Here is a 72,089-nt window from a genome sequence, read left to right as displayed (position 1 = left end):
AAAAAGCATCCCAATTGTGTTGGCCATTTATTTGGACATTTGACAGTGACATTGTCGGATATCTAGAGTACATACCTAGGTTATAGTTTTTGGTTGTTTAGTCAGCTTCTGTTCCTCACTGCTGCTGGGTATTCTTAATCTCTCCTCACTATGATACTAAGATACCAAGGCAAGGAGACAATGTGGCCTCATCCCATCTACATGTTCTCAGACAAAATAGAAACTTTGCACATCAGAGAGATCTGAAGAAAGGTGTGAGTGTTCTCCAACTACATCTGTTTGCATGCTATTAAATTGCATCCCTGAAAGAAGGCATGTTCTATTCAAAACACTTCAGTAGTCCGGGCAGGCAGCACCATATTACAGGAAGAAGGAATCAGACATTTCACCTTCTGTGTGTGCTCGTGCTTGTGAGTACAGGTGCATTTGGTACTCAGAAGATTGTACCAGTTGTCATTCATCTGACACAGTCTACATTATTCAATGTTTGTCATGCTTTCTTTGATTTAGAATAATTTTTTATTCTTTGACAATTAATTCATGTATCCAATGTATTATGATCTTAACAATCCCAATTCACCTCCTTATTATCTCCAGATTTCTCTAGGATTCCCCTCCCACAACCTTCATTCATTCTCTCTCTCTCTCTCTCTCTCTCTCTCTCTCTCTCTCTCTCTCTCTCTCTCTCCCTCTCCCTCTTTCTCTCCCCCTCCCTCTCCCTTTCTTGCTCATAACCACAGAGTCCAATTTGTGCTCCCTGCCTTCACAGGAAATGAACAGTTTACCTATTGCTATAAATGGCAATCCCTCTCTAAAAACAGCCCTCTACTATCAGTAGATCATCACTAGAGGTGAAGTGCTATGAACTCTCAAATTCAGGCTGGAATGTTGAATAAAAAATGTGGAATGGCTTGATTTTGAGAAGTTCTTCTGCATGTAACCACAACTTCTATGCCTTCATGGGTCCAGCACCACATCACATCCTGACAACATTTCTCAATATTCCTCCCTATTCTCTGGTTCTTAACCTCTTCTACTCTCATCCACAATGTTCTCTGTGCCTTGTGGGACAGATGAACAGTTGTCCCATTTATGACCGAGTACTCACAGTCACTTGCTCTTGGGACTTTGAACAGTTAAGAGTCTCTGCCATGACTGCTGCTCACTGCAGGAAGAAGCTTCTCACATCAAGGCTGAGAGCAACAATGATAAATGGTCAGAAGTATAAATACTTAGAAGGTAGTTTGATAATATTTCCTCTTTGCAAAACAGCAGGTTAAGCTATGGAGCCTACATGGCCTCGTAAGTCATGGGTTTTTGATCAGGTTTAGAACACTAGGCAGGAGTTTTCCTCCTCTGAACAGAAACTAAAACAGAAAGTAGTTGTTTATCCTTATGAAAATTATATTTCATCAATTTGTGTGATATGTGCATTTATGAAATGAAACTGTTTATTAAATGTCACAAAAATCTTAATTTTTGATTATTGGTCTTATTTCCTGAGGGACCAGAATCCTAATCTAAAAATTCTGACTTACAGTTATGTCTTGAAGGTACTCTTGAATGGTCTCAGATTTGCACATGATTTTTTGTGGTCATTGAACCATTTAGAATTAGTTGAGTTTTGAGCAGGGTGACAGAGAGAACCTAGTTTCAAGCGTATACATGTAGATACCCAATTATTCCAGCACCGTTTATTGAATGGCCATATTTTTTTCTTCAATGCTTTTTATGGAATTGTTGTTAAAAATCAAATCTCTATTATCGTGTAGGTTCGTATTCATGCTCTGTATTCTGCTCTATGATCTATTTGTCTATTATTTGCCAGCACAATGCTGTATACATAACTATGGCTTTGTAGTTTATCTTGAAATCAGTGGAGATTCCTTGAGCAGTGACCTTATTGGCTTTTGGTCATGGAATGCACAGTCAAATCCATCTTATGTAATTCTCACAGGAAGTAAGCAACTTAGACATACTAATGCGTTTTGATGAGGAGGAATGAGAGACTGACTCAGCTGACTACAGCAACATGCAGAGAACCAGAAGATGCCTGTGGTCCCAGGAATAGTTTCAAGGGGACTCCTATTGTCAGGCACAATGTAAGGACCAGAGACAGAAAATTTTCAAAACCTGTTCAGGATATTAAGAGAATCATTTTCTGTGGGACCTAAGATAGAATCACATGCATACCACTCAAATTCTGGGCACATATGAAAGAGGTGAACAATAGAATGAATGTGAGAGCATCTGTCTTTTCCTTCACATCAACCTTTAGCTGGCATGTCTTATCAACAACCAGAAATGAGGTAGGCAATTGATGAAGTACACGGAGGTGAACGTCTGTGTGTTTCAAACATGTCAAGATATGAATCCAAGAGGCAAATGGCTAAGAAACAAACTAATAAACTTGAGACTCAAATGATCACAGAACCAATCAGAGGTAGAACCCAGCTTATTACAACCCAGGTGTGCTCCTTCCTGGCAGGAGATCATTAATACTAATTACTCTGTTGTTAGGTAGAGAATCTAAGAGAAAGAATGCTGTTGATCAGACCGAAGGATCAAAAAACTGAATTTTGGTTCACGCTTTCTCATGGCCAATCCTTACTCTTAGCAATGTCATTTACCCACCATTATACCATTACAAATGACCCGGTGTGCCACTAATGACATAATCAATCCACATACAAGATGCAACAACTTCGCTAGGGATTTTAGAAAAACATCCTCCATCTCCACATCAGAATCAAAATTAACCAAGGCCCTCCCACTGAGGAATACTGTGAAGGCACAAGAAGATTGGAATCTTGTCACACATGACAACATAGACAGACCTATAGGTTGATATGTTAAATGAAATAAGCTAGACACAGAAAGATAGGAGGTACAAGAGCGTATTCTTATGTATAATCTAAAGCTCTCTCACAGAAGCAAAGTGCAGTGGTGGTTCTCAATGACTGGGAAGAAATGGAATGTGTGAGGGATTGGTAGAAGAGGAGCAAGGGCTGCAAATTTATAGACAAATTGAATTTTTGCTGCAACACTGCACAGTGATGTGACTTCCAATAAGACACATTCAGAAGGCTAAAAAAAGGAATTTGAATGTTTTAAACTTAAGTGGTAAGTGCTTGAGAAGTTGTATTGCACAAAATATACTCATGTCAAACTATCACATGGCATCCCATAAATTTGTATAGATTTTCTGTGTTGTGCATCATTTGAAATAAGGTCAGATTTTATAGAGGAAGGTTATATGCAAAAAATTTTAATATATAATGCCAGGACTTCAGACTCACACAGGCTCCAAGACTTTATCTGTGACATATGATCTTTAAATTTGAATAATTGAGAATGAATAAAATTGCTTTTAATTTGTTCAGGACTTTTTTTTAAACTTTTCTAATGGTCAATTTTATTTGGAAATTTTGTACATGTCTACAATGTATTCTGATGTCTCTAACCATACCCAGTTTCTTATCTCCTTATCAACCCACCTAATCTCTACTTTTCATTTCCCAGATTCATGACTGTTGGTTTTGTTTTCTGCTGAATTTATTTTAACCAGTGTCTATTTGAGCCTAGTAGGCGCACTGGTGGGTACACAGCTGACAGCAATTATCTCTCAATTCCCTGAGTCTATTAGAAGCAAATAATTCAATAGTGAACAATGGCAGCCTCCAACTCCTTCTATCCATACTTAACTGTTGAGGAACCCGTTCTTTTGCCAACCCGTGGCTGAGATCTCTATCTGAACCTACTTATCCAGAAGATATGTCACAGTCCACTTCTATATCATTCCTTAAGCGTCAAGGTGATGTTATAAAAGTCTTATTCAGGGCTGAGTAATACAAATCACTTATTCTCAGCATTCTGCATAGCTATGAGTTTCTATGTGCTCTGCCATTCACTAGAAGGAGAGACTTCTCTGATTAAGACTAAGAGTCAGACTTGGTTTTGGGTGTAAACTATGTATCTAGAAGTCAACTTGGATTGGGTCAATTTAGCTAATGTGGAAATGCTAATTCCATGGCCTGCTTTCAGGGTGTAGGAAGTGGGTGTTTCTCGCTATCATGGATGCTTGAATTTCAGGATACAGAAATCGCCTGGAGGACAGAAAGGCAGGAGCAATAAGAAAGGACTAGGTCATTGGTTATGGGTCTTGGCAGGGTTGTTATTAGGATGTGAACCATGCAAACTTGGAGCTACTTAGGTTATATCATAGAGTTAACAAAACAAAAACAAAAACAAAAAACAACCAAAAAGGATGTGTGAGATCAAGAACACAGAGGTCATGTTTTAAGTCTAGAACCTGGTTGATCCTTAGAATTCACATTTGTGACAGACAAATACATAAATATGAAGAAAAAAGAAAGAAAGGAAAAGAAAGAAAGGAAGGGAGGAAGGAAGGAAGGAAGGAAGGAAGGGGGAAGAAAGGAAGAGAGAAAGGGAAAGGAAGGGAAAGGAAAGGAAAGGAAAGGAAAGGAAAAGAAAGACAAAGATGTAAAAAAATGCCTTAAACTTAAATTTATTCATTCTTGTTTTTATGTCTAGCAACTAAGTGAGACTCAGTAAATTTTTCTGGGTAGTTTATTTTTATATTCACTTTTGAACAACACTTAAATGCCCCATCCCCTGAACAAATTTTCCTGATATAGCTCATCTAAGCACAGATAAATGTCTCAGATTCTAGACAGCATAGTGTTAGTTTTTTTCTGGAAAGTCCCAGGCCACACCTCATTGCCACACAGCTTTTCTATGGTACTTTCCCACTGCCCAATAAGTCAAGATCACAGGCTGAAGCAAGACTGAAATAATAGCATGCTAAGAGCCTCTGGAATCAATAGATAGAATTTTGGTAAGAATATATGAAAACTTGTTCTCACAGATTCAGGATTATAGAGTAGACACAGAGCTTATTATGAGAGCACAAAGTTCTGGGTTTGGATCATCGGTATCCATGTAGAAGCTGTGTGTGGCAGTACATATCACTTGCCCTGAGACTCAGTAATGATCCATTACGGCTGAAAAAGTGAAGTTATGATGAAGGGAGAGTTCCTTCTTCAAAAAGAACAGGAAAGAGAAAAATGAGGGATAACATTTCCATCAATCTCTGGGCTCCATCAGCAAGCACGCAAATGTGTATGCATGCACCTATTCACACACATACACATGTGTACAGTCACCCAGAAAAAAAGAAAGAAAAAAGAGAAGATAAAAGAAAAAAGAGAGATGAGACAGAAAGAAGGATAGGACAGAAAGAAAGAAATAAAGAAAGAAAGAAAGAAAGAAAGAGAGTGAGAGAGAGAAACAAAGAAAGAAGGAAAGAAAGAAAGAAAGAAAGAAAGAGAAAGAAAGGAAGAGAAACAAAGAAAGAAAGAAGGAAGGAAAGAAAGAAAGAAAGAAAGAAAGAAAGAAAGAAAGAAAGAAAGAAGGAAAGAAAGAGGAGGGAAGGCAAAGTAATAGCTGTTTTACATTCTACACATACAAAGAACATGTTCTAAATCCTTGTGAAAATGTCAGATTAGTAGTATTTCAGCAGAATTGGACAAATTCTCTTGGGCCTGTCCAATAAAAACAAAGGAACAATATAATAACCTGCTCTTTTCAGCTTCATTAAGTAGGGAATTGGAGGTAAAACTAGAAGCTAGACAGCACTAGGGAATTTGATACATGTCTTTTAAAGGACTTTAAAAGAACAATTATGAAGACAGGGTTCTGCAGTTAAAATGAATCTTAATTGAATCAGTCTGGAAGGAGAAGCTTGGATTCTATTAAAGGGAAAGTTTAAGGGATTCTTCATAATCAACTGAGTTAATTCAAAACATTCGCAGTCCATAGTTCAGGGGCTGAATTGAGAAGAGAGAGAACAGGTCAGTAAGATGTCCCTTATACAGCAGAGGACTCCCGGATCTGGGTTCAGTCAGAGAAGATGCACCTAACCCTCAAGAGATTGGAGGTCCCAGGAAGTTTAGAGGTCTGGTGGGATGGGTAGGGACATCCTTGTGGAGACAGGGGGAGTGGGGTGAGTGGGGGCAGGAAGGAAGTATGAGATGTGGAACCCTCAGGGGGAGGACTGGGAGGGGAATAAAATCTGGAGTGTAAAAATAAATAAATTAATTAATTTTAAAAAGATGTACCTTTTTATAACATCTGTTCCACAAAGTCAATTTTTCTTTCTTCAATTGGCAACAGTGAAAAAGAAAATGGGAGGTAGAAACGAAACTAAAAATTGAAATGTAAAATTAGTGAATTTCATGTAGGATGTCCAATCCCATGAGGTCTGTCCTGGACATGTGGATGTATAAGTGTAAAACTAAATTCACTAAGTAGGTTATATGTAAATGTGTATGTATACACATGTAATAATAGTCTTAAAAGAGATCATGGATTTGGTAGGAGTAGGAGGGGGAGGTGGGGGGGAGGAAGTGATGTACTGCAGTGCTCATGTACAGAATTTCCAAAAATTATGAAACTATCTTTAGAAATATACAAGTTAACAAATGGTTGATTTCCCAAAGACAAGATTAAAGCATTCACAGTTATGTTCACAGATATAATTAGGACAGAAATGATGATGGCAATATGAAGGCCTATCATAAAGGACAACACAATTTACTCATTCCTAGGCACTGTGGGAAAAGGTACATGCTACAGTCAGTCAGAGAGGATCAGGGCACTAAACAACATGAAGAAGTAAGCACTACTGAAGAGAGTCTATGAAAATTCCCCAGAGTAAAACTGTCCTGGCTCTTACCATGTTTAAAGCATTCAACAATTGATTCAGTGCTATACTAAGTACTGTTTTGCTAGACCACAGCAAATGAGTGAGAAGTGTTGCTCTAACTCTATAAGAATGCACAGGGTTCTATTATCTACCATTGTATTAATTGCTTTTTCAATGCTGTAGCTAAATATGTGACAAGAAGAGATTGAAAGAAAGAAGGGTTTATTTTGGCTCCCAGTGTGAAGAAGTACAATTTGAAGTGAGTCATCAGAGCAAGACATATCAAAAAGAGGATGAAGCAACTAGTCCTATTGTTTTCACAGCCAGAAATGAATGGGGTTTTCTATTCAATTACCTCCTCAGAGGCAGTCCAGTATTCCAGCCTATTGGAAGGGACTACTTACATCAAGGATTAGTAATCTCTCTATAGGTAAGCCTTATCAGAAACCTACACACACAAACACACACATACACACACACAGAGGGGCGGTGAGAGGGAGGGAAGGAGGGAGAGAGGGAGGGAGAGAGTCAGAGAGAGAGAGAGAGAGAGAGAGAGAGAGAGAGAGAGAGAGAGAGAAATGTTTCTACTGTGACTCTAAATCGAGTCAAGTTGACAATGGAGATTAACTTTCACAACATCCAACAAATGAATACAAGATTTTGACTGTACTGGCAAGAGTAGAAAGTGCCCCTCAATTGTGGATGTACACAATTATGTAGAAGATAAAACCCCACTAGGAACCCACTAGGAAGTGTCTGTACAAAGTCAAGACTGTTAAATGTTCAATTCTAACCCAAGAGAGTATTGAGTGGTTGAGTAGGTCACTTTGCAAGTAGGTCAACTACACTGTAAAGTCAATCATTTCATAGAAAGTAAAATGGTTATATCTCTGTGAGACCATGCCAGCACCAAACTACTGAGTGGATATGTTTAGATATTTGAGGAATCAGTTTCTTTTCTAGGTCACATATTTTAAAAGGGTGCTAAGGATGGGACCAAAGGCCAAGTGCCTGGCAAATGCTCTTCCACTAACATGTATTTCTCCTGAGCATTGTATTAGACTCATACATTACAAAAGCAGAGGTACCTCTGCCCGACAAATTATAAAATGCTTTAGTTTATCTTATGTTATCCTTTCTGAGATACATATATAAATGCTCACATAAAGGGTGGGTAGCCCAATGACAAGAAAGAATTTGAAGTTTAGAGCAATGAGTAAAAACTGGTGTGGCAAAAACTGAAGGTTTTCTAAACTCAGATACTTTCCAATCTCTTACAAAGTAACAGTGTCTGACAATAATAGAGAAAAGGTCACAGGAGAAATAAACTACATCATTTAGTTTAATACAGGTGATGTTTATCTAAAGAATTTAGAAGTCAGAGTATAAACATGCAACAGTCACTTTGTTATTACAACATTACTACTTAGAACCAGGAGGACAGCACCTGACCTATTGCATTTTTTGAGAAAGTAATGTGGATTCTCAGTTGGATTTTACAAATACTTGTTGGTTAATGTGCCAGTCTCTAGAGAAGGGTAAAGCAACTCTCTGTTGTCCTATTTCCATCCCTTGTCTGACAACTGAGAGTGTTGGGAAACACTCTAGTGGGCTTGCAGCATCACCCCGTGGTCTCGTGCTCATGACCTGATTAACATCCCACTTGACTATACACTGGGCTTAGTGATGTATTTGATTATGCTCTAAAAAGGTTTCACCTTACATCCTAGATACTTGAAAATGTGCCCAATCCCATCTCCTATAGGGAAAGTTTGGGGAGAACTCAGAAGCCAAGATGGGAGAGTCCTGAGAAACAGTTTATGCGGTCAGGAGCCAGATTCTACAAGTAGCCTCAGAGGTGAATGGACTTGGAAGCACACACACAGCATAGGATTTCATTGAAACTGCTCTCCTGCTTGACAGGTTGAATAAGCCTCAAGAGAGACCTTGAACCACAAGCAATTAACCCATGACCACAGCTTTTACTCACTCTTAATGTTGAGATAATAAATGTTTTTCCTTTGAAGCTGAAGTGTTTCCTAACAACTTGTTACACAGTGCTAAATAACTAACATAAATTTTAGACAAAGAAAAAGTCTTTGGGGATTAGTAAATGCTAGAATTTTCAACATTTACCTCTTTTCTTTTTTGGTGTTTTTTTTTTGGTGTTTTTGTTTGTTTGTTTGTTCTTGTTTTTCTTTCCAGAAAAGCTTGATACCTGTTGTTTAAACAGAAATGCTATATTCCTGAAATTGAGAGGTCAGGTAGAAGGACGCTGTATTGGAGGGATGAGGAGATCTATTCTGATGTTGTTGGAGTCAGTGGAAATGGGAGGAAGGGAGGATTCTATCATTCTCTCAAAGGTCCCTTGCCTGGCTGACTTTGCTCTCTCCCAGAATATAAACTATGTTAATATGTTAACAGACTGAGAAAGTCTGGAGAGATATGAATATATATTTTCTCCCTCAAAGCTACAAAAAACTAGGCTATGTTTTTTTTTCTCACAACTGGTGCAATTGGAAAAATAAGATTGTTTTGAAAAGTCAGAATGACCACCCATGAACCATACGCCTTATCAGAGAGAATGTTGCTACAGACATCGAGAGGGGACTTTCTTTTTAGCTGGAGAGACGTGCAGAAAAAAATATTTTATACATATATATGTGTTTATGTTCAAATTATGAGCCTGTACTCATATCTATATGTACACAAAAATACGTAGCATCCTGCCTTCTTAAGCAAAGAATGAAGGGTTGCAATATCTAAACCTGTATTCTGTTCTCTTTAAGCGCACAGAAGCTGCCTGCCCAGTGTGAGCTGTCTGACTGCATTTATCACCCTGGAAGCAGAGCGCCAACAGGTTCTAACAGACGTTGTGGAATTATAGGCAAACAAAGACATATGTCACCCAATAGCAAGTACACACATTGCACAATGAACCCACAGTAAAAGGGCTTTGTCCTCGTATCTCACACTTGGCAGCCCCTGACTGCCCCTTAGCTCTCAGGGACTCTTCCTGACAGCACACTGCCCTACCCTGCCCATGCCTCTTCTAAAGGCTTTCTTCCCCCTTGATAGTGCTAATGAATTCTACCCAGACGCCATGTGACCTTTGGTTTTTCTCCACTTGGGGGCATGCAAGTAACAACAGTGACTATTAAAGAACAAAGATGCCAGCCTTCTTGAAAGGGCAAGAACTGGGCTAAATCCCAAGCCTGCTTTTTTAAATAGCTGGAAGACCTGTCTAGGCTCTTAGTTGGCCTCTAATTCTTGCTCATGAACTTCAAAGAGACTCCAGATTCATGAAGTTTTGCAGACGATAAGAGAAGAATATCTGTATAAAACAGTGTGTGTGTGTAAAGAACTGTTTAAATGTTGACTCTTAGCATTTTAAAACAAAGTTATTATGTTTTGTTTTTTCAGGTAGATTGAAATATATGATCCTATGCAAGTTACTGAGCCAAACACTATAGCCTATGTAATGTGCCTACAAGAGGACAGATACTGTAGTTACTCAATACACACTATCCCAATTTACTTACCATCTCTTTTCTTTTCCTCAGAAAATTTCAACAAACTGTGAGGTTATTTCCATAATACAGAAAGACGTGCTAGTCCAAATAGCCATTATAGAGCCTTTCAAATCATTCATTCCATGAAGGTATTTTCTATGGTGACTTCCTTAAGACACCCTCTAATATAACACAGAGAAGGCCCTGTATTTATTTTCTATAATTCCTTGTTGATACCATATTCAAGAATACTACCTGACTCTTTTCTATTAGAATTTTTAAAAAAGATAAAAGAATTAAAACACAATTAAAAATGAAATAAACTGTGAAACAAGAAATCCTGATACTTCTAGCCCAGCTAGAAGAATGTATCTCACACACAGGCCAGAGCATTTGGGATAGTGCCCAGTCCAGTTGTTGGGGACACACATGATGACCAAGCTGCACATCTGCTACATATGTGCAGGGAGGCCTAGGTTCAGCCCATGCATAAACTTTGGTTGGTGGTTCAAGCTCTGAGAGCCCCAAGGGTCAGGTTAATTTATTCCGTTGGTCTTCCTGTGGAGTTCCTTTCCCCTTTGGTGCCTGTGATCCTTCCTCCTAGTTTTCCATAAGAGCTCCCAAGCTCCATCCACTGTTAGGCTGTGGGTGTCTGTATCTGTCTGAGTAAACTGCTGGCTGGAGCCTCTCAAAGGACAACTTGCTCCTCTCTGCAAGTGTATCAGAGTATCACTAATAGTAGGAATTGGAACTTGCCTATGGGATGGGCCTCAGTTTGGGCCAGTTGTCCGTTGGCCATTCCTTCACTCTCTGCTCTGTTTCCCCTGCCTGCAGTTCTGTTAGACAGGATACATTTTGAGTTGAAAGTTTTGTGGTTGGGTTGGTGTTTCTATGGCTCCACTGGGGTTCCTGTCTGGCTAGAAGAGGTGATGGTTTCCAGTTCAATATCTCCAATGTAGTGAGTCACAGCTAATGTTACCCCAGCTTATGCTTGGGCACCTTCCTTATCCAAGATCTCTGTCTCATCCTAGAGATGTCCCCCACCTCCTCACCCCTGTTACTTGCTTATTTTTACTCATTTTCATGGCTCTCTAGTCAACTCTCCTGTCCCTCCCCTTCTCATTTCTCCTCCTTTCCAGTCCCCTCCCTCCATTTGCCTCTTATGGTTATTTTATTCCCCGTACTGGCGTGATTCGAGCCTCCTTGCTTAGGCTCGAATCCTTTCTTGCTTAGGCCTTTCTTCTTGTTTAGCTTACTTGGGTCTGTGAAGTGTAACATGTGAGTCCTGTATTTTATGGCTAATATCTATGTCATTTTAGAATTGGGATATCTCGGGCTGGAGAGATGGCTCAGCGGTTAAGAGCACCCGACTGCTCTTCCAGAGGTCATGAGTTCAATTCCCAGCAACCACATGGTGGCTCACAACCATCTGTAAAGAGATCTGATGCCCTCTTCTGGTGTATCTGAAGACAGCTACAGTGTACTTATATATAATAAATAAATAAATCTTTATAAAAAAAAAGAATTGGGATATCTCATTCAGTCTGATATTCTCAAATTCTATCCACTTGCTTGCAAAGATCACGAAGTCTTTGCTTTTAACAGCTGACTATTATTCCACTGTGTAAATATACATTTTCTTTATCCATTCTTCAGTGGAAGGACATCTAAATTGCTTTCAGGTTTTTTTTTGTATTATGAATAAAGCTGCTATGAACATAGTTGAGCAAGCGTCTTTGTGGGATGTTGGAGCATCATTTGGGTATATACCCAGGTATGGCTGGGTCTTGAGATAGAACTGTTCCAAGTTTTCTGAGAAGCCATCAAATTGATTTCCACAGTGGTTATAAAAGTTGTACTCCCACAAGTGATGAAGATGTGTTCCTCTTGCTCTCCTTCCTCTCCAGCATGTGCTGTCACATTTGAGTTTTTTATCTTTCTTTAATTTTATTTTAAATTTTTTCTTGGTTATTTTATGTATTTACATTTCAAATGTTACCCACTTTTCCCCTCTCCCATAACCCTTCCTCTATCTCCCTGCTTCTATGAGGATGTTCCCATTCCCACCCACCCACTCCAACCTCAACACTCTATATTGGGAAAACAAGCCTTCACAGGACCAAGGGTTTTTCCTTCTTTTAATGCTGGACAACGCCATCCTCTGTTACATATGTGGCTGGAGTCAAGGGTTCTTCCATGTATACTCATTGGTTGATGGTGTAGTCCCTGGGAACTCTAGTGGGGTCTGATTGGTTGATATTGTTGTTCTTCCTATGAGATTGCAAACCCCTTCAGCTACTTGAGTCTTGTCACTAACTCTTCCTTTGGGGTCCCTTCCTTCAGTCCAATGGTTATCAACAAACATCCTCATCTGTACCAGTAGGGCTCTGGCAGAGCCTTTCAGGAGACACCCATATTTGGCTCCTGTCAGCAAGCACTTCTTGGCATCAGCAATAGTGACTGGGTTTGGTGGCTGCATATGGGATGGATCCCTAGGTGGGGCAATCTCTGGATGACCTTTTCTTCAGTCCCTGCTCCACTCTTTGTCCCTGTATTTCCTCCTGTGAGTATTTTCTTCTCCCTTCTAAGAAGGAATGAAGCATCCACATTTTGATCTTCCTTCTTGAGCTTCATATGATCTGTGAATTTTTGCTTAGGTATTCCAAGCTTTTGGTCTAATGTCCACTTATTAGTGAATGCATACCATGAGAGTTCTGTTATGACTGGGTTACCTCACTCATCATAATATTTTCTAGTTCCATCCATTTGCCTAAGAATTTCATGATGTCATTGTTTTTTAATAGCTGAGAGGACTCCATTGTGTAGAGGTACCACAATTTCTGTATCCATTCCTCTGTTGAAGGACATCTGGGTTCTTTCCAGCTTCTGGCTATTAAATAACGCTGCTATGAACATAGTGGAGCACGTGTCCTTTTCATATGTTGGAGCATCTTTTGGGTATTTTCCCAGGAGTGGTATAGCTGGGTCCTCAGGTAGTGCTCACAGATGTTTTGATTTGCATTTCCATGATGACAAAAGAGTTCGCACATTTCTTTAAGTGCTTCTTAGCCATTTGAGATTCCTCTGTTGAGAATTCTCTGTAACCAAATTTTAATTGGGTTCTTTGGGGTGTTTGTGTCTAATTTCATGAGTTCTTTGTAAATTTTGAATACTAGCCCTCTGTTTGATGTAGGCTTGGTGAAGTTCCTTTCTCAATCTGTAGGCTGCTGATTTGTCCTATTGACATTATCCTTTTGCCTTACAAAGGCTTTGCAGTTTTCAGAGATCCCACTTAACAATTGTCGATCTTAGAGCCTGAGCCACTGGTGTTCTGTTCAGGAAATTGTCTCTTGTACCAATGCATTCAAGAGTATTTCCCACTTTCTTTTATGAGATTTAGTGTATCCAGTTTTGAGCTTGAGTTTCATGTAGAGTGATAAGTATGGATCTATTTTCATTCTTCTACATGTAGACATCCAGTTAGTCAAGCACCATTTGTTGATGCTTTCATTTTTCCATTCTATGGTTTTGGCTTCTTTATCAAAAGTCATGTGTCCATAGGTCTGTGGGTTTATTTCTGTGTCTTCAATTCTATTCCATTGATCAACCAGCATGTCGCTGTACCAATACCATACAGTTTTTATCACTGTTGCTCTACAGTACAGCCTGACGTCAGGGATGGTGATTCTTCCTAAAGTCCTTTACTGTTCATGATTGTTTTGGCTATCCTCGGTTTTAATTTCATTTGAAGTTTTAAGGTCAATAAAAAGTTACACTGGTATATCGATGGGGATTGCATTGAATCTGTAGATTGCTCTTGGTAAGATGGCCATTTTCACTATGCTAATCCTACCTATCCATGAGCATGGAAGATTTTTCCATCTTCTGATGCCTTCTTCAATTTCTTTCTTCAAGGACTTAAAGTTCTTATCATAGAGATCTTTCACTTGCTTGGTTACAGTTAAACCAAGATATTTTATATTATGCATGGCTATTATAAAAGGTGTTGTTTCCCTAATTTCTTTCTCAGCCCATTTATCACTTATATGAAGGAGGGCTACTGATTTCTTTGAATTGCTTTTGTAATACCTTAATCTTATCTGGAACATAGTTATTTAGATTTTATATTCATTCAACAATTCTGTCTGTGACACAGGTCAATGAAGATCATTTTCATTTTCTGATGAAGATGACTTTTGAGATGCCAGTGCTCAGCCAAGGACCTTACCTCCTACTGCATGTACAGATAGACTTGTAATTGGGTTCTGAACAATAGAGGGACACCGTGTGTCACCTCTGGGTGGATGTCACTCAACATCTTCCTTTATGTTTTACTCCTTCATCTCCCCATCTGCCTACCAGGTGGATGGCACTAACAAATCCATCTTTAGAAGCAAACTTCTAATATGGTGAACTCTATGAAAGCCTCAGTTTCTAAATGAGTGCATAGAGCAACGTAGTGTCACTATCACTTCAATTACACTTCAAGAGAAAAAGATAAAATTGTATATTTTAGAATATAAGATTCTGTATGTGAGTCTCTTAGTCAGGATTTCTATTCCTGAACAAACATCATGACCCAGAAGCAAGTTGGGGAGGAAATGGTTTATTCAGCTTACACCTCCATGTTTCTGTTCATCACTGAAGGTAGTCAGAACAGGAACTCAAGCGGGTTGGGAAGCAGGAGCTGATACAGATGCCACAGAGGGATTTCTTCCCCTGGCTTACTGCACTTGCTTTCTTATAGAACCCAGGACTACTAGCCCAGGGATGGTACCACACACAAGGTGACCTTCCCCCTTGATCACTAATTAAAAAAATGTCTTACAGCTGGATTTTTCCCTCCATCTTTATTAAATTGGGTATTTCTTATTTACATTTCAATTGTTATTCCCTTTCCCAGTTTCCAGGCCAACATCCCCTTAACCCCTCCCCCCCGCTATATGGGTGTTCCCCTCCCCATCCTCCCCCCATTGCCGCCCTCCCCCCAACAATCACATTCACTGGGGGTTCAGTCTTGGCAGGACCAAGGGCTTCCCCTTCCACTGGTGCTCTTACTAGGATATTCATTGCTACCTATGAGGTCAGAGTCCAGGGTCAGTCCATGTATAGTCTTTAGGTAGTGGCTTAGTCCCTGGAAGCTCTGGTTGCTTGGCATTGTTGTACATATGAGGTCTCAAGCCCCTTCAGCTCTTTCAGTTCTTTCTCTGAATCCTTCAACAGGGGTCTTGTTCTCAGTTCAGTGGTTTGCTGCTGGCATTCGCCTATGTATTTGCCGTATTCTGGCTGTGTCTTTCAGGAGAGATCTACATCCGGTTCCTGTCAGCCTGCACTTCTTTGCTTCATCCATCTTATCTAATTGGGTGGCTGTATATGTATGGGCCACATGTTGGGCAGGCTCTGAATGGGTGTTCTTTCTGCCTCTGTTCTAAATTTTGCCTCCCTATTCCCTCCCAAGGGTATTCTTGTTCCCATTTTAAAGAAGGAGTCAAGCATTCGCATTTTGGTCATCCTTCTTGAGTTTCATGTGTTCTGAGGCATTTCCTCAAGGGAGGCTCCTTTCTCTGTGATAACTCCAGCTTGTGTCTAGTTGACACATAAAACCAGCCAGTACAGTTAGTTTCAACATGGTGTTGGTAACTAGTCAATAATTTGACAGTATATTTCTAGACACTGTCTATAAGTTCAGGAATAGCATTAAAATAGTCATGTTTAGTGACGGTTATAAGAGGGGAGACACAAACAGTAGATCCACTGTATGCAATAACATTGACATATTCTAAGTAGAGGATAATTTTTCCTTGATGATGATACCAGAGTGTGAGCAAGTCTGGGTCCAGTAGGTTGTATAACCTAACTGTACAATGTAACACTGACCTCAACAGCATCTGAACACAGGCACAGTCTTGGGCCATTTCTGATGTTTTCTGCTTCAGAGTTCCTTAATCATGTCTTCTCAAGACCATACAGAATCTTTTAGTAGGAATGGATCACCAGCCCATTACTGAAGTCAGTGACACATCCCTTGGATTTTGCTAGTACTATTAGGAAAGAAAGATTTTCATTGTTTTAAGGTTACTAAACTGAAGAATATGGACTGAGATCTGCTTATTTTTGTCTTTCTAATATATTCAGCTGCTTGCCCAAAGATGAAATCAGTGCATAAGAAATCAGGGCTGAAATGAAGAGAGATACCCTTTACTAGAAGAGATTTTTCAGGCATGAAAAACATTTTCCCTTTAGAGAAGTTTGAACTATTGCTGTCACACACAACACAGAGAATCCTAGGGAATGTAATCTGTGTTATGTTTATTCACTTCTCCTTAAAATACATTTCATTTCCTTGCACACTATCAGAAATGTGACATAGCAAAGAAAAGACCGGGTATTTTAATTCTTTGCTTTATATCCAATAGTTACATGTTCATGTACAAGTTACCAAATGTGGCTAAGGCCAACCATCCCATGATGATCATAATGACAACATATAATTGTATACACTATTGTTGGGATAAAGAAATGAGATATCTGGATTCAAATTTTGAAATATAGCGCAGTTTTTTAGTGTCATAACAGTGTTATCTCTTTGAAAAGTAATGTATAAAATAAATTTTAAACATATAAGGGAGCATAAAATCTAGTTTAGAATGAACTGGGAACTGGCATTAGAATAAAAGTGTTTTATAAGTACTGGGTTAAAAGGCCCATGACATGAAAATGCAACTGTACCCATCCTGGAAAGATCAAAGACACTCTAAAGAGAAGGAGAGCAGTAATATGATAAAAATACACTATATGAATATATTAAAAACTAAAAAATATAATTAAAAATCAAAGAAAGAGAGACACTTGTGACCCATCCTGTGGCTATGAAACTTTAAAAGAACAAGTAGTCCCAGGTGAAGTGAATTCTCCAGAAATGTCCTAGAGGAGGAAGAGAAAAGTTGAAGGTCTCATGTCATACAAAGTGGGTTTTTTTTTCTATTAAAGAGATTTCAAAGCATTTCAACTTGTCAGACCATGGTGCACATGACACTGGAGACAAGACAATGGCGGGTGAGTGATAAATAGAGCACACCTTGACCAATAGCGCTTAGTTATTCATACCTCTTGGCCACTAATTCAACCTAAACCTCATGTCAGTACTCTACAAATGGACTCAAGGGCTCATTGGGCCTCTTTATTTGTGCCTCGTCCAAGTAATATTACCAGTTCAAATAAACATATTTCCCCTCTTGCATTATTACTTAACTCTAATAGACATATTGGGAGAGCGTGGCTAAGTCTGGCTTGTTAAACTTACCCATACCCAGGATTTAATCCTAATAACTTGGGCAACGATGTCTGATTATTGGGATGCTAGCTAGTCTCATAAGAGAGAAGCCTTTCTGATTGGCTACGGTACTACTAGTTCTTTCCATGAAATTGTGCCTAAGGAAAGCAATATGAAAGGAAAGAATGAAATGGAACACCTGTTTGTCAATCAAGCAGAAACTGAATGAAATGTGACTCTGAGCAGATCTCCTGGGAGGGTGGGGCAGGGTGTGGTTCTTCAGAACTATCCAACTCCCAAAGAAACAGGTATGTTTGCATACGATTCAAGCTGCCTTGTATGGTTACTTAATCTCCTTGCTGATATTAACAAATTAACTTCTCTCAGTGCTGAACCATCTCTGGGGTACACAGGAAGAAACCCCAAATGTTTTCTGAGATAACATTTCAAAAAGTAAAAGATATTCCAATGAATACCTACAGTGACAATACCCTTGGTGATAATGTTTACTGAAGTATTAATATTTGGACACCAGCTTCCTTTTTAATATAGGCAAGACGGTTGTTAATTAGGAGAGTGAAAAGAGCATTAATATGAATATGGTTGACCCTTATATATTATAAAATGAATAATTCACCAGAATGATAATATAATCCTGGACTGATATATACTTAAAAATGTAACTTTTATAAATCAAAGCAGAAGTGACAATTGTTTAACATATGGTATTGTTTAACTCAAGAGGAGATGCCAACACATATTTGTAAGAAATTACAAATTAAGTAGAAATAAACCAAGGACATAAAATGTAGATTAGCATATGTTTTCTGTAAGATGTCAGACAGTAAATATTTTAAGATTTGCAGATGGCATGCAAAATATATAGTATCCACTTTCTCTACCCATTGTACATAATATGTTGTGTTATTTTTATATAATTATATGCATGCAGGTTGTTGTATTTTATTTTCAATTAATAAATATTTAAATTTAATACACTGATAAATATGTAAAAGCCATTATTTTATATATTCTCTGATAATTTAATATTTGGCTATTTTTTAATCACATCATATTATCTTCTCTTATCATCCTTCCTCCTGCTGAGATTTACCTTTTCAGAAAGATAAACTTCTACTTTTATGCCTATGTTTTTGTTCTTGTTGTTGATGTTTGGTGACTCATTGACTTTAACCAGGGGCAGGGGTGGGAGATTATTTACTAAAGCTTGAAAGGCTATCCAGGGGCTACACCAATGGACTTAATGATACCTGATAAACCCTGAATCTCAAAAACACTCCTTTTTTTAATTGAAAGCTAATTTTTTCATATAATACATCTTTAGATGATTTCTTCTCATCCAGTCCCTCTCAGATCCTTCCCTCCTCCCGACTCACAAAATTTATGCCCCCTCTTTCTGTCTTTCTTTATCTTTTTGTCTCTCTATTTTTGCCTCTCTTTGTGTGTCCCCCTCTGAATATCTCTCCCCACGCGCACACACACACACACACACACACACAAACATATGCAAACCACCCCCACATAAACAGAAATGAAACTAAAGAAGCAAATGACCAATAGGACAAAAACCCAAACAAAGAAAAATGATGGAAAAAGAGTCTGCAAAAATACCATTGAGTTTTCTTTGTATTGGCCAACCACATCTGGGCAGGATGCCTGCCCTAGAATATGGTTATATACCCAGTGAGACTCCACTGAAGAACATGAATTTTTCCCTTTGTTGGTGTGCATCAGACGAAAATAGATTCTAGGATAGTAGTGGTAGCTAGGATAGTAGTGTCCTTCTTCATCTCAATGCTGCAACCCACCCTGTCTTGAACCTGTGCAAGACTTGTGCATGCTGCCATGGATTCTGTGAGTTCCTATATGCCTCAGTCATCCTATCCATAACTCAAAGCTCATACATACATAAAACTGACCAAGTTGTAGATGGGTTTTTCAGTGGGTTGTATTTTAATACGCACATAGTAGAACAGAACTCAAAGGACAAAATTTATCTAAGCATCATTATTAAGTTCTACACTAGACAAGTGAAAATATATACAATGTTTTGTGCAAATATGGAAAAATCTACAAAAATGGATCATAAGACATAGTATATGACACTATATTTTATATTATATGAATTATATTAGTATATTAGTAATAGTCTCTGATCATATGAAAGCCAATGTCATCAAAGCTTGAGCGGATGATTCAGTCAGTGACTATTTGCTGCACAATCACAAGACTCTGAGGTCTGATCTCCAGAATCCAAATAAGAGTGTCAAAACTGAAAAATGTCTATAAGCAACCCAGCGCAGAAAGGATAGGAAGCAAAATACAGAATTTGACAAAATTCAACACCCCTTTATGTTAAAAGTCTTGGAAAGATCAGGAAGTCAAGGCCCATACCTAAACATAGTAAAAGCAATATATAGCAAACCTGTAGCCAACATCAAAATAAATGGAGAGATACTTGAAGCAATCCCACTAAAATCAGGGACTAGACAAGGCTGCCCACACTCTCCTTACTTATTCAATATAGTACTCAAAGTCCTAGCCAGAGCAATCAGAGAACAAAAGGAGGTCAAAGGGATACAAATTGGAAATGAAGAAGTCAAAATATTACTATTTGCAGATGATATGATAATATACTTAATTAACACCAAAAATTCAACAAGAGAACTACTAAGCCTGATAAACAACATTAACAAAGTGGCTGTGTATAAAATTAACTCAAACAAATCAGTAGCCTTCCTCTACTCAAAGGATAAATAAGCAGAGAAAGAAATTAGGGAAATGACACCCTTCACAATAGTCACAAATAACATAAAATACTTTGGTGTGACTCTAACCAAGCAAGTGAAAGATCTATATGACAAGAACTTCAAGTCTCTGAAGAAAGAAATTGAAGAAAATCTCAGAAGATGGAAAGACCTCCCATACTCATGGATTGGCAGGATTAATATAGTAAAACTGGCCATTTTGCCAAAAGCAATCTACAAATTCAGTGCCATCCCCATCAAAATTCCAACTCAATTCTTCATAGAGTAAGAAAGAACAATTTGCAAATTCATTTGGAATAACAAAAACCCAGAATAGTGGAAGCTATCCTCCTCAATTAAGGAACTTCTGGGCAAATCAACATCCCTGACCTCAAGCAGTATTACAGAGCAGTAGTGATAAAATTGTATGGCATTGGTACAGAGACAGGCAGGTAGAACAATGGAATAGAATTGAAGACCCAGAAAAGAGCCCACACACCTATGGTCACTTGATCTTTGACAAAGGAGCTAAAACCATCTAGTAGCCTAGTAAGAGCACCAGTGGAAGGGGAAGCCCTGGGTCCTGCTAAGACTGAACCCCCAGTGAACTAGATTGTTGGGGGGAGGGTGGCAATGGAGGGAGGATGAGGAGGGGAACACTGATAAGAAAGGGGAGGAGGGAGGGGGATGTTTGCCCGGAAACCAGGAAAGGGAATAACACTCGAAATGTATATAAGAAATACTCAAGTTAATAAAAAAAAAAAAGAAAAAAGAAAAAAGGTAGCATTTTCAACAAATAGTATTGGTTCAACTGGAGGTCAGCATGTAGAAGAATGCAAGTCAGATGTTTTTTATCACCCTATACAAAGCTTAAGTCCAAGTGGATCAAGGACCTCCACATTAAATTAGGTACACTCAAACTAATAGAAGAAAAAGTGGGGAAGAGTCTTGATCACATAGGCACTGGGGAAATTTTCCTGAACAAAACATCAATGGCTTATGTTCTAAGATCAAGAATCAACAAATGGCACCTCATAAAACTGCAAAGTTTCTGTAAGGCAACCAACAGATTGGGAAAAGATCTTTACCAATCCTGCATCCCATAGAGGGCTAAATCAAATATGTACAAAGAACTCAAGAAGTTACACTACAAAGAGCCAAATAACCCTATTAAAAATGGGGTACAGAGCTAAACAAAGAATTCTCAGCTGATTAATACCAAATGGCTGAGAAGTACCTAAAGAAATGTTCAACATCCTTAGTCATCAGGGAAATACAAATCAAAATAACCCTGAGATTCTACCTCACAGCAGTCAGAATGGCTAAGATCAAAAACCCAGGTGACAATAGATACTGGCGAGTATGTGGAAAAAGAGGAATACTCCTCCATTGTTGTTGGAATTGAAAGCTGGTACAACCACTCTGGAAATCAGTCTGGAAGTTCCTCAGAAGCTGGATATCACACTACCTGAGGACCCACTCCTGGACATATTCCCAAATATTTCACCAACATACAACAAAGACACATGCTCCACTATGTTCATAGCAGCCTCATTTATAATAGCCAGAAGTTGGAAACAACCCAAGAAAAACAATGACATCAGGAAATTCATAGGCAAATGGATGAAACTAGAAAATATCACTATGAGTGAGGCAATCCAATAACAAAATACCACACATGGTATGCACTCACTGACAAGTGAATATTAGCCCAAAAACTTGAATTACCCAAGATATAATCCAATGACCACATGAAGCTCAAGAGGTATGACCAAAGTTCTGATGCTTCAGTCTTTCTTAAAAAGGGGAACAAAAATATTCATAGAAGGAGATATGGAGGCAATGTTTGGAATAGAGACTGAAGGAGTAGCCAGTCAGAGTCTGCCTCACCTGGGGATCCAGCCCACATTTATACAGCCACCAAACCTAGACAACATTGATGAAGGCAAGTTGTGCATGCTGACAGGAGCCTCATATAGCTCTCTCCTGCTAGGCTCAGCCAGAACATGACAAATACATAAGCGAATGCTAGCAGTAAACCATTGAACTGAGAAAAGTTTGAAGGAGCTGAAGGGGCTTGCAACCCCATAAGAACAACAATACTAATCAACCAGAGATCCCAGGGACTAAACCCCTACCCAAAGACTATATATGAACAGACCCATGGTTCCAGTTGCATATGTAGCAGAGGATGGCCTTGTTGGGCACCAATGGGAGGAAAAGCCTCTGGCCCTGCCAAGGCTTGACGCCCCTGTGTAGGTGAGTGTCAGGACAGGGAGTTAGGAAGGGGAGGTGGGGAGAGGGCACTCCCTTATAGAAGAGGATGGGGATGGGATAGGGGGCTTATGGACTGAAAACCAGAAAAGGGAATAACACTTGAAATGTAAGTGAAAATATCCAATAAAAAAAAAAAGGAAGCAAAATACAAAGATTCACTAGGGCTCACTAGACAGCCACCTAAATCTATTTGGTGAGTTTCAGACTTGTGAGAGTTTCAACTGTACCTCATGCATAATGTCTAAAATTGGTGTCTGTTTCCTACACACATATGTACATATATGGATGCTGTATGCCTGGGTATACATGTGTATATACACAAATGCACACATGTATACATAAACATAAAAAAATTACTTTCTCAGTGCTATAAATCAACAAAATTAGAGATTCATGTAAAAAGTCAAAATCTAGTCATTTAAACACACAAAAATTTAGAAGAGGAATACTCTAAAAATTAGGAGTGAAAAAGAAGTCGATATAGAAAATTAACAATATTTTGAATTGAATTGATATGAAAATGTTACCTTAAGATATAAATGTGAGCATTCAAAGCATGCATTGGAATCAATATAAGGGTAAAGTGAAAAAAATTAGTTAATAATATTGACAATAGACAATTGGGTATGATAAGACTTTTTCTCTACTGTTTGGAATATAGTTGACCAGACTCATTCTAAAATTCCTTCCTTGGCATGAGGTATAGCCTCATAAACAATGGAGATACAGAATGCTTAGCTATATTTCAGGTAATGCTGACCCTCAACAACAGTCATGATAAAACTACAAGTCACAGAGGCCACTTTTCTCCTAATGTGACACAGTTCACAATATGAAAGTATTGGCATGTTGATAGTATTTAAATGTATGCAAATTGGTGAGACAGCTTGAATACTCTGTGTATAAAATTGAAAATATACAATTCCCAATAAATTTTAAGAAAATATACTAGAAAGGAAACCTGCAAGTTATATAAGATATAAACCAAAAGCCCAAAACAAAACAAAACAATAAAACTTGGTAACACCCCTAAACTGACGACACATTAAGCATCAATTAAAACACAACAAATGCATATTAGTTAAACTTTGATGTATTTAACCTTCAGAACAGGAAACTGCTTAGAATACTATAGATTTATGTAATTCTATTCATATACCTATTTGACTGTATGAATCAGTATGATTCTATGCTGAAATTGTATTCATTTGTGGTTATAAATAAGTAATGAAGGTCATCTGCATAAACACATGTATGTAATATTTAGAACATGATGTGATCATTGTGCTACATATACGAGTGGTAGCATTTGATCTATCTGTTTCTACACAAGTTATGGGTCTAAAATCCATATTTTATCAAGGTTTCCAGCATAATGTCCTAGTCTAAGTATTTATTATACCATATAATAACTATGTAGTTTGTAGCAAGCACCAAATACATCTTCCTTTGGTTTCTAACCCTGGTCCATAATAATATATTAACACATATTAAATTTTGATAAAATAATTATAAATTTATGACTATTATTTATTACTAGGTATTATTACTATTGTTATTATTGTATTATTATTATTATTATTATTATTATTATTATTATTATTATTTTGAATGAACTATAGAGAGATTAAGCAGTTGGCCGGGGTTGCCGTTTCTACTTCCTTAAGCATTAAAGCATCTTTGTTCACTCTTAATTCTCCTTCATTTATTCAAACTTCATTAAAGTATAAAAGGCACTAACAGCAGGTGATAAACTGAGCCATACGTTTGAATCTACAATAGATACAAGTTAACTCAACAATGTGGTGAAACCAGGAGAAACGAATAACAAGTCTCTTTTGCAGGGAAACAACTGATATTAAGAAATCAAATCCATAATCTAAGGTAAAAGAGCTGGGCAGGTTCAAACCTTGACAATAGTTCAACTCTTCCTTTAGTGTTAATTTAGAAATAGGCCTCTCTCTGGTTAAAATTATGAACTTATCTAGAATATTGAAAAATTAATCTACAGTTTTAAGAGTCCTTGGTACTACTTTGAACAGCTTTTGAGTAGAATATACACCTCTTGTCCTTTTGATTTCCCATGGCACACTGAACCATCTAAAAAATACTGTACTGTGCTGTGGTGAGAAAAGATGAGAAAGCTTAACCTGAGTTCACACAGCAGCAAAGAGTACAACATAACAGAAGCAGGATAAACAAGGGCTCATCAAGAGGAGCTGTAGTATCAGGAGTCCCATGTCAGTACCCAAGGCTCAAATGTTACTCACTTGGTGTGAGGACTTTGGTCATTCCATAGTCCAGACTCTAGATGATATATGAAATGGCAGATCATCCCATATTATACTGTATATCAAAGCACCACAAGTTGTTGACCTGAAGATGAGGATGGATGAGGTGAGGAAAGGTGAGGATGAGGTTAAGGATGTGGTCAGAAAAGGGTAAAAGAAGAAACTGGGAATCAAAACATTCCAAGGTTATCAAATGAGGCTTAAATCAAGTTAGAGAGAAGATTACAACTATGCAAGAAACAAGAAAGGGCCATGTCAGCAAAGACTGAAAGGAGAATAGTGAAGGTGTAGAGGGAAAGGGATCTGTACAGTTAAATGATTCCTGTTCAAGAGAGTCAAAGAGGTCTACTATGTGTTATATTGTCACTGAAGCTTGTTTTCGTCCAAGGACCAATCTTGTCCCCTCAGCAGGATCTAATCATTGTGTGACATTTCTCTCAGGCAAATAGAAACTGTTGGTCAAAAAACCATGGAAGAAGTTGTTTGATCTGGATCGTGAGGATAAAGGCATCAGTGGTGACCTCTACAGCAGTGGCAAGCATCGGCTCTAAGTCACATGCAAAGGAGAGGCAGAGGTTAAAGCTAGAGGCCTTCAGGTTTCTACACAGAAACTCTTACATTCTCTAGAGGAAATTTAGAAAATGGTATGGCCCTAGACCAGGAAGCAACTGTCAGAGTATATGACTTTAAAGACGGTAACACAAATGTAGTATTGAATTACAGGAAATGAGATGGTCAGAAAGTAACATTATCCCTATGGAGATTAAAGGATTCATGAGTATTAGACCTTGCAAAGATCTCACACTTAGTACAGCAGTATAAGCCCTAAGGAAATAAGATGTCTCCTGGAGGTGACTATAAGATAATGAGAGGTTGGTTATATAATCGTCCTGGTACTATATCAAACATGCTTTTCTTGTGACACTAGGTTAACATGACCTCAGGAATATGATACAGGCACATTTCTCTAACAAACATGTCATTTTTACTATCAATCAGATGAGGAAATACCTAGTTTGTAATTATATGAAATATACAACCATTATTAATAACATTTCCCCTTATCTAATTAATAAGTTTGTGCCTTGTGAAAAAACAAGTTCAAAAAGACGTGATCCAAAGAAAAGGCTTATAAAACATTGCTTTGACCTATTATATGAATAGTCTTATGCCCATTGTAAAAGTTGGGGAAAAACTGGTGTACAAACTGGAGATGCTCTAAGAACTCATGTACCCCAAAGGTGAGGTATGGATCTTCTTTCAGTTTCCCACAGCCAAAATTTCTAGGGTCTCAAGGTATAAGAGTATTAGTATACCACTTGTAGTTTTATGTCCCTAGTTTGTGCATGCTCTCCAAGACATGAACTCTCAGACATGCACTCCAGCCCTGATACTTACTGCCATGCCTGCAGCTTCTTCCCTACCACAGTGAATGCGTATTGCTCTAGAACAATAAACAAATATAAATTCTTCTATACTTAGCTTAGATCATGAGGTTTGATCACTGTGACAGAAAAGTAATCGATACAACAACCTTCAAACTGGAACTGGCATGCTAAAGAAAGTGACTCAGCCTCAGTCCTTTTGGAGCAAGAATTCCATCCCTCAGGACTTACCCTGTGCTATGGATAAAAAGTCTGTGGCCCTGTGGTCCCAGGGAGAAGAACACATGTTTCAATGATAGAGGGGTCAACGTGTAGCACTCACTATAACTCATCAAGGAAACTTGTGCTTCCAGACTCAGCAACTATAGGCTATGCAGAGCCAGCTATACTAACCTGCGTATACATGTGGAAAAGTACACCTGAGCAGACAAGAAATGAACTTTGCAGTCATTGATATGCAATAACTTAATATTTTTCAAAATGGAAATCTGCAGGGAATTTAATATGCAAATAAAAATCTCAATATGCAAATATGCATACTTATTGTCCCAATGTAATCTATATAATTTCTACATGATTAACTTGTTTAATAGCATTTTATTTCACAAGATAGTATATTCATTTCCAAGAATGATTAAATATTTTACAATATTGTTGGAGCTGTATTATGCTCTACAATCTAACATTATAATAGGATAATATTATAATGTGTATCCCAAGTTTTGATATTCTTTTTTTTTCTATGTGGAGCAGGTTAAATTTGCCTCAATAAGACAAAATACAGAAATTCGTCAGGTGATTTTGAGAACTTGTTAATTTAAAACTCTATGATCATCAAAGCTATCAGATAATAACAAATTTTGGGGATGTATATAACATAGTAAATGTCTTATAGTTAATTATTAATGCTTTTCAGAAAAAATACATAACTTGTACACTTAAGTATCACCTGATGTTCTTGAGTCTGCTCCTTTTTGTCTCAAGAGACTCTCCAGGTGAGACTGATAGGAACTCCAGATAGGACTTTCAGAACAGATCTTGCATGGCCAGTTTCCCTGTCTTAATTATTGAGTATAGAAACAACTGCAAGACATGAAATATAGCAAAGTTTATATATTTCTCCACTTATTTCTAGCTGCCTGCACTAAGCACCACACTGTACAGGGAGTAGAATGTCAATGGCTTTCTAACAGAAGCCTGGAACTCTGTAAGTAATAAGAAGTATCCAGAATGGCACGTTGCCCATTCTGAAGGAAGAACTGTTGGGGTATTATTTTTCAAAAGGGTAAGTTGTGACTTCATTTTTGCCTTTGCATCTCTGACCCCACACACATAAATACTATGTCATGTCAGTGACCTTCAACGTAGAATGACTGATTCTCTGGCCATCTTCCAGGAGCACAGACAGCCTCTTTCAACAATAGTAATAGGTAATAAATAGTAAAGGAGTAAATGTAATAGGATAGTAAGGAAATACTTCTTTTGAAAGCTGATCAGCCTCTTTCAATTCTTTAGTGACAGTCTTTGAGAGAGATTGAATAGGTAAATGTCCTACCTGAGAAGATGGTGGAGGTTGAAATTATAGACAACCTTATGGCACAGTATTTATCCTGGTTCTTCCATGACATGTAATGAGTCACAGTCTGATTGGTTATGAAACAAATGTATTTCTTTACAATGCAGAAGGTTAGAAGTTCAGTGTAAATCTGCTGAATATCTGGTTCACAAAGGTCACCTTGCTGTGTATCCTCAGATGGTAGGAGAGACAAAGCACCTCTCTCACCCTGTTTATGAGGTGAGGAAAACCATCATAAGGACCCATGCTATGACAAAATCAATTTGGAAAGGCCATATCTCCTCACACCAACACTTTGAGAGGCAGGATCTCACAAGATAAATTTTAGAAGATAAAATAAAATATTCATACCATGAGGGTTCTGAATACCCTGTGATCTCAAAAAGTTGTTCATGGAAATAGTAAAGAATCTATTGACAATCACATAGATTTTAATAAATAACCATTAGCCTCCTTTCCCAACTAAAGAACCAGTTTGTGTTTTTCAGAGTCCCAGTGATGGTTACATGTTAAGTTATGTAAGTTTGTTGTGTGTATGGCAGTTTTGGCATTAACTTTATGATAAGTTTTAAACTAGTAAGTTCTCCCAGGCCTTTTGAACAAAATAAAGCCCATTGAAGTATTTCTTAATTGTTGAACACATCATTTAAAGGGTAGTTAAATATTTTTCTGACTTATTGAGTATCCTATAATGGGAAAATAACTGAAACCTGGCCTTGGTCATCTAAGTCAATTCTAGAAATTGCATCTGTGATCTTCCAAGAGCAGCATGCAGTGTCTGAATTGTGCTCCTCTGTGTAACCTGAAGAAACACACACAGATGTCAGCAGCCAGGTGTCCATAAGAAGAGTCTCTGCTCAATCCCCCAAACATGCACTAAAAGTAAAGAAAACCCATGTTTGGTAGTCAACATTTGTAATTCCAGTGCTGGGAAAGCAGAGACAGGCAGATCCCTAGGTCATAGTGGTTGTCCAACCTCGTTGAGTGTGTCAAACTACAGGCCAATGAGAGGCCCTGTGCAATAAAAAGAAAACAAACAAACAAACAAACAAAAAACAAACCTGCGAATCTATTAAAACAATAAAGGCAGATGGCAACTGAGGAACAAGCATTCGAGGTTATTTGTTTTCCACACATGTGCATGTGTACACAAGTACATACAAACATGCTGCTGGAAACACATGAAGACAATTTTATAATTAAAAATCAAGGCAAGAGACTGAACAATTAGCTCAGTATAGAACATTTCTGAAGCATTCATAAAGCCTTGGGTTTAACAACGGACACTTACAAATATAAAAACCAAGCTTAGTTGATAACGGACTCGATTCAAACTTCAAAAGAATACCAACAAACTTATGGTTTCTTCCTATATTGGGCCAATATTTATTTAAGTCACTTCCACATCCACTTAAACACATTTCAATAGTATCTCATCTTTAAAGTTTCCCAGAACATTGTCAGGTTGTGCCTATCTGTAGAGGCTTTATTAGATTTTCACACAAATTTATTACAGGAGATAATATGTAAAACAACGGAAGCAGTGGGCTTCACCTGCTCCTCAATTCTTCCCTACTTTGACCATCGATTTGCCCCTTGAATGATGGAAGCGAGTCTGCACCATGCAACACTTATATTATATTCATTTATGTTGCAAATTGGTTGTTCTTAGCATTGAATAAAATTCTAGCATCCATGGCGATTTTTCTACAACATAAACAGCTTTAAAAAAACAGCTGAAGGCACCCTGTATAAATGAACTAGAATTTGAAAACAACCTGCCTAGTATTATAAAAATGTTTTTAATTGATGATTATTTTTAAAAAAAAAAACCCATAAAAGATGACAGACACCTTGAAATCCTGACTCTCTTTGAGTGTAGGAGCATTGTAGTGACCTCTGTGAAGTGCCGAGTTGTGGCAGTAGGAGGAGTTTAATTTCCTTTGCTGGGTTTTCAAGGAAAAATGTCATTTTCCTGGATGACTTCTGTACCCCATAACTAATGCACCTTTTCATTTGGTTGATTTCCTATCCGCTGCCTTCAAATACTTTTTCCCTCCCACCTCATCTTCTGCCTCCAGCCTTCCCATCCCGCCCAGCCCAACAGTAGCAGATAGAATATAAAGTCACATAGAATCACAAAATGAGTTCTTCCTCAGCTTCTGCTTTTCAATCAACCCATGTCTTCCCCCCAGGAGTTAAATTGAAAACATAGTAAAGTGAAATTATACTCTACAATTTTCCTTTAATTTTTGGAAGTAAATGTACATCTTGTATAAATATTCAGACATGTGTGAGTGAATAGGAGTAATTTCTAAATTAAATACTAAATATGGATTTATGTTTGAAATACTGATGAAATTATTTATTATAGAAAGAACTACCTTTCATGGTTGGTATGTAAAATGTTTCCTGAAAATAGGAAATTATAAATACTGTGTGTGTATGTGTATACATGTATTTAGATACATATATCACTTTATTAAATAATGAGAATGTTTCTGTCATAGACAGGAGCAAAGTGCTGGGATACAGAGATAAATTACAGTCTTACTCCAAGGGATCTCACTGCAGGAAGGGAGACTGAAACAAAAAGAATGTATATGCCACTTCTAATGTTATCTCAAAACTCCAGCAAACACATCCAGACACAACTTGGGATTTCTCTTTGTTCAGGTCCCACATTTTCTAAGTCAGTTTAAACACAGAACCTAGCCCTTTTTCCTCATGGATAATTAAGCTTTTTTTCTTGAGCTAAATATGAGTGACCTCACATGAGTAGTCTCAAAAGAGAGATTTGGGTTACTCCAATACCATGTTCTCATGTGAGATACATTTTGTGAGCATTTGCAATCACAAAGCAAACGAACAATCAAGATGTCTTTCCAAATAGAGTGGTGGAAATATCAAGTAGAGAGGTTACAACAAATTGGGGGAATCTCTGCTGTAAATTTCCAATGCCATCTGAGGACATTTGTAGCTTTTCTGATGCTGGAAGCTAGTGGTCTGTTAAGACACATGAAAATGCTTTGCCTGATAATCACAAGAACATTAGGGTAGACAAGTGAAGGCAATCAATGCCTGCTGAGGTTAAATCTACTTTGGCAATGTGTCTATAGCTTCCGAGTCTACACAATCTCAAACTCTACTCAATCACTCTCATAAAGACGGAGTGTGGCTTTTTCTGAAGACTACAGTTCACGAGTTGTTCAGTGGAGCTGTCATGTTATGGGCAGATACTTGAAGGCAATGGCTACTTTCCAGAATTTCAAAGTTCTTGTGATCCAGAACATAAATTTTGAAAGCCACATGATGATGATGATAACAGCAGAAAATGGGGTAGATTATTCAGGCAGAAGCACACTTTGGAGGGTAGAAGTGACCAGAGATGGAGAAGGGTCAAAGGCTGAATGTCACCTGCATAAAGTGTGCATGCTTTGATGCTTGCTCTCTTACGCATCTATCTTTGTGGGACAGGTTATCAGTCTGGCTTTTTGGGGGTGTATTGATAATTTTGATCCCGCTCTTCTGCTACTATCATCAAGACAATTAGAGAAAGGAAGGTCAGAACAAAAGTCCCTTTTTACTTTTTGATGGCCATAGATTTATTTGTGGTTAATATTGCTACCATTCCTTTTCTTCACAGTTTCATAAATGTACATACTGACATTTAACCATCGATTTGAATTGTCTTTGCATTCTTTTGCAGCTGAAAATGTCCTAGCCTAAATTAGTAGCTATAAATAGAATGAGGAGTTTATAAAAATGTATGGCAATCCTTTTATTTCATATGTTTTCTAGATTTTTTTCTTACAGATGGGAATTTTTTATAATTTATATGTGTGTGGTGGGGGACCTCATGAGTGTGTATATGTGTGTGTGTTCCTTCTGTTTCTTACATCCCAACTACGATTTTCCATCCCTCCTCTCTTTCCAGTCCCCCCAGCCTCCCATCTGCGCCCCCACTATCTACTCCTCCTCCGTGTTCCTCTACAGAAAAGACCAGGCCTCCCATGGTTATCAATCAACTATGGCATATTACGTTGAAGTAAGACTAGGAACCTTCCCTCTTATTGAAGCTGAACAAGTCAACCCAGAAGAGAAAACAGATCGTAAGGCAGACAAAAGAGTCATAGATTGTCCCTGCTAACACTCTTAAAAGTCCCACAGGAAGACCAAGCTACACAACTATAACATATGCAGAGGGACTAAGTCAGTCCCATGCAGGCTTACTGGCTGTTAGTTCAGACTCTATGAGTGCCTATTAGTCAAGCATTGTTGATTCTGTGGGGAGTCTTGTGATGTCTTTGACCCCTTGGGCTCCTACAGTCCTTGCTCTCCTCTTCCCCAGGATTCGCTGAGCTCCACATAATGAGTGGCTGTGGGTTTCTGCATCTGTTTCTATCAGTTGCTCAGTGAAGCCTCTTGATGATGACTGGGCTAAACACCAATCTATGGGCAAAATCTCTTAAGAGAGATACTTTGCATGGGGAGAGGATTCCTAACCAGAACTCCCATAGTTCAGGCTCTAAGTTCAAGAACTGATATGCAGGTCCTCGTGAAACAGAAAAGCTTCTGTAAGGCAAAAGACACCATCAACAGGACAAATCAGCAACCTATAGATTGGGAAAAAAAAAACTTCACTAACCCCACATCTGATAGAGGGCTAATATCCTTAATATATAAAGAACTCATGTAGCTAACTTTTAAAAGACCAAACAACCCAATAAAAAATGGTGTATAGAACTAAATAGAGAATTCACAACAGAGGAATCTGGAATTGCTGAGAAACACTTAAAGAAATGATCAAAGTCCTTAGTCATCAGGAAAATGAAAATAAAAACAACCCTAAGATCCCACCTTACACCAATCAAAATGGCTAAGATGAAAAACTCAGGTGACAGCCCATGACGTGGAGAATGTGGAGAAAGGAAAACACCCTTTCATTGCTGGTGAAAATGCAAACTGGCACAATTAATTTCCGGAGGTTTCTCAGAGAATTGGAAATAGTTCTACCTGAAATCTCAGCTATATCACTCTTGGGCATATATCCAAAAAATGTTCCACCATACCACAGAAGCATATGTTCCACTATATTTATAGTAGCATTATCTGTGATAGCCAAAAGCTGGAAACAACCCAGATGTCCCATAACAGAATAATAGATACAGAAAATGTGGTTCATTTACACAATGGAATATTAAGAATGAGAACATAATGAGGTTTGCAGACAAATAGATAGGACTAGAAAATACCATACTGCATGAAGTAACTCAGACCCAAAAGGACATGCATGGTATGTACTCACTAATAAGTGGATAATAGCCGAAAAGAGTATCTAGGATACAATCTATAGAACTCAAGAAGGCTAACAAGCACTAGGGTTCAAGTGAGGATATGTCAGTCTCACTTGGGAGGGAGAAGAAAACAATGAAGGGAGGCATAATGGGAAGGACCTGCATGGGAAAGGGGAGTTGGAGGGGAAAAGGGGAACAGGGTCAGGTATGGGGAGGTGGAGATAGCCAGCAGAATGAATGGAAATACGCAAAATTGGGGGAGGAAGGTGGGGAGACCCTCTAGAAAGTACCAGAGACCTGAAAGGTGAGAGACTCTCAGGACTCAAATGGAGAGACCTTAGATGAAATGCCCTACAGTGGGGAGGGGGAACGTGTAAAGTCCACCTCCAGCAGAAAGGCAAGGCATCAAATAGAGGGATGTCATTGCCATCCCACAGTCAAAACCTATGACCCAGAATTCTTCCTGTCTAAAAGAACTGCAGGGACAAAAATGGAAAAGAGACTGAGGGAAAGGCAATCCAATGACTGGCCCAAATTGGGATCCATCTCAAGGGGAGGCTCCAAGGCCTGACACTATTACTGATATTTGGTATGCTTATAAACAGAGGCCTAGCATGGCTGTCCTCTGACAGGCCCAACAACCAGCTGACTGAGGCAGATGCAAATACTTGGAGCCACCCATTGGACTGAATCCCCATGGTTGAATTACGGAAAGGCTGGAGAAACTGAGGGGGAAGGTGACCCCATAGGAAGACCAGCAGTCTCAACTAAGCTGGACCCCTAAGATTTCTCAGACACTGAGCCACCAACCAGGCAGCACATACTAGCTGGTTTGCGGCCCTGACATATATACAACAGAGGACTGCCCAGTCTGTCCTCGGTGGCAGATGTGCCTAACCCTTGTGAGATTTGAGGCTCCAGAAAGGGGGGAGGCCTGGTGATGGGAGTGCACATCCTCTTAGAGCAGGGGGAAGGAGGAATGGGATGAGGAACTGTGGGAGAGTAGATCAGAAGTGGGCAACAACTGGATTATAGAAAAATTTAAAAGTAATGAGAGAGAGAGGGGGGAGGGAGGAAGAGGGAGAGGAAGAGGGAGAGGGAGAGGGAGGAAATTTGCAAATTGCTTGAGAAGAGATTCTCAAAATAAAAATGGAAAAGAATCAGATGATAAGCATTCTTTAAGAGAGAGAGGAAGATCTGTGTGTCACATGCTCTCAGAAGGGGGCATTGCTTTGAGACCACTTTTCTGTTTATATAACAGTCTGGCAAAACAGAAAAAAGAAATATTTGTTGTTTTTCTCAACGTTTTTGTTTTGGAGTATTTTTTTCTTTTCACATTTACAAACACACACTATTTTCAGTTTACATATTGCCTTAGATGTAGGAAATCTTTATAAAAATATAGTTTGGGGGTTGTTTTTTAAGTATATGTAGAGAGGTTTGTTAGGAAGCTGTCCTCAGAGAATTCATTGACCCCTGGAAGGAGGCCAGGGATGTCACCATGGGAAGGGAGACAGAGGAGAATGGAAAGAGAAAGAAAAAAAGAACATGTTTGCAGAGAGAGAAGGAGAGAGCAACAAAATACAGTTTTACATTATAGTAGTTAAATATCTTAATGTGTTGGGGGATCGGTAGAATACATAAAAATTTGGGGTAAATGGAACCGAATTGAGGCGCTTGTCAGGGACATGTCATGTGCTTGTCAACAGCTTATGGAGGGTTGTTCTATAAAAGAGAAAATCCTTACTGGATTGGAGCTAATCCCTTAATCCCTTCCATTTGTACATCAATTTACAGTTCTCCAAGCACTTTCCAACCATTATCACATTTAATCTTCACAAATGCCAGGAAGAACACAGGACAGGGATTAATAGTTTTAATGTATAAAGGAGGGCATATGGTTTGCCCAAGGTCACAAAGAGATAGAGACTAGAACTACAAAGTACTGTATAGTTCTTTCTGTTTTAGTCATTTCTCTTATTGAGTCTGAAGGCAATTATTAATTTGGGCCATGAAAATACACAAACAAAGGATAGCATTGCTTTTTTCCAAGCTGTTGTGCGAGGAGAAAACTGCCCAGGAGATCCTGCCTGCTTTTCTAGGCTCAGTCACAGGACTCTTGTCTGAGACCTAAGGACATCTATTAGTGATAACAACATATTTCTACTCTGCAAGGTGATAATAGTCTCATACAGCAATGTAACTAACAAGTCACAGATACCAGCACACTGTTCATTTCAAGAGACATGTTTCTAAGCAAGCTTTTGTCAATCATGCCAATAGATCATAACCTTGCATGCTAGGACCTAGTTTCTTTCTTACTCAAACCCTACATGTTGCAGAAATGCAAGCTTCCTGGATACCTGCACTTTCAAATAAATGAATTAATAAAACTAATGAGCCACACCCTGCTAGTCTCAAAGTAGCCTCTATCCTCTATCATAGAAACCAATTGAGTCTTGATATAAAATGGAAACAGGCAGAGAAACAGAATGCAATTTTTGTGTCTAACGTTTCCATCCTCCAATAGCCCCCTGTGAAATAATCACCCATTTATTCAGCCAAGATTATTTTTATACTTGCTTATCAACTCTGATCTAGAGGCTCATGACATCCACAGATATGTAATAATGCCTTGTTAGAAGTTGTAATACAATTTATAATGGAATTACACATAGGAATTTAAGAAGATGGGGGAAGGATCCTAATGGAGCACCTCAGGAAGAATGCCACACTGGAAATGGTAGCCACATTAAAGCCAACAAGTGTCCAAACTTTGCCAGGTAACAAGGAGAAAAGGGCCCATTCCACAGAAAAGATAGCATAGGAAAATGACAGAAAATAGAGAAAATATACCCAGCGAAAAAGAGCTTTGCTGGAGCTGTGGTGGTTGGTGGTTTCAATAAAAATAGTCCCCACAGACTCATGAATGTAAATGCTTAGTCATCAGGAAGTCAGTATTTGAGAAGGATTGCAAGGATTAAGAGGTATGGCCTTGTTGGCGGAAGTGCTGATGGGGTTCCAAATGTCCTATACCAGCCCCCTTTGTCCTCTTTCCCTCTGCCACTCTCTGCCTATGGATCAAACCATAGTTCTCGGCTGTTGCTCCTGTGACTGCCTGCATGCTGCCATACTCCCTACCATGATGATCGTGAACTAAACCTCTCCTGTTGAACATCTGTATCTCAGAAGGGTGGTATAACTGCTGAGAAGAAATTCTGTTCCGTTGTCTACTGGTGTGCAATACGGTGGATTGTATGTGACTCTTTCAACAAAAAAACAGCTGTTTATTGATTCTGCACTAAGAGCCAGATATGGTTTAAGGATTTAGAGAGATTCCAAATAGGAGGAGAAAAAAAACCAAAAAGCTAAAAGCTTCTTTTTGGGATGAACATAATACATTAGTGGAGGGGAGCTGGGTATAAACAAAAAGACTCCATTCTCGCCAAGTTCAGTGAACAAAATTAAAACAAAATAAAGAGGCAGAAGGTGGTGGCATTGAAAGCATTGCTTGGGGAAAGGATTGCTGAGCATGGCGCGTTTGAGCTAGGGAGCCATATAAGAAGCAGACAGTCTTCTTGAGAAGCCTATAGGAAAAGCATTTAGGCAGAGTGCACAGCTGGTACACTCAAGGAGGGACAAACCTGTTTGAATACAAGGGTACTTCAGGAAGCCAAGCATGGAAGTTTATGCCTAAAATCCCAGAACTTGAAGGAGAGAGAGGGAGAGGGAGAGGGAGAGGGAGAGGGAGAGGGAGAGGGAGAGAGAGAGAGAGAGAGAGAAGCAGAAGGATTATCATGAGTTTGAGGCTAGCCTTGGCTATACAATTAAAACTTGTTTGAAGCAAAGAAACAAAATTCACATGGAAAACTGAACTGGGCACCCCCATGTAGAAGCCAAATTTTATATCCAAAACTCTGTTCTTGAAGAACAAGAGCAATAAAGAAAACCTCAAGGAAAAAAATGATTAAAGCTTAACAGAATACAACTTATGAAAAACAAGAGATAATGTTTTAACCTAATACTCTATTGAATTAAATATTTTAAACCCAGCATTATTTTGTCCAAAACATTAACACAAACTCTGCAGGTCTTTGAGGAAACATGGGAAAGTATGAGGGTAAGGACTGTATTTATCTGTTCTTGGATCTTTAGATCTTTGTGTCCTAGATCAGTAGTAAATAGGCTTTTTAATACATGTACTAGAGAAGGGGCTTCTGTTCAAGTCTTACAAGTTGCATCAGATATATAAACAGTCATAATTCAGTCTGTAGAAATAAACAATACCAAAATGGGATTAATTAAAATGAGGTTTTTTTTACAACGCATGCATGGTTTCGGGCAAGAATCTCAGTTAGGTCAGTGTGAGCCTGGGTCCAAGAATGTACCAGGCAGCAGGAAGGTCAAGGAAGATAAAGCTGTTTCTACACGGGGAGGGCATCTCTGCTTGGCTGTGAAAGGAGGATGATGCTTGTACTCATGTCCCTGGGCTCTTTGTGAAGTTTTAATGAGTTGGAATACAGGACAAATTATTCTAAGCTAAAATGTGTGCACTGTTGTGTAGTCTCCTGCTCAGGGAGTTCATTAAATTAGAAAATACGACTTTGAATCTGAGCAGTGAGCAGAATGAGTCTTCCACACAGGGATCAAAAGATTACCTGAGTCCTATTACATTTTATCTATTGAAGCAAGACATCATGTAGCATTTATGAGTATTGCCTGAGAGAAATAAGAAAAACACACTAATTGAATAAAAGCTGGGCATTTATTATTGTAAAATGCCACTCATAGGATTTCACAAACATGCTCATCTAATTAGCTATTATGGTCAAGTCTCTATGGAAACAGCCCTAAATCAGTTCTCAAAATATACAATCATTTAACCCCTTAACATAAAATAAGAATGCAAGAAACAAATGTAAAAAAATTCCTGTGTATCAAAATACATAAAAAATTAAGGGGAAAGCAAGAACTTAAAAAAAAACAAATGATTGAACTAGATGAGTCAGGCTGTTTTGCACTTTTGAAGAATATCCAGGTTTTATTCACATTAGTAGTGGATTTACTAAAATAATGTGGTACATTGCTATTGAATATATGCTACTGGTAATATAAAAAGGCATTCAGATTTCCTGCCTTTGTTGCGTGCTGTTCCTGAAACATAATAATGAAAAGAATTCAATCTGTGCCCTTGAGGAACTCATAATGTAGCAATGAGGAGAAAAGCTTACAGGAAAGAGACGCATGCCAGGCATTCAGGGAACACAGAAAAATGGTATAATGGATTCAGTGTTGAGGTGGGAATCTGTAAGAATTTCCAGGAGAGGTGACACAACCAAAGTCAAAGATATGTTCAGGAAGAAAGAGTGTGCATTGATACAAGGTAGGGGTCCTGACCTCCTGACCATGGTGAGTTACACAATATGCTGGGAGCAGATACAACAGTGGATTCTCATAGAATCTTCAGAGGTGGTGACGAGACTTCAAGTCTACTGTGCCGCAAGCCACTACTCATCCCGTGTTAGGTACCAATATCATTTTAAAATGCAGTAATAGGTTCTCAGAAGCATTAAATAACTTTCCCAAGATTGCCCTGCAAGTTCAGCATTTGAAATGGCTGCCTTTTTGCTGAGCCTGTGTCTGCAAGCCAGTGAGGGGGTGATCCTTACTTCATAGTAAGAGTCCTGGAGAGCTGAAGTGAAGCTATTCATTTTACAAGCTTGCAAAATCAGGTGTCAGCCCAAAGACATGAAAAATTATCTGCATTTTTGTACCAATTTTGTGCAAAAGAGTTAGTTTTACATTATTATTAGCATTTCCATATTCTCTGAATTTCTCATTGACTGAGTTCTTTACGGAGATATATTATTTTCTACTTGACTTAAATGGACTCAGTGGACTCAGGGGTTAGGCGAGAAGGGGAGGAAATAAGAGAGAATATTGAAAGAACTGTGATCAAAGACTATTATGTATGTGCATAAAATTATACAAAAATAAAATTTGTTTATGGCTGCATTAACAAATCCCTCCCTGTCAAGTGCTGTTGAGTGGATGTTCTTGAGGCCACCTTAGTCTAAAAATTTACGAAGATTTTAAGTTTCCCACACATGTGACCATCCTGGTGGTTACATTGCTATCTGGTAGGTAATCCTTGGTAATGAAGAAATCGTGAGTCATTTTTCTGGTTGCAAGTACCTACTGAATTTCAACTGAATAATTATGACATGTATGTGTCTAGAGGACAAACACATACATCTATAAATATATACACACCATTACTCATTGACATATAGTTTACAACAGTCCAAAATCATTTTAAAATATGTATATGGGAATTTGAATTTTTATATATAGTCAAGAAGAAGCTGTCATATAATTGAGCATATTTAAAACTGAAATATAAGAAGAACTTGAAAACCAGAAACAAACTACTTAGCATTCATGAAACATTCAGAGCCTGCAGTTGCCATGTTAGGACAAAGGGTATCTGAATTCCATTTTTATGATACTAAATCTACCAACACATAAAGAGAACAAAATCTGCCATGGAATTCATCCTTCTACTTAACTCAGTTTTTCTACTCCATGTTATGTCTTAGAGTTTCCTTTTTTTTATTAGATATATTTCTTTACTTACATTTCAAACGTTATTCCCCTTCCCGGTTTCCTGTCCATAAGGTCCATTTCCTCCCCTCCCCCTCCCCCACAGAGGTATTCCCCCTATACATCCTTCTTATTGCCCCCTTCATATTCCCCTGCACTGGGGGTCCAACCTTGGCAGGACCAAGGGCTTCCCCTTCCTCTGGTGCCCCAACATGGCTATTCTCTGCTACATATGCAGATGGAGCCCTGGGTCAGTCCATGTATAGTCTTTCTGTAGAACTTTAGTCTCTGGAGCTCTGATTGGATGGCATTGTCTTAGAGTTTCTTAATCATTTTAGACCACAGTTTTCTTCTCTACAAAACAGCTATAGGCCAGGCAGGGTAACATACATCTTTTTTTTTTTAATTTAGAGAATACTTTATTAGTTTTTGTAATCAAACCCACGTATATAAGACCTTACATATTTTTTTTATTTTTTATTAACTTGAGTATTTCTTATATACATTTCGAGTGTTATTCCCTTTCCCGGTTTCCGGGCAAACATCCCCCTCCCCCCTCCCCTTCCTTATGGGTGTTCCCCTCCCAACCCTCCCCCCATTGCCGCCCTCCCCCCATAGACTAGTTCACTGGGGGTTCAGTCTTAGCAGGACCCAGGGCTTCCCCTTCCACTGGTGCTCTTACTAGGATATTCATTGCTACCTATGGGGTCAGAGTCCAGGGTCAGTCCATGTATAGTCTTTAGGTAGTGGCTTAGTCCCTGGAAGCTCTGGTTGCTTGGCATTGTGGTAACATACATCTTTAAAGACAGAACTTGGGAGGCAAAGTCAGTCAGATCAGTGTGAGTTTGAGACTGACCTGGTCTACATATCAAGGACCAGGTTAGCCAAGGCCTTGTAGTAAAGTCTAGTTTCAACCAGACAAAATAAAGTTGAATAATAATTAGCGGTGATCATTGATCTTACTGATTCCATATTGTTTGCCAAGCACTCTTCTCTGTGTCTCATGTGCATTTATATACTTTTAAGTCCTTCAGTATCTTGAGGTAGATATTAGCTACAAGTCACCTAGAGAGACTCAAGCACAGGGATATTAAATGGTTAGCCTAAGGGTATCGTATTACTTAGTGCAGGAAGCAGGTTTTCAGATAGAGGCTTAAGATATGCTTGTCTGCCACAAGAATGCCGAATCTAGACTTTGAAATATCAGTGAGTCCATGACAATGCTGGGACTTTTAGATGTTCTTGCTGGAAAAACAAATTGACTAAGCCAATTTGGTAAATCAGGATGTAACAAGGGAGAAAACACACACACCGCAACCTACAACCGTCCAAGGAATATAGTTTCATGTCTCAAACACAAACATAAGAATATACACAGAGATCCGATTTAAGCCACTTGAAAACATAAATTTCCCACATTTACTGAAATTAAGTATAAATTTTCACATCTTTACAGTAGTGACTGAATACTAAGTGACCTGAATTGAAAACTGAAAATTCCTTCAGTGCCATTGAATGTTGCAGACATAAGTGACATCTGTCAGATCCTAAGAAGTATGTGGCATGCATATTTTATAGAATACACCTGAATAAACTTGTAAAGTGAAATATGATGTAGTGAGTCTGGCCCGTGGTCAGTCCTAAGGAAATGGGTAGTTAGAAAGAGCCAAAAAGGCATTTTTCATATCTGGTAATGTTTTGTGCTTTGACTTGATTATTAGTTCCACAAATATGTCTAAACGATTAAAAAATCAAACTTAATTATGTAATGTCATGATATTTTCTATACTTAAGTAATATTTTTAAAATGTAATGAATACAAGATTATCTTTTTTCAGTGTAAAAGTTGTTTATTTTATAAATCTGTATTTCCATGCAGAAATATTCAAACCATCATCTGGATCAGTCTTAGGTCTTTCCGGAAAGAGTGTGCAACAGTTAAGAACAAATGACAAGATTTTTCCATCTGTGTTCTTTTCTAGTTGCTTAATAACTAGTTAGCAGAGTGAAAGGAAGGAAACATGCACTCTGAAGATTAGCTAGTAAATGCAGTGTGAGGGATTTTGAATAGTTTTTGAGATTTTAATTCAATTGCATCCTTTCCCTTTTCCCTTCTCTCCCTTCAAGCCCTCCTATGCACTATCCAATCTGCTCTTTTTAAATTTTATGGCCTCTTTCCTGCTTAAATGTACTTACGTATGTGTGCATGCATACAGGCACATGTCTATATTCAGAAATACATAAACACAGTCTGCTCAGTTTGTATATTACTCAGATACATCCTGGACTGACCATTTGTCATTGGATAACCAATTGATTTCCTCTTTGATTGGGGACACTACTTCTGCTCTCGGCATTCCTAGGCTGCTTATAGCTGTGAATGATTATGGACTCATAGAATGTTTGCCTCTTCCACGTTACCATGTCTATTGCTTTTATTCATGTTGTTTAGGCAATCATGTTGACAAGACAGGGTCCGTGTGGTTTCTGACATTTCTAGAAGACACAATCTTCCAGTAAACTCCCTTATAATCTTTCCACCCCCTCTTCCTCAAATGGTACCTGAGTCTTGGGTGCTGGAGCAGAGTTGAAGATGTATCTTGATATACTTCAAAATTCAATTTATAGTCTGCAGTTTTCTTACAGTCATTCCTTGGGTCTATACATTTTCATACACATCCACACTGTGTGTCTAAATATATAACCATAAATATATGTAATCACATAGGCACACCAGTTCACAAGCATGCACTTACATTCATTCACAAACTCATCTGGGTTTTCTCCTCTATGTTAGGAGCAACTTATCAACCCCACCTTTACTGTGTTCTCACACTCGCTTTAGAAAATCTGTGTACATTTCCTATTTACTCCCTACTAAGCCCACAACTGTCATACACACATGCCCACACAAACACAAACACACACACACACACACACACACACATTTACTACTAATGAACTGGAACATATTTTAGTTTTAAACTGTGGCTTTTAGAAACTTTAACACTAGAAATTAGGCTACATGTCCCATCCAGAAGGCACAAATGACTATATTATTGTCTCTTCATCACTTAAGAGAAAAATATGAAAGTAGGGTCACTCCAGGTTGGGGAAAGAAGGCTGACTTTCTTCCATACATTTCATTAATGTCCTCCAGGCAGTCCATCTGGGTCCCAGTGGGTTAAAGAAAGGATTCAAGAATGAGCCTTTGATTGAGGAAGGAGATGACAAGATGCTACAAGATGAAGAAAGGAAACAAAATACAGGAGTAAGAAGGTCTACAAAGGAGGAATTTGCAACTAAGAGTTGTTTACAAATATAAATGTAGGACAAGCAATAATCTTTGACTCTGAGGTGTCTGCAAGAGACCACATTTTATTTAAACCCATAAATCATCTAGAGATGAAATTATAACTCTGCCTACCTTTAGAAGATTTTGTATTCAGTGATAAATCACTTTGGCTCTTTGATGTTCTCCTAAGATTAGTACAAAGCACAAAATACCATAGATTAATTCATAGCCCACCGCCCCAACAGCACCCCTATCATGTCTGCTGTTATGGCACAAGATTCCTTATTGATGTCCCTAGAAACACCAGATTAGGAATAAACTGACAACAAGGGGATAATGAATAAATTTTTCTTTTTTTTTACATTATACTTTATCATTTTCATCATAGCTGGGGCTCCTGAAGGATACTTCACACATACTTTCTGTTTTAGATATCTACTGGGAACCTGACCAGAGCAAACAACAGAAGGAGAAGGAGTGTGCTCCTTTGTCCTGACCAAGACTACAGTGTTTGTTTCTTCATTCTTTTCCTTTTCAAACTGGGATGGGCTTCCAGTTCTCAGATCTCCAGGATTACACTAAGTCATGTCATTGACTCCTAGGTCACAAGTTTGCCCCAAAAGATGGGGTTCTTTTCAGATTCCTGTGTTATATAACCTAACACACACACACACACACACACAGAGAGAGAGAGAGAGAAAGAGAGAGAGAGAAAGAGAGAGAGAGAGAGAGAGAGAGAGAGAGAGAGAGAGAGAGAGAGAGAGAGAGAGAGAGCAGAGCAGGATTTTTGCTTTTTGCAAAAGTTTAGATCCTGGCTATTCTTAGTAGCCTTTGTGACACCTTGATGTGCACCAACCAGAGCCCCTCTGTGAAGTTTTCTCAAGACAAGTAGCATCCTATAAGCAGAACACTATGTATTCTGGTTAATTATTTTCTCTGTGTTAAAATATCATTCATTCTTTAAGCTCTAATTGAAATGACTTTTTTTAACAGAAATATTTCCTCTCCTTTGATTTGTTTTGAGATCCCCAGTTTAAGTCCTATAAGATTACCCAATTATGTCTCCTAATAGGAGACATAAATATAGAAATATAATATAGAATTTTAAGGTAAGAAATGACTGCCTCATTCACTGTTGAATATCCCATGCTCTGTTTCTATATTACTCTTTTAGAGTGTTCATATTACATAGGATATATAAGACAAAAGTTATTAACCTTGATATACATAAAATTTCTCTGGGAGTTTGTCATACATATATATTATGTATGTATGTATGTATGTATGTATGTATGTATGTATGATTCAATAGGACAGTGAGGGAATATGGGTAAATAAATGCATGCCTAGCTAAGGCTAGACTTGAAAATCTATTTACTCTGCTGGGATTCTGTTCTTGCATCCATCTAAGCCAAAGAAGCAGCCCGTCTTAATTCTGACATCTCTTTTAAACACAAGTGCTCTAGGATGAAATAGTTCTCTGATCATCTTCATTATATTTAATACGCCCCACCAACACACCAAATGACTTTCTACTAAATCTTTATAGAAACAAACAATTGGGAATGGGGCAACATGGTAATCGACTTGAAAGTAAACACTGGGTTGCCATTTAAATAACCATCCTCTCCCAAAACAGGAACTCCACAGACCAACTCTGCATAAATGCAGTGAACACATCTAGTAACTTAAAATGAATAAAACAGTATTTATAAAATGAGCAATTTAGATTTGATTAATGCTTATAAATCTGTTTACATATGAATTGAATATTAACCTATAGCTCAAAAGACTTAATTAGGCTTGGAATATTGTTTTTGAGCACAATAAAAAGTACCCAACTCACAAAGGGGAAGGCAGCAGATATCTGCAAGCAAAAATGAGGTCAATTAATTAGGCAATTTGCATAAATTTGAATGATTATTTTCAGAGCATTTTTTTGACAACTGGTTCTCCTTATTCCCACACTGTATTTTCAACATGTTATTTATACAACATGTCAGTCACCAAGCTAACTTAAGTGCATGATCAGCTCAGGAGCAACACCAGTGCTCACAGTTTTCCTGAGCATTGGACTCAGCAAAGAAGACATAATAAACTGGGTAAGTGAGCCCAAGAATAACACATGGTGAAAACACTGCTTGGTATAGACCTATGGAATATTGACACTCAGTCATCAGAACAGAATACAATATGGCACTTGATTATTTCATGAGGAAATGGTTGAAGGAGAGCTGCCATGAACTTTTCATGGTCAATGAATAAAAAATTCTAGAGATCATTTTTATGTAGCACCACTTCAACCTTTATAACCCAAACCCCATCAACAATTTCATCCTCTGTATTTATACTTGCTTAACTCTCTTGGGAATTTTGTGATATTTAACCATTATTTGAGTTGATTTATAAAAGTATATATGGACACATATGGAAATATATCTCCAGACATACTCAGAGTTTTACAAATTCATTATTTTGATGCTTCTGATTAGACAAATTGCTTTGAACAACCCTTTCTTTCCTCAACAATGACTCAGTATTATTGACACTCCCATTACAAACATAAGCATCTATTTTGTAACATGATCATTGGCTTAACTTAGGTATCTGCTTCCCAGCAGAGGTACAAGAAGGCCATTGCTAATGGGAAACCAGGAACTATATAAGTGGTACCAGGGGACAATAATAGCACCGGAAAGTTATTCTTTCTAGTATCACCTCACATCCAGCTATACAAGACATTTATTATTTGCCTTATCTGGTGTCCTTTTGTAAAAGAAGCAAGAAATGTGTTCAGGATTACATTTGAAATATAAGAAACTTTCAGTGGCCTAGTGTATCTAAAATATTGTCAATGTTCTACTAAATTCTTATTTTAAGGATTTCTCAGCCCCAGGCTGACAGGTATAGGCATGTGTTATGAATTACACAGAAGTTCAAGTCACATCACTTTTCTGCACAGACAAGGAAATGAATATGAAGAACCTAGCATTGCCTATTGGCAGACATCATCTACAGAGTTCTCACTGCAGCTTTTTTATTTATCTTGCAAGCAAAGTTTATGAAATACTTGAATGTATCTGATGTTTCTGAAATAACAACATAGATATAGAAGGTGAGAGATCAAATTTGCCTGTTCCAAATCACAGATTATGAATTCTGGCTATAGTGCTTATTAACAGTGCAGTTGCCTCCAACAGATCTATGTAGTTCCTTGACCTTTAAACCGTCAGCTCTTTATACTTTGTTATACTTTGTACCTGTCCCCTGCTCTCCTCCTTCCAAGTTACAAAGACAGCATAGTTCAGTAAAATATGTCTAGGGTTCAGATTCAGAAAGAAACGGGTTCCCATCATGTCCAAAGACTCATTGTCAGATTTCAGTTAATACTCTTTGTTTCATGACCCTTGTTCATCACAGAGGAAAAAGAATTCCTGCAACTATACCACTCCTTTTTTGTATTATTATTTCTTTCTCTGTCTCTTGATTTATAAATATTGGTCCTATTTTGGAAGTTGTAGAATTTTTAGGATATAGACCCATAAAGGGTGGCCTTTAATGGCTAAATGTGATTTCAGTTCCCACATGAGCTATCTGCTTACTGATCCTCCAAAGTGCCATAACCCCCTAAAGCAATACCCTGACACTCCTGCCATGATGGATTGAGAATTTCTGTATCCTTGATCCCATATAATTCCTTCCTTTCCCAAGCTGCTTCTGTTAGGCATGTTTGTCTCAGTAATAGGAAGAGTACCTAACACTCCTATCAAACTCAATAAAAAAATCTCTATTGCAAAATAGAATACAATGGTGTCGTTGCCAGGGTAGGAACTTGGGAGAGGAAACACGATACAAGTAAACTGATCTGGAAATTGAGGCTGTAGTTAAGACGGTTGGAAAAGACAAAAACAGAACACAGGGGGTAAAATAACAGTAAGGATATCTTAAAAATTAATAAGGAAGTATTAGCTATCTATCTAGAAAAACAATATACATAACATTGTGTACAAACATACACATGTAGTCTAAATAAAATTTTATCATTTGAGCTAGCAATATTCACTCTAAGAGCTAAAAACAACCTAACAAGAACCCAACGCCAGGCAAGGAAATCTCTCTTTTGAATTGTAACCGGTTAGAGATGCTCAAGAAACAGCTCAGAGGCATCCAACAAACTTCCAACTTTATAAACTACTATTATTCCTCTTATCTGCTCCCTAGAAGTGGAAGGTTAAGTCCATATTGCTGTCAAGACCATGCCTTTCAGACACAGATCCAGGAGGAATTGACCTGAATGCCTCCTCTTTAAAGTCTTTTTGAACAAAAAAAAATTTAAAATGTGAGATATGGGGGTAGGTAATCCCTATTGTTTACTCTAAATATATTCATTTCCACAATTAAGCTGCATCCTTGCTTCCTATTGTCTACCTGCCATAGATTATCAGCAACCAGAAAATGCCATGGAAGCATTTGAAGGAGAAAAGTAACCAACAGTTATACCCAGCAATGAGGTCTATGAACCACATCAATGACCAATAGGTCATGAATATCTGAGTGTACAGTAATGACAAAAATATGTTGGCAGTAACCAACAGTTCTCTAATTATATTTGAGATCTATTCAAAGAGTAAAATCATATCTGGTATTGAAAACAAAACCATCTGACCAGGGCTAGTGAAGTGAGGGATCCTAGAGGAGAACCTACTTTACTAATCAAGAATATTATCCCTAACTACTTTATAAACATTTGTCCTTACACCCACAGATAAGTATCATTCTCACCCCTTTCGAGAAATTGTATTTTTGTAACAGATAGAGGCCAGTACAGAAAACAACCACCAATGAACATGCAGAGATGTGGACCAAATCTCAGTGGGTACAGCGATAAAACAAGACCAATGTCTAAGGCTCAGGTATCATTTATAAGTGAGGGCAGAAAGATTTTAAGATCCAGAGGATCAAGAAGTTCTCTCTAAGACTGTGCTGTGTCTCCTAGTAATGTCAGAAGGTATGCCCATACAGTCTCAACATAACTTCCTAAATATGAAGTGAACAAGGATAAGATGAGACATACTAAGATGGTCAGGGGTGAAGAACACTAAACTTCAACCATACACAAAGAACTAGACAATGCTGTGAAACAGTCTTCCCTAGTGAAAAGCATACACATCTGTTATCCAATACCAAATGGTCAGCCATGAAAACACACATATGTGCAACATTATACAGGTTAAGAAGGTCATATTTAGAAATATATATGTCTATCTACACATACATATGTAACAATAATTAATAGCGATATGCAAAAATTAATGAAAAAGAGCCCATGAATTTGAAAGAGGTAAAGGAGGGATAGATGCAAGAGTTTGAAGAGAGAAGAATGAAAGAAGGAATGATGTAATTATAATCACAAAATTAATTAAAAATTTCAAATCAGAAAGAAAGGTCTGTTGTTTACTTCAGTGTACATTTCTTCACACAGTCAGGGTCTCATTGTTCCTTGCTCATCATATCTTGTATCCCACAGACAACTAGCAATAACCACTATTTGTCCTGAGTTGGGATTTTCTTGATTTTGCTTTCTTTTGATACTTGTGATTGTGTTAGTATCTAATCAGGAGGGAAATCAGCACAACGTTCTTCTACAGTATCTCAGGAAAGGGCATTCTGGTACTTACAGGAGGCACATTTACTGAATGCTCCTAAAGAAAGCTGCCCCGTGACAGAACTAAACTCTGGAAATATTGATGAATCAAATAGATTTCTATTAAAAACAGCGATTTTGAGTGGCCATCCATTCTCTCTCTTGACCATTTCTATTGCATGAGGTTTTCTCAGAAAAAGATGCCAATATGAGTAAAAATCAAAGTCCATGGCTAGCTGCAATTTCCTCCTTGTTCATCTCCTAGACATAAGAACACAGAGAATTGATGCACAAACACTGTATTTGCAGTTGCTAACCTATTGGGTAGTGCTTCTTCTTTGTGCCTACCTGTTTTCTCTTTAGTTCCTTTTTTTTAAGGAGAAGAATAGTTAGACAGAAATCCAATATCTGCAAAACTCCTCACCATTTTTCACTTCATAGACAGCTGCCACATCCCAGACAATCCCCTTTCTAAAGACTTCAAAGTCACCTAGTATGCTCTCATCAGACCATAGCCTCATCTGTCCTGAAATACACTGGGACTTGAAAATTAACCCTGTGGGGAAATTGTACAACTACTTTCCCAAATAAACTGCCTGGAAATTTGACTAAATCATTTTAATTAGAGTTTGACCATATGAACCTGAAATATGTTAGCATTCTAATCAATCAATGATTAAAGTTTATTGGAATGCTTAAGTTTGTAAATTTTCATAGAAATTGAGTTTTTTAAAATATTAAGTTTAAGGTTACCTAAAATTTTCAGAATTCAGAAGGAAATAATACTAAATAAGATGTGAGACTTATTAAAGTTTTGACCAAGTGAAACTTGCTTAGCCTTTGGTACCTGAGCCCTATTGATGATGTAGATATAGGACCACACAGTGAATGAACGCAAAGAACTCTTGGGAAATGGTAAGAACATTCCTTGTATCAGAACCTGGCCTTGGGAATATAAGCGTGCAATTGTAAGAGTTCCTTTTTTAGTTTATGAATGGGTCAGAGTAATGTCCTCAGAGAAGCTGATTATTGGTGGGAGGGAGGTAATGGGGGGGAGGATGGGGAGGGGAACACCTATAGAGAAGGGGAGGGGGAGGGGCTAGGGGGATGTTGGCCCGGAAACCGGGAAGGGGAATAACAATTGAAATGTAAATAAGAAATACTCAAGTTAATAAAGGTGAAGAAAAAAATACACTTATCTTTGTTTTCCTGATATTTTGAAAGTATAGTGTCAAATTTAATATAGTTAGCTTATTGCTCAAGCAATGGTAATATAGATGTCAGTTACATTAAGTTTGTTTATTTTAAATATATTAATATATAGGATTCATATTAATACATAGGATTTACTATATGCATTTACTATATGAATGAGTATACAGATTAAAATGTACATACATGCATGCAGGTATCATATGTACACATCCATGTGTGTGCATACCAAATAATGTGTATCTGCATACAGATATACTTATTTCTACTGGTATATTAAAGCATACACACATCTATGTATAGGATACTGACACATGTATTTAATGTGTATATAGAAGATGTGTATGTGTGTGTGTTTGTGTGTGTGTGTGTGTGTGTGTGTGTGTGTGTGTGTGTGTGTGTGTGTTGAAAATGTAATTACTTTCAAGGTCAGGAACAGAACAATGATGTACAGTTTCATTACTTCCTTTAGTAAACATAAGGCTAGAATCTGTAGCTAGAGCAACTCAACACATAAATACAAAATAAGAAAACAAGGAAACAAAAATCTCTAGAAGTCCAAAATGGAAAGAAGGGTTTAAACTTTCTTCTTTGCTGATGCAACCACTTTGTACACTGAGATCCCACCAAAGTCATAGTATACTAGAATACAGGATTAATATTCAAAAATCAACTGAACTTTCATGAACAATCTAAAAATATTTTAAGACCAAATCTCATTGTTATAGCATCAGTGATAGATATCCTTGGCTTCGATTTGACAAAATCTGGATTTACTAAAACTTTAACAATGAAGGGACATACCTATGAGGGATTTACCTTCTTATGACCTGGGAAATTAAGATTCTTAAGATGCCCAGGGTACTAGTTTCAAAACCCTTACCATCATAACATCAATGCAGTGTTTACAGAAACACCAAAAGTATTCTAAAATTTATGTTGAATCATAAAAGACACAGAATAGAAAAAGAGATCTTGAGAAAGAATAAAGCTGGAGGCCTTCCACTGTCTTATTTCAAATATACTACAAAACTATAATAATTAAAACAGTGTGGTCCTTTCATCAATACAGACATATAAACCAATTGAACACGATAGAGTACCCAGAAATGCACCTATAGTCAACTAATCTTTAACATCAATTTTAAGGATTCACAGTAAAATAACAGTTTCTCCAGCAAATGCTGCTGTTATGAAAGAATAGTCATGTGAAACTTACCTTAGGCCATAATTGAAAGTTAGCTTAAGATGGATTAAATATTCACTGTTAAACCTGAACATGGAAAGCACCTAGAAGTTATTATCCATAGAAATATGGACGATAACTTGACATTGGTCTGACAGTGCGATATGGAATATGACCCTAAAGTATAAGTAATGAATGAATCCTAAACTGAGCAGGTGGCTTACATCACACTAAATACAGACTATAGGATGAGAGGAAATAGATTGAGGCCTGTATTTGATAGGATATAGCTTTCAGAATTATAAAGAAAATTTAGAGTTTCTTAACAAAGGAAGGAATGAAGGAAAGAAGCAAAGGAGACAGAAATGAAGAGAGAAAGAAAAGCAAGGAAGAAAGAAGAGGGGGAGGGAAGAAAAAAGGAAGGTAGAAGAAAAAGAAAGATAGAAATGAGTGATTGAATGAATACAGGAAGAAAGTGAGGGAGAAAGGAAGAAAGGAAGGAAGGAATTTTAAACATGGCAAATGATACAAATAGACAATTCTTTAAAGTAAACATTCAAACTGTAATGAAATATTTAAAAGCATGCTTAACAACACCATCATCAAAATTAAAAATGAGACTACAAAATAGTAGCCCCTATATTTTTGCAATTATAGTAAGATATAATTACAAAAAGGGGTGGTAAGAATGTTGTAGCTTGCAAAGCCCTTTGCAATGTGGAAGAATCTGAAAATTTTACAAGTGATGGAACACAGTATGGAGACTCCCCAAAATCATAAATAGAGCTCCCAAGTTGTATAGGCACTCTTCTTCTGGGTATTCTGCTAAAAGAACTTAAAGGGGAGTGTCAAAAAGATAGCTCTTGTCCCCCATTGCAGCATCATTCACAAATAACAGCACAGAGAAAGAGCCAAAGTCCTGCTAAAGGAAGTGTGGAATATGAAACCAGGGAACTTGTGAAAGAACGAAGCACTGACTTAGAAAAAAGGGGAAGAAACTTTTCATGAGATAAATTAACACTTGCTAATGAAGTATCTCTTATGACCTGGAGGGAACACAGAGAGTGATTGACATGTACTGGATGATAGCATGGTGAAATTCTCATTCATTAGCGAGTAAATGTGAGAATTCCATTATACTACATGGTACCGATGGTTAACAATGTGGTTATGAAATAAAGCACTTCTTTTAGAGTGTAGATCTAATAATAAAGGTTCTCTCTCAAGAACAAAAGCTAATAATAAAACAAGACCCCAAATTACTTTGAAATGCATTGAGTAAGTCTAGTATCTAGATTATAGTAGTGGGGTTATGAGTGGTTGCACATATTCCCTGTATTAAATTACAGACATCAAAATGTGCATGTACTAGAATGTCAATTATACATAAAAAATAAAATACTTTACTTCAGAGGAAAAAACACATTGTATGTAAGGATGGGTTTTCCTTAATTTTCTCTGCTTTGAAATGGTCAGTTTGTGCTGATAAACCAATCTTTGTATTGCCACACTAAATGTATATTTGGTGATTCTTAGTACCTACTACACAGCTGTTCCTCAAGGATTAGGAATTTAATGGCACCATTCTTTTCTGTTCCAGAATTCAGAGTTCCACATCAGCCAATATAGTACACCCACTGCTGTCTGAATAACTGATAAATCTTAAGTTAGCCAATTAGAAAGTTGTCCCTCTCATGCTATGTCTTACAAATCTTCACACATCAATAGAAAGAAGAAGGCTATGGATATAGCTTGGTAGTAAAACAAGTTAGAGAATTCTACTCCCAGCCAAGTAAGCAAATAATTGAAGAAAACCCAAATATATTCACAATTCTCTGAATTGGACCACACACACTTTTCAGCCAAAGTACTCAATCCGCTGAAGCAGAAGATCACAGAGAATATGAGGACAGCATAAAAAGTGAAAAAAGGAAAATATTCCGTGGAACACTTAGACTACGTGAAAGAAGGTGTGACTTGAAATGACTGTAACCACTTCTAAAATGTGTAGCAGTAAGTGGCTGTGCATTAACTGCTAGTGTTCCTAAATTAGTCACATGCACAAAACACCAAGGTCTTCTAATTCATTGATGCCTCTATTTTGTCTTCTTTAAATTTCCTATTTAAAAAAAATGTTTCCACTGTTGCCAATTTCCCCATTCCCACTTGTTTCCACTACCCACAGGAGTGGGAGACAGACAATGCAGAATTTTGAAATGTTTACAGTACTTACCTTGAGCTAGAATCTGAGCTCGATATCTTTGTAAGGATCTGACATTATCAGTGTAAACATCTAGCTCATTAGTTATGGTCAGGCCTCTCATGTAGATAAGAAAACATGCCCCAGCAGTTCCCCAAGTAACCGAAGCAGCATGAAGTAGGGGTGTGCCTTCACCCAGCATCAAAGCCTCCTGCCTGGCACACAGCCCTGCAAGGCCACTGGCATTTTCTTTCTACCAATTAGCATGTCATCCTTACTATCTGATTTGCCTGACTTATTTCATGTAAGTGTGGCTTTTATAAACCCGGAGGACAAGCTATATATTTAATAAGCAGCCGATCTTTCTTGAATAAAGAAAATTGGGACGTGATGAGCAAGGAAAGGGGTATAAAATGTTGTCCGGATGTGGAAGAGGAACACCTAGCCAGTAGCTAATTCAAGAAGAGGCTTTCCTGCATTGGACAGGAGCTATATGTGCAGAATCTAGGACTCAGCACAACTGTACCTAATAGAACCTTCTAGAGAATGGATCTTGCCCTTCATTTAATGTTTCTGGTGTGGTATCAGACAACCTGACCAAAATAAAAAAACAATGCCTTAGCAAATAAAGGTGCCTGCTGCCAGGCCTGAAGACCTGAGTTTGATCCCTACGACCAACATGGCGAAAGGAGGGTGCTGAAATCTGTAAGTTGTACGGTGACCTCTTCATGCATGTCATGGCACACATACACACACACCCACATGCACACTGTGTATGTGTGTGTGTTTATATTAATAATTAAAAATTACCCATGTCTAATCGCACAACTTCTTTTACTATGTGGTCACAAGACAGGAGCCCTTTATTTCAGTCATTCCAATTATGTAAGTGTCTCGTATTCATCCAAATCCATAATGTTAATCAGAGAAGCACTTCCATATCTATAAAATATTTTTCATGGAAAATAATTCCTTGATATATCTAATTTGAGTATTCATATTTCTAATTCAAGAGGATAGGGGAATTACCTCCATTTGGGAAGTCATGATTTTCCTCAGGAACAAAGTCTGGATTCATTTTCTCAACTCAAATCAATATGAGAACCTGGGCTAGATATGTCACTTTTCTTAGTGTCACAGAATTTTTAAATCCCTAACGTAGAGGTAATGGTCTATTTTTTCAGTGGTTTGATAAGTTGAAAATACCATGTAGACTCTTTTGACATAATATTTAACACACGGGGTTGATCAATAAATCTTGCCTCAATCTAAAGCAAACTCTTGGTGGCCAATAACTCTTAAAGCTCAGAATTTCTGGTCATTTTAACTCCTTCTTGAATGTTCATGCTGTGTACCTATTTATCCTGAATTGAAACATTCACTCCTGGAAAAAAAAAGTTCATAAAAACTCAAGAAGTTAGGGAAACTTACAAAGTTTAGGAAGCACAGAAATTTACCAGCGAGGAAGCCCTCCTCAGGGTTATATAAACAATAAGAAATTGTTGTAGGACCATGGGAAAGGAGGCAAGACCATGGGAGAGGAGGCTCTCCAGAGGAGTCTCCTGAGAGTTGTCCAGGAAGCTCTATGGGCGCAGCTTTGTGAGATACCAGTTATCATGATGAAGTGGGTTTTTAGGTAATGTTGCTATCTTTGATCACTTAACCTCCAGTAGCCAAGGCCAATCAATTCATTAGACACCAGTCCAGTTCACCTTGGATGGAATATTTTCCTGGTCCTGTTGTCTATACCTTACCTCGAGGGAATGGACATTTTTCAAATCTCATTAGTGAAAGTCACACAACAGCCCACCATTCTGGACTTTTTGTAAGTGTTTAGTACAGAAGTATTAAAATTCTGTTCAAATTTAGTGCAGAGTTGCTAATCCCAGATTAGTCTATGATTACATGTGTAAGCATAAAAAAAATCACACATTACCCTAACATTTGTTTAGCTACTTCTCTTTGCTCAGATATAAATTGGATAAGCATTCTGTTGTCATGTGCTACCTAAAGTCCAGTAGTGGAGATAGGAGGCAAAAACTCACCAGGAAATAAATAAATAATAATACAGGTATAATTTATTGGAAATCTGCCCTATTGGAAATGTTTATTTAGTATTTTGATTTCAGAAGCCACATTTTCTTTCTTGTACAGAATATTTTTCACCTCTCCCTATATTCCTACTTTGGCTGAAATTTTTGCCGATTTTCATGTACTCTCATAAGCAATTTTAGTCAGGGTTTTGTGCACGCTAAGCAACCACGCTACCAACTGAGTCACATCTCTTGATCCATAAAAGCTATTTTATCTCCACTTCAATATTTGTCTTCTTTACGGTCTATATATTAAATGATAAAAGTTTTGTTATTTTTCTTCTAAAAAGTACAAAAAGAAAGATAACCAAACCAAACAAAGCGAATCAGAGAAGATTCTTAAACACAGAAAAGAACTGAACATAAATGCTAGAGTACTGAGCAGGACACTGAGGAATTCGGAGATATTTTCATTGAGATGCTGTAATATTGGGGAATATGCTGAAGCCCTGGAAAGAATGGATCGTAAAACACAGGGAAGAATTCTGAGGCACTGGAGAGGTTGCTCAGCCACTCAGGAGGATTCTGAAACCCTGGGGGAAATGTGAGCCATAGGAAAGGTGTGGAAGCAACAGGTCCAGGGATAGCACATTGAGGATACTGAAACACCGTATATTGTGATAAGTAGGGGAAAAGATACTAAAGTAAGGAGCTAAAGGCGTCGGGTAGATGCTGAAAATGCAGGAGAGATTTTGAAGAAATGGAGAAAAATATGGTAACAAACCTATTACTGAAATAAAGAGAGGTGAGGTACTGCAGATGCTGTTAATGTATGAAACGGGGTGCTGAAGCTGTAATAAGGCAACTAACTTACAGAGGACATTGATGAAATACTGCAATGTCATTGTTCCTTAGAGAGAAGTCCGAAGTACTGAGGTTAAGGCCAAAAATTGAACTTACTACATCAGTTTCCGCAGGACTAGTGGATCTGATATAATTTTTTTCCTTCAAAAAAAATGAAATTCCATTTTTACATTTAGGTATTGTCATGGTTAATTTTGAAGGTCAACTTGCCTGGATTTGGAATCATCATGAAAACACACCTCTGGGTACTTTGTCAAGCATATTTTCAGAAATATTTAACTGAACAGGAACGATCTACCCATATGTGGGCAGTATTATCTCACAGGTTGGAGTCTTGAATGCTTATGTGCAGAAGAAATTGGCATGTGCACCAGCAGTCATCTCTCTGACTCCTCAAAGCAGACATGAGAAGTGTTCTCATGCTCCTTCCGTCATGATATCTCCACCATGACAGACTGCCTCCTTAAACTGTGAACCAGAACACATCAGGGAAGAAATTCTTCCTTGACCTACTTCTGTCGGATATGTTGCCACATTGATGAAAAAGGTAGCCAATTCTATTTCTCATTCTGCTTTGCCTCATGCATTGAGGAGAGGTGTGCAAGAACTCAGAACTTGACTTTCCTATAACTTTTCTCTTTGTTCTCCCTCTGGAACTTTCTTTCTGCCTGTGTTATATTAGCTGGTAAAATCAGGCAGATATTTTTGTACTTCAAGAATATGGGCTCTGTACACTGCCTTGTGGATGTGGGTACCAATCTAACTTAGAAACGTGAATCAAAAGTCTCAGTTACCTACTTTGTTCTCCTATTAATGTTAACAAAGTAGCAGGAGTTATCTTCACACAGGGTGAGCTCAGCCTTCCTTCAATTTGTCTTAGTGTTTCCCAGCCTATATTCTTCTCTGAGTTGAAAGGCTTAATTCTCATAGAATTTACTGAAAGTATTCAATGGAATGATACTTGGGAATATGAAGAAAAATACTTGTGAGTATGGCATGTAAGAAAAGATGAAGGGTAAAAATTTGAACTCTTGTCTTATTACATCATCCTACAAGGCAAGTTGTTAAGAAACTTCATTTCTCAATAAAATCATGCTTAACTTTTCTAGGTGGTGACTGGCTCTTCTGAGACATTTTAAAACGTTTTCTGATTGTTTTTAACAAAGCTTTTAATATGGTCCAGACAGTTATCAACAGAAAGCATCCTTTTATGATCCACAGAATCAACAAACACTTTGGAAGCAGAGTTTGACGGAGTTTGTATTTCATTTCCTACTTTGCATTCTACAGATATGTCTCTTTGAAAGAGTTCATTTATATTCCTCAATTTTCTATCTTGTTTTCAAGAAAGAGTATGGAGAAGGATTTCTACCACTCAGAAGTCAGGCTCACAGGGTATCACATATCTTCTTTAGTGGACTTTCTGATTCAACTGTTTATGCATCAGATCAAGGTCTGTGTAGGAAACAACAGGATGTGTCCAACAGTAACAACTCTAGACATGAGGAATTAGGCACCTTTCCAGAGCTGAGGCATGACTCCTTTGCAGGCAATGTGTGACTCAGCCAATGCCCTTGAAAAGAAGATGACATTCATCACCTAGACACCAAAAACAAACAAAAAAGCCTGCATCCTCATACTTCAGGGACATAATTCAGTTTTACTTCCTGCTTGTTTCTACTTGGTCACTGAAATCTCACCCTAGATCAGAAGCACTATGTCACTGGCATATAGAAACTGCCCTGTATCTTCACATATGTTCTTTGGGAGACTCTGGGTCAAAATGTGGCTTTCTGGGTTTTAGGTAGACCACTAGTACTGGTGTCATTTGCTAAAGGTTTGCAATTCATGATGCAAGGTTCCATTCCTCATCCCATCTCTCCCTGGTTTTGTGTTTTCAGTTATTTTTATACAGTGAATATTGAGTCTTCCATATATCCTGTCATGTTCTGTAGCATGAAGATAAGGAATATGTATCCCCCTGAATTTTGAGTTATCATTAACCAGTTGAGAAGGACAATACCATCAAAAGATAGTATAGAGTGATTACAGAACAAGCTGAGTAGCATATTTTACAGCAAGATATAAAAAAACGGTCAGAAGAGGGAGGCTTCAGTCTAAGAGGCGAAGACTGGCCTGGTTTTCAGGATAGAGAGTGCAGATAGAGTGGCAGGTAAAGGGGATAAGAAGATTTTGTTAAAGGCTTGTTTATGAGCTATGAGCCCATGAGTTTATGAAGCAAGCAAGAGAGTAGCATGTGCTGGAAGAAAGGGCACCAGTGTGCTTGGAAACTAAACTGGGGTAGAGGTGAGGCAGGCAGCCTGATGGACATTAGGATAATTGAGATTAGGCCTGGTTTATATCTTGAGAATCCCTGGTACCTTGAAAGGATATACTATATCCCTATGCAGTTAAATATAATTCAAAGTACAACATTAAAACACAGAATGGAAAAGTTATAACATGTTAGAATTAAAAATACCATTCTAGACTTCCAAGCATTTTTCTAAAGAGTAGAGATAAATATAATCCTATTGAATACTAAGTCTCTCTCTCTCTCTCTCTCTCTCTCTCTCTCTCTCTCTCTCTCTGTCTGTCTGTCTGTCTCTCACTCCTCCTGCCAGATTCCTAAATATCTAATATGACAATTTGATCCTCAGCATGGAATGTATCTACACATGCTTAGCTTGTGACATCTACCTGCACAAGGAAATTAATGAGCTGGCATGGCTCTGCTATGAGTCTGCGACAGTTTAACTTATTCTAGAAGTTTTTAGGACATCTGTGCATGAGTGTGAAGCCTGTGCATGTGCTATTTGGGTATTACTTTCCTCTCTGACCTAAGTGTTGGCCTACTCTGCTCTCTTGAGATGATTCCTTCTGCTTCAGAGAGTTCTGGGAAGAGTCAGGCAGAAAAATAAACTGGTTTGAAGTAGGTGACTCAACAAGGCAGAGTGGAAAGGAGATGAGAGAGCAAAGTTGTTGTCTAGGAAAAGCACAGTAGTAGGCTGTCATCTCTGTGGGATTGATTCCTACCTGGCAGTATAGGCCACGTTGCACAAGGTCATTGTAGAGGCATCAGGATAAATCAATACCCAGGTGCTTACTTTTTACACTGTGCAATAATTTCCCTGACAGAATTACTAAGGCTCTTGTCCAGAAACTCAGGATCTCTAAATTAGAATTGTTTGGCTCTTGTGATAAGACTCTGGAACCTCTCCTTTAGTCCCTATTCTGATGCCACTGTACCAAACATACACCTAAGTTGCTGATCTGTGTTTCCATTTCCATCCTGCACAGAGGAGAAGTTAAAATCACACAGGTATCTCTTTTACCTTGTGCTCTGTGACCTTATGAAGGTACTTCAAATGTCTGACTCTATGACTGCAGATGTTTCCTGAAGACAATATTCATGATAAGAAGCAGGTCCAAGACCAAACATCTTCTTTATTTATTTCTGTAGGTTTGAATACAGAACATAGAATATGATCCCAATTCTGCATTTTCTCCCAACTTCTTTAACAACTTGTCTCCTCTTATTCCAAATTTATTTTCTAGTCACATTAAAATTTCTATAAATAAGTCATGCTATTTCCTATATATTGGTACTAAATGTGGAGTTTTCTCCCATAGATAATAGCTATTTATTATTTAAATACCAGAGATCACCTCTTCCTTTGAGTTTTTTCTGAGCTTTCCAGGGCTAGATTAGTTGTTCTTGCACTGAACCTTGATATTCCCATGATAGTCCTTATTGATAGACTAACAAAATTCTAAGTATTTTTCCTATCTCTTTCTGATCAAGAAGATATGAGCTGCTTGTTGGGGACATACCTCAGTTTTAATGTCATTGATGACAATATACCTCATCAGTTCAATGACAACTTCTTATTCCCTTCAGGATGTGAGATGTAGGCATTGATAGTAATTAACATTCCAATTTTATGACATTAAAACCTAATGTGGAACTTTCCACAGAGAAAATATTATTTGTTTATTGCATTCTATTCTTAGCTCCTTGACATGAGCAGGAGTAGCAGAGGACATTCACACTCAACAAATCCCTGTGAGCATCTCCTCTTTTTTCAGCCCCCAGGAATTTCAATATGTTCTGCCTTCTCAGTGGGAAACAAGTTTAAATGAATCACTCCCAGTAGGAGGCAGTTATAAGCTTTTCCCATCTCTTATTGCTGTGATTGGAAAAGCAGAGAAGTGGGAGGGTCATAAGTAAAAAGGAGATGGAGGTTCTGCTTCAACATAAAGAGGCTGAATAGAATTCTGATAGAAAAAAATATCAACCTGGGCTCTTTGGGTCAAGTTCAAACCATCAGTCTTGGCCACAAATATTCTTAACCACTAAGTCATCTCTCTGGCCCTATATTTTTGCTTATCGTTGCCAAATTTCTTTTTTTTTTATTAACTTGAGTATTTCTTATATACATTTCGAGTGTTATTCCCTTTCCCGGTTTCCGGGCAAACATCCCCCTCCCCCCTCCCCTTCCTTATGGGTGTTCCCCTCCCAACCCTCCCCCCATTGCCACCCTTCCCCCAACAGTCTAGTTCACTGGGGGTTCAGTCTTAGCAGGACCCAGGGCTTCCCCTTCCACTGGTGCTCTTACTAGGATATTCATTGCTACCTATGAGGTCAGAGTCCAGGGTCAGTCCATGTATAGTCTTTAGGTAGTATTGCCAAATTTCTTAATGCTTTTATTATGCATAGTACTCCATGGTCAGTGTTATTGTTATTAATATAACAAGCCAAAATAATTGCTTTATTAGTGGTTGCCCAAAGCTTAAAATGAGAATGTCAATTGACTTATTAAGAATAACTGAGTTGCAGCTATCAAAAACAACGACTTTATGAAATTCGTAGGCAAATGGTTGGAACTGGAAAATATCATTCTGAGTGAGCTGTGGTAATCACAGAAAGACATACATGGTATGCACTCATTGATAAGTGGCTATTAGCCCAAATGCCTGAATTACCCTAGATGCCTAGAACAAATGAAACTCAAGACGGATTATCAAAATGTGAATGCTTCACTCCTTCTTTAAAAGGGGAACAAGAATACTCTTGGCAGGGAAGAGAGAGGCAAAGATTAAAACAGAGACTGAAGGAGCACCCATTCAGAGCCTGCCCCACATGTGGCCCATACATATACGGCTGCACGCAAGTAGACAAGATGGATGAAGCAAAGAAGTGCAGACCGACAGGAGCCGGATGTAGATCGCTCCTGAGAGACACAGCCAGAATACAGCAAATACAGAGGCGAATGCCAGCAGCAAACCACTGAACTGAGAATAGGACCCCCGTTGAAGGAATCAGAGAAAGAACTGGAAGAGCTTGAAGGGGCTCGAGACCCCAAAAGTACAACAATGCCAAGCAACCAGAGCTTCCAGGGACTAAGCCACTACCTAAAGACTATACATGGACTGACCCTGGACTCTGACCCCATAGGTAGCAATGAATATCCTAGTAAGAGCACCAGTGGAAGGGGAAGCCCTGGGTCCTGCCAAGACTGAACCCCCAGTGAACTAGACTGTTGGGGGAAGGGTGGCAATGGGGGGAGGGTTGGGAGGGGAACACCCATAAGGAAGGGGAGGGGGGAGGGGGATGTTTGCCTGGAAACTGGGAAAGGGAATAACACTCGAAATGTATATAAGAAATACTCAAGTTAATAAAAAAAAAGAGTCAAAAAAAAAAAAGAATAACTGAGTTGATTGGCGTAAGCTTTGTACTTTGAAAGGGGCTACTCAAAAAGAAAGTCTATTTTATGAGAGATAGTGCTCTTAAATATATGGATATAAGTGAATTGGGATTCTAGATGATGTGTTATCCATGTGATGAAGAGGAGTCTGAGTTTCCCAAAAGTGAAGAGGCTTATTCCTATCCATACCCATGCAACTTGCAGAATGGCAGAGTCCAAATTACCAGCTTCCACTGCGAGGTTGCGCTGATTTCTGACTAGTCTGCATGCAAGAGGAGGGTCTATTAAGAAGGTAGTTGTCCTGAGCAAACTTTGACATCTAGATCTTCCTGCAGGTGTCAGGAAGTAGCCCCTCAGTCAGGAAGAAGTCTTCAGATGCACATTCTCTGACCACTGATCTAGGTGAGTGTAGCTTTGTTTGTCCTGTGAATGTTTTATGTCTTCCTACACTCCACAACCTATCCTCCCAGTCATAAACCTAAAATGTGAATAGCAATTCCTCAAGTAGTTCTAAAGGAAGTAGAGTTTGCTATAGAGTGTTCTGACTGTGTCACTCAGAGAATATGACTAGAGGAGGAATTCCATCTGGTGTGACCTCAGTATGACCTTTAGGTGTCTCACGAACTGCTATCAACAGTATGAACCAGGTAAAACATTATAGGAATAGCTCATCAGAGCCCAAGGGATTTTTTCTTGGCTCCCACATGGCCTTGGTTTGAAATAATAATGAACAATTAACAAATATTTGCCACCCAGAGTCCGTACTAGGTCCTTAGATACCATCACAACACTTCAAAACAAGTGTGCAGGCATACTTATGAATCTAATGAACCTTTAAGCCCAAGGGAAAACAGACATAAACAACATCATCTAAGCAACATGAAGGTCATATTCTCAGAGTATTGCAGAGGTTTAGAGCTTAAAAGAAATCAGCTGTACTTGATCAGCACAGTCCATACTCCAATGAGTTGTCTCATCCAATTTGAGCCTCTGAGTCTTGTATATAGAATAGGGATAGGGTAACTTTCTAAGTGTTATGATGATGCTGTGAAAGGTAAGCCATACCACTCATGTGAACTGCAGTAGAAATTGAGCAGCAAGTCCTGGTGAGACCACACCTACTCACTGCTTATTATTACCAAGCATTTCAAGCTCCAGGACAGTATATATGGGATGGAAGGATTAGTCTACGTAGTCAAAAAAAATGATATTTAACTCTAGGGTTAGACTATATGTTAAGGTAGAGGGAAAGGAGACTGGGGTTCTTTTAGAGCAGCCAAGCAAGAAGAACCTCGTGTGTAGTGTACACAGCACCAAACAAGTAGGTAGATAGAAATGCATATCCAGGTTGTCTGGAAAAAAAGCTCACTTGTAAAGTGTTTACTGCACACACATGAGAACTTACTTTTGAATCCATAGAACACATGTGTCTCAGTCAGGGTTCCTATTCCTGCACAAACATTAGGACCAAGAAGCAAGTTGAGGAGGAGAGAATTTATTCAGCTTACTTCTATGCTGTTCATCATTAAAGGAAGTGAGGACCGGAACTGAAGCAGGTCAGAAACTAGAAGCTGATGCAGAGGTCATGAAGGGATGTTACTTACTGGCTTGCTCAGCTTTCTTTCTTAACCCAAGAGCACCAGCCCAGGGACAATGGCACCACCCACAATGGCCTGGGTCCTCCACCTTTGATCACTAGTTGAGAAAATGCCTTACAGCTGGGTCTCGTGGAGGCATTTCCTCAACTGATGCTCCTTTCTCTGTGATCACTTCAGCTTGTGTCAGGTTGACACACAAACCATCCAGTACAACATGTAAAGCTGACTTACTTATGTCTGTTAGTTATGTTAGTTTATGTCTGTAATCCCAGAGCCTCTACAGTGAGGGGGAAGGCAGAGACAAGAAAATACTTTAAAGGAGTGAACCACGTAGTCTGGCACATACAGCAGCAAAGATCCTGTTTCAGATGAGGGTGGAGGTTGTCTTCTGAACACCGCACACTTGCTGTGATATTATACACTTTGTACACCAAATATACTATATACACTAGCATTCACATACTAGACTGAGAACTGAGATAGCATACCACAGAGAGAAAGATACGTGCGTGCGCGCGGGCACACACACACACACACACACACACACACGCACACGCACACACACACACACGCACGCACACACACATGCACACACACACGCACACACACACACACACGCACGCACGCACACACACACACACACACACACACACACACACACACACATGACTTTAACACGGAAGGGAAAGAATATACACGGAATGTGAAGATCAGTTCTAGACCTCAAGATTCAGTTTAAGTGCAAGGAATGTCTGTCCCAATAAGTCTCTTCCTCAGTTTTGATAATTCCTTTCTTCATGACCAAAGAAAGGCTCAGGGTTCTCATCTTTCCTGGAGTTCATCAATGTTCTCCTTAGCTGCTATTTCTGTTTTCCCTTACTCACCCCTTCCCAACAGTTTAATATCCTGCCATCAAGGACCAGAGTAATCTCTCTAAAGCATCAAGGACCAGAGTAATCTTTCTAAAGCATAATCAGATTATGTTATCTGCTGTTTAAGGCTCTAAGCAGTTTCCTTTTCACTTAAAAAACAATTCAGATTTTGATGTATACAACCTTATATAACTAGATTATTCTATCTTAATCACTTTGACTCAGTTCAAAAAGTCTACTTTCCAGGCTTTCTGGCATCTTCAGATATAAAGAGAACAAACAGCACTGCTCTCCTTACACAGACTGGAGTTTAATTTTGAGATGTTGTGTCACAACCTAAATACATCCCCTGTATTGATTTGTCACTTTCCTGGTTGTCATCTCCCTCCCCAGAGGACACATTCCACCAGGCTGCAGAGTTCTGTCTGCGGCACTCATCTCTGTTCCCTATGCAAATGATACAATGTATGATGCTGGAAAGAGAAGAATGTTTGCTTTGCTTGCCAGCTAAAGGAATAGTTTTTTTCTTTCAGTTTTATTCAGCACCTTACTAGTCCCTAAGTTGATGTATGTTCACCTAATGCAACTTTTAAATTCCCCTGTACCAAACTGTTTGCCACTGAGCTACAGTTATTGAAAATTCCAGTCACTTTGGGAGTCTGCACTTCTTTAGCCTATTAATACTAGTTCTAGCCACTGACACCATCATTGTCATCAGTCTGTATTGTCACATCCATGGTGCCATCTCATAAGAATCACTGTTTCTTTCATATACACCTCCCATAGCCTAAACACTTCTGTTTTCTTGTTTAAGCCTCAGAATAAACACAAGTTGATATTATTTTACTTACATTTGAAATGGAGACAGTGATAGATTAATGCTCAGAGAGTTTAAATGGCTTGCTGAAAATCGCACAGCTCTTACGTGAAAGAGAGAGTTTCTGGACTGGAATTGCTTGGTCTGAAATGCTTGCGCTCTCTGGGCAAACCATCGTCTACCATCTATTCCCATTCACCTAGGCTCACACACATTGTCTGTCTCTAAGATTCCAGTTCACTGCCATCTGTTAGATTCTATTAAAAACGACGATGATGACACGGTTTATTCTATGTCTTCTTTCAACAACATTGACTTTTGCAGCATTCCCCCTCGTTCAGTCTTCACAGGTCCAGTACAATTTGTCATCAACATTTGCTAAACAAAAGTATACTCCAGGTCTACTCCCAACTGGAGAACACTGAGAATGTAAAACTAGATCGGTGAGAGCAGGCTATTAAACTCACCGGAAGAGGGCATTCACCATCCCCATGTGATCTCTAGAGATCTCAGTTTTCTCTAGAAAGAAACTTCTGTCTTGATTTAACATAAAACATTCAAAGCTCAGAGAAGACCAAGGGATGTGTACATTGCTTCTAGTCCAGACTTGGCTTTCCAATTCCTTTGCAAAGATTTGTTTTGTAACAGAAACTAGGAGACCGTCTTGAGATCAGTGTGTTGATAGAGTGCTTTGTGCTTACATGATGTTAGCCACATCAGAGCCTGGAGCACTAACCCTGCTTCTGGAACTCACTGCTAATAAGACAAAGGGTGGCAGATGCAAGTTAAATCTCTGGCATCTCAAGGGGGGAAAATGTCAGAAAAACATGCCTTGCATTCTCTTTCCCTTGTCAAGCAAATTGGTATTCTGCTGATCCTGTTTCTGAAATATCTTGCAATTCAAGCCATTACGGGGAGAAAACACTTATTTGTCATGACTTCCCTAGGATGAGGAGATGTGCTCTGTCAAAGATGATTTTTCAGACGTAATCCATCCAAGTGCAGATTGCTATTTGTGTTAATTACTATGTGACAACTCAGATTTCTCCAGAGAGCCCCCTAATTTTCATGGCTTATTTAAAGCAAAGATGAGCATGTCTACCAAGCTGTAAGTGGGATATGGGTCAAACATTTCTTCTGTTGGACCTCTGCCCTAAGTGGTTTCGTAAGATATTTATCTCAGATATGACCAAGTGTTCTTTCGTGTGGTCAAGCTTCTTTCTTCTGGCTTTTTTAAGCTGTTTTTCCTCTATACTTGTGAAGGAAAAATCCCCTTGAAAGGAGAAGTTTTTTCAAAAGCATTTTTAATTGGATATTTTATTTGTTTACATTTCAAATGTTATCCCCTTTTCCAGTTTCCCCTCTGTAAATCCTCTATCCTGTCTCCCTTTATTCTGCTTCTGTGATGGTTCTCCCCCACCCACCTACTGACTCCCACCTCACTGCTCTAGCATTCATCTACACTGGGGCATTGAGTTTAACAGGATCAAGAACCTCCCCTCCCAATGATGCCAGAAAAGGCCCCTTCAGCTCCTTCAGTCCTTTCCCTAACTCCTCCATTGGGGTCCTTGTGATCAGTCTGATGGTTGGCTTCAAGCATCCACATCTGTCTTGGTCAGGATCTGGCAGAGCCTCTCAGGAGATAACTATATCAGGCTCCTATCAGCAAGTACTTCTTGGCATCAACAACGGTGTCTGGGTTTGGTGTCTGCATGTGGGATGGAGCCCCATGTGGGGCAGTCGCTGGATGGCCTTTCTTTCATAAGCATTTGAGAGGGAAATTCCTAAATTGCTGAGTGTCTTGTTAACTCATCTGAGTGAAAGTTTCCATGGTTTGTTACAGTATTTACGCACTTATTGTCCCTGTTCCACCAAGGACTAACATTTTAAAATAAAAACACACACAGTTGGAGAAGAAAAAAAATAGCATATGAATACTTTTGTGAATACCAAACAAATTTAATATATGATTATAAAACTGAATTTCTATGTCAGTGGTACAATGTAGCTTTCACATAGGTTTCAGAACTTTGGATGCTTTAGTTCCGCCAGTACATACTGCTACATAAAAATCACCATGCTCCTCTTTCCTCTGCAGAACACAACCTTTCTTCTACTTCCCTTTAACCCAAGGATAGAAACATCAAACTCTTCCTTGGTACTTTTTCTGTGCACTTGGCATGGTCATCACTGTTCTCGGAATAATTCAGAAATCTTCCCCATCTTTAACCACAGCCTTAGTGTTCCCCTTTAAATTTCTTTTATTTATTTTTTGAGATTATAAAATATTGTTTCTCCTTTCATTTCCTCCCTTCCTTCTCTTTTAAATTCATGGCTTTTTGGCCTTAATTAATTAGATAGATAGATAGATAGATAGATAGATAGATATATTCCTTAATACATAAATACAACCTACTCAGTTTATATACTGTTACTTCTATGGTTTTAGTAATGATCATTTGGAACTCGATAACCATTTGGTATTCTCTTCCCTAGGAAGATTATTTCTTCCACTCTCAAATTCCCAGAATTCTGTGGTTGATTGCAGTTTTTTTGGTTCATTTGCTGTCTTCCGTTTGTTGTATTTATGCATGTGTGTACACATGTGCATGTGTTTAGAGTTGAGGTCTTCTACACCCCATGCTTCATGCCCCATCCCACTTTGTCATAACTGCTTTTCAGTTCTCTTTTAGGCAGTCACGCCGGCTCTAATAATCATTCCACCACCTCGTCTGTAAGTTCCCTGAGCCTTAAGTATCAACTGCACATTTGTCCAAGGATATGCAACTTATAATTATAGACTTATGAATTTAATTTAGGTCTCTCTGACCCAACCATCCACTGCAGATGCTGCAGTGTCTGGGGAAGATATTATCCTACTCACTTTGTCTCCCTCAGACTGTGGATCATTATCAAAGTGGTTCTCCAAATAAGTAATTAGACATTGTTCCTTTTTACTGATGATTTACCCAGAGAAATACAGACATCACCTGCCTAACTTTGCAAAGCCAAGCAGTTGTGTGCTGGCCTAAGGGTTTGACACACTGCCTTTTCTATAAAAAAAATCTGCTAATTTTATGGACGTTCCAAAAAGTAAAAAATAACCAGTTATCATATCAAAGTCATGCCACTTAAACAGGAACATGGATAAATTTTACTGCAAATGATAGCTTCCTGACATGATCTCAGGTGTCGAGCTAAAAGGGAGGACTCAGACCTACTCAGTCAATTGCTTGAATTTTTCTCTCACTTCTGTCTCTAGCAGAGCTGTGTAGTCATGGTGGATCTGCCATGAAATATCATGTCCTAGGAAAGGAAGGATGAGTCCATACGGCATATTGAGTAGCAAAATGTTCACCTGTAGTTCCTGAGGATGATTATTAGAATGTGAATGTTGTGTTGGTTGTTCGCAGAGTGCTCTTGAAGTTTATTTTTTATTCTATCACATGCAATTAAGTCACCTCTGTCAATGTACATTGTATTGATATATTGTCTCTTGCTTTAGGGAAGCTCAAAGTGAAAATATGCCATAATTAAGCCAATGTACAGCCAGAATAAATTAAACTGATGTCTTTTTTTTTTACAATTTTCTCATTTGTTTATCCATTCACTTAGTATACAAATGGATCTGGAAGCATATCCAATACCAAGCACTGTGGTAGTCAACTAGGAAAAAGCAATAAGCAAATGCTATTACGACTCTGTGTAATTTAGAACCCAAACTAAAGAAGGACATGAACACAAACGCAGATGCTTCTTAACCAGAGAACCGCTTGTTTGGTCACTCTTACATTGAAAATACTGTAAGCTGAAAATGAGTTTTGTCTACCTACCCAACCAAACATCACCCTTAGCAAACACAGCATGGCTGAGTTTGGAGTGGGGTACTGACTAAAACCTAAAGCAGACTTTTACGGCACTGAATTGGAAGGGAAGATCATAATCCATATCTCAGTCCAGAAAAACTATACCTCAGTCTAGTCACCATTTTCATACCACAGAAAAGCCAATAGTCCTAAGTAAAACAATGTATGTCTGACTATTTTCTATATGTCATATACTGCATGTACAGAAAAACACACCAGGGTAAGACAGAACTGAGAGGTGGGTGAGAGTAATTATAACATCATGCTTGAGGAAATCTTCATTAGGCCAGTGACTATCATCCAGTACTCTCTGGAGAAAAAGCAACCCAGAATGAACAGTAAAGCCTTAAATGAGTGAGCCTTTAGAACTATCAAGAAATAGTAACTAGGATGCTATCAGAACCAAAAGTACTACTATATGGAATGCAGTGAGAAATGTAATTTTGAAGTTCTAAATGAGGACAAGGATCCTTGCTTACACAGGAAATGGGCTGGAGAGGGTTACAAATTTCATCAGAGACTGGCAGGATGGATATGAATTAGCATTGAATAGAATCACTGTGTCTGCCTTGTTGAGTTTGGCCAATAAAGGGGCCAAGGACTGAGTCAAGGAACATGCTTAAGAAAAACTGTGAAAATCAAGTTTATAAATGTGGTTAGTTTGACAAAGATAGTAAGAAGGAATTACATAGATATTAGCAAGTTAAGTCATGAATGCTGTCAAATCTTCATATCCTCCTGCAGCTACACTAAAACCAATGTTAGTCTTTGTGGGTAACATCTTTGGCAGTGGCCAAGAAGGGAAAGACTCACCAGATGATCTGTGTGTTTGCCACCACATCAACATGCTTGCATTAGCTAGCATGAGGGGCATAAGAAATGTAGAGAGACTAGTTATTCATGTCCATGACTCCAAAGGCAATAAGCTAGGGAGCACAAATAAAGGAAGAATGGTAGGATGTGTCATACAAGCAAGGGCAGGGACAGGACAGAATGAAGCCTGTCATTGGATGAGAAGGAAGGATGGATGGGAGAAAAGTTTGAGGGAAGAGGAGGATACTGGAACGGAAGGAGACTAGAGGAAAAAGCCTCCGAGAGAACATGGAGGCGGATGTTAAGATTCCACTCTGTACCTTTACAGGTTGTTATGAATGTTCTTAAGGGATGGATGGTACTGGGCTTTGTATGTTTAGGTGGGCAATTATATATTATCAATTGGTTCAGAGGTTATTGCATTGTGTGTTCTTCCTTGTGACAAATTAAATTTAAAAGAGTGTGTGGCGGCTGGGACACTAAGCCGCCACGGAATTGAGATGTATATTTCTGGCATGGTGACAGACTGCCTTGGGGACTGGATGGGTAGTGAGATTGTTCCCAGGCTCAGAGAGAGGCCATCAGCAGTGTTTATGGGATGGAGCAGAGTCGATGAGAGGCTTTGCTGACTAACATTAAGATATCAGATATCTTGGGGCACTGCAGTGAGGGACCCAGTAAAGGTGGTAAAAGACAGCCTTTGATTTTTTTTTATAATTTTACAACAACCAAGAACCTTGGTAAGATGAATCAAATCAGGCCCTACAACCAAAGCAGATCCACTATTCTGTAGGCACCTGCAATATGATGCAGCTGTTTGGAGTAATGAGTTCTCTAACATTTGTTAACTGACACATATACTATAGAAGCAAAGTTGACATGCTATACAGGTGTAGATCAGAATAAAAAAAATTGTTCTACTTCTGGTTATTTGTAGCAGCTGAAAATAAACTCAATGGCTAGCAATGAAAACCAAAGAGGCAACACTAGAATTTGAAGAAATGAATAAATAAATAAATAAATAAATAAATAAATAAATAAATAAATAAACAAACCATATAAAGTATACCTGGGGAAACATGGAGGAAAAGGCTGAGGAGGGTTCAATCCTGTCATAGGGAGTCTCGGGTGACACAGGTACTTAAAAGTGAAAAAGGGAACACAATGAGTGGAGAGTGTATTGGGGTTTTGTTGTTGTTCTTGTTTTACTTTGATTTTTGTTGCTTTTTTTTCCTACAAACATCTGGCTTTACAAGACAAGTAGTAAACCCATGCCAGATTGTGCCATGTATAATGGTACACAACTTTAATCGCAGCACAGATAGACACATGGATTTTGTATGGTATTCTTGAGAAAGGCAGGTGGGGCTCTATGGTCTGAAACCTGTAATTTCATAGAGAAGGCTCTTAGAACACAAATGCAATAAGTATCAGGATCGCTCAGGACCACATTAAGAACTACTGAAGCCTATTTATATTTGTGTCTATAGGAAATGACTTCTTTAGAATGCATGGTTCCTGGTAATAAAAACACAAAACCATACAACGGCCTGGATATTCCTTATATAGCTCTGGTTTGCAGGCAGGCTTTAAAAAAGCCTCTCTGCCAGCATGTTGCACAAATAGAGGCCATTGTGTGTTTCATCTTGCCTCTAATACAAATAATGTGAATGTGAACACATGAAAAAAACTTTTAAGGGTTTAAACAATAATGTATTTATAGTATAATAGTTAAATTATTATTATAGTTATATACTTCATTTTGCAAAAAGATTATTATTAAAATCTTACAATAATAAATTATTTTACAATTATCTGTATCACATAGTATAGTTTTGTGATTATGTAATTATGATGTTTGTACACACACACACACACACACACACACACTACCTATAAGCATTCTCTAAGACTAATGTTTCTATATTTTATAGAAGGAACTTCTGTAGCAAACAGCTCTAGAACAACATATGTATAAAGCTTGGTGCTCCCTGGCTTGATTGTTTTAGAGAGTTATATTCTGCTTTTAACATTCAGAATTTCACAATATTTATAATAAAGGATAAAGTATGCTTGTGTCTGAGCAGGAACATCATGGATTTCTGACCATCTCCTGTATCAGCTAGCTAGTTTATGGAGATAAAAAATTAAATGGTTGATATTTATTAATGGCACCCTAACTTCTAAAAATAGTTTTCAGAACCTACAACTACAATGGTAATGAAAAAAATCAATATCAATTCCATTTTATAGATGAAAACACAGAGGCACA

Source organism: Rattus norvegicus, chromosome 7 (genome assembly GCF_021556685.1).
Source record: "Rattus norvegicus strain SHRSP/BbbUtx chromosome 7, alternate assembly SHRSP_T2T, whole genome shotgun sequence".
In the NCBI taxonomy this organism is placed as follows: domain Eukaryota; kingdom Metazoa; phylum Chordata; class Mammalia; order Rodentia; family Muridae; genus Rattus; species Rattus norvegicus.
The sequence above is the reverse complement of the archived record's forward strand: the minus strand, read 5'-3'. Positions refer to the sequence as shown.